General features: G+C 38.5%; 1 long non-coding RNA gene across 1 annotated transcript; it reads left to right on the top strand.

Annotated features, from left to right (window-relative positions):
• The first annotated feature begins 51,249 nt into the window (after positions 1–51,249).
• On the top strand, positions 51,250–56,935 carry LOC147370035 (uncharacterized). The gene is made up of 2 exons (XR_015168339.1): positions 51,250–51,387; positions 56,724–56,935. It is a non-coding gene; the product is annotated as an uncharacterized LOC147370035 (long non-coding RNA).
• Positions 56,936–72,089: the final 15,154 nt, after the last annotated feature.

Here is a 72,089-nt window from a genome sequence, read left to right as displayed (position 1 = left end):
ACATGCGAGTTCAATCCCTGAGCTGGGAAGATCCTCTGGAGAAGGAAATGGAAATCCACTCCAGTATTCTTGCCTGGAAAATCCCATGGTCAGAGGAGCCCTGCCGGCTACAATCCACGGGGTTGCAAAGAGTAGGACACGACTTAGCCACCAAGCATGAGAACGATTATACTCACTGTTTCCAGGAGAGGGATGCGGAGCACACCATGCAAGGACCACATGGGAGAAGTGCCAAGGGAGTGGGAGCAACCTAGCAAGTTGGGGAGCCAAGAAAGAGAGTGAGAACTCCTGGGTGAGGGCCTCTTTGGAGTATCACGATGGAGTGCATAAGCAAATGGCATGAGGGGATTTCACTGGTGTATCTCACTGTCACCAGATCCCAACCACAGGAGGTCAAAGAAGGGGAACTCAAAAGAAATCTGATTACAATTGTGCACCTGGCCACCTGAGGATTGCTCACAGCCTGTCTGTTGGGATGTTGAGACATCAGGAAATGGCACTAGCTTGTAGGTGGCAGTAAAATATTCTAGAAAACAGTTTCTTATACTTATTTAGTGGATGTGAATGGAGGCTGAGATTCTACCATATTGCAAAAGCTCCCAGGTAATTCCTATGCCAGTTGTTCCTGACCACCCGAAGAACAGCTAATTCTAAGATGTTAGTCATATACAAATTAGACTAATTATAATAGTTACTACCAGGTTATAAAATGGCTATATTTTTGTTTCCTTTTAATTAAGAGAAATATATATATATATATATATATATATATATATATATATATATATATATATTTCCATACAGGAGGGTCATTCTTTTTCATGTTAGAATTTTTGTTGTAAATTACTATTTTAAATAAAACTTATTTTCATGCTGTGCTACAGGTAAAACTATAGTCCACAGGAGAATAAATTATCAAAGCAAGTCACAACAATATATAAAAAGAATAGAGTGTAAGTGACTTGATCTCAGCTAGAAAAATGTCCTTTGATCAAATATCCATTGTGATCAAGGGGCAGAGAGTGTCAGAAGATCTCATCTGAGATGAATATATGTTTATCCCTAGTTCACGGAACCCAGAACATCAGACTGGGTAGATATGACAGAAGAGGTTACAGGTGGACTTTAGCTCGGAACAATAGTTACAATAATCCAATGTCTTGGACACTAAGTTTATTTAGTTCACAATATTTATCCTCACAAGACCACAGACAGAAAATCCATTAACTGAATGTGCAATTGGACTTCTGTGGTTATACTACAAGGAACGAACATTTGTGTTTGGAGGAGTCTCTGCTAACAACTGCCTATGGACCCATATTCCTGGAGCACCCTGAGGACTATGGCTGCATTGCATTACAATAGTGAGATCAGTTCTGACCTTAAGCCAAGGCTTGTTTGTAATTTGATCTCTGGTTCCTCTGCCTTTTCTAAAACCAACTTGAACATCAGGAAGTTCACGGTTCACGTATTGCTGAAACCTGGCTTGGAGAATTTGGAGCATTCCTTTATTAGCGTGTGAGATGAGTGCAATTGTGCAGTAGTTTGAGCATTCTTTGGCATTGCCTTTCTTTGGGATTGGAATGAAAACTGACCTTTCCAGTCCTGTGGCCACTGCTGAGTTTTCCAAATTTGCTGGCATATTAGGTGCAGCACTTTCACAGCAACATCTTTCAGGATTTGAAATAGCTCCACTGGAATTCCATCATCTCCACTAGCTTCATAGCAATGCTTTTTAAGGCCCACTTGACTTCACATTCCAGGATGTCTGGCTCTAGGTGACTGATCACACCATCGGGATTATCTTGGTCGTGAAGATCTTTTTAGTACAGTTTTCTGTGTATTCTTGCCACCTCTTCTTAATATCTTCTGCTTCTGTTAGGTCCCTATCATTTCTGTACTTTATCGAGCCCACCTTTGCATGAAATGTTCCCTTGGTATCTCTAATTTTCTTGAAGAGATCTCTAGTCTTTCCCATTCTGTTGCTTTCCTCTATTTCTTTGCATTGATCACCGAGCAAGAGACTTCCAGTAAAACATCTATTTCTGCTTTATTGACTATGCCAAAGCCTTTGACTGTGTGGATCACAATAAACTGTGGAAAATTCTGAAAGAGATGGTAATACCAGACCACCTAACCGGCCTCTTGAGAAACCTGTATGCAGGTCAGGAAGCAACAGTTAGAACTGGACATGGAACAACAGACTGGTTCCAAATAGGAAAAGGAGTACATCAAGGCTGCATATTGTCACCCTGCTTATTCAACTTCTATGCAGAGTACATCAATGAGAAACACAAACTGGAATTATGATTGCTGGGAGAAATATCAATAACCTCAGATATGCAGATGACACCACCCTTATGGCAGAAAGTGAAGAGGAACTCAAAAGCCTCTAGATGAAAGTGAAAGAAGAGAGTGAAAAAGTTGGCTTAAAGCTCAACATTCAGAAAATGAAGATCATGGCATCCGGTCCCATCACTTCATGGGAAATAGATGGGCAAACAGTGGAAACAGTGACAGACTTTATTTTTCTGGGCTCCAAAATCACTGCAGATGATGATTGCAGCCATGAAATTAAAAGACCCTTACTATTTGGAAGGAAAATTATGACCAACCTAGATAGCATATTGAGAAGCAGAGACATTACTTTGCCAACAAAAGTCCATCTAGTCAAGGCTATGGTTTTTCCAGTGGTCATGTATGGATGTTAGAGTTGGACTGTGAAGAAAGCTGAGTGCCGAATAATTGATGCTTTTACCTGTGGTGTTGGAGAAGACTCTTGAGAGTCCCTTGGACTGTAAGGAGATCCAACCAGTCCATTCTAAAGATCAGTCCGGGTTGTTTTTTGGAAGGAATGATGCTAAAGCTGAAACTCCAATACTTTGGCCACCTCATGTGAAGAGTTGACTCATTGGAACAGACTCTGATGCTGGGAGGGATTGGGGGCAGGAGGAGAAGTGGACGACAGAGGATGAGATAGCTGGATGGAATCACTGACTCGATGGACATGAGTTTGGTTAAACTTCGGGAGTCGGTGATGGACAGGGAGGCCTGGCGTGCTGCGATTCATGGGATCGCAAAGAGTCGGACACAGAAATATTTATCTGTTGAGACATATGAAGCTATGAGAACTGCACCCAAAAAGAATCGTAATACTGAGATTATATCTTTGTAACTGTGTAATTATTTAAACATTATATATCTATTAGGATCTTAGGATTTTATATCTTTCATAATTTAATTGCTAAGTACTGCAGTGTTTCTAGAGCTTCTTTGTGCTTTCACTTTATGTTTATATGTCTTATTACAATTTTATCTTTATTTAACAGAAAAATCTTAAACTATCAGATATGAAGAAGTCATAAACTGATAATGGAAATCAAAATTTTCTTACTTACTTCACTCAAATAGGTTTGATAGGTGGATTTAAAAATTAATTTCATTCTGAAAGATTTCATTTTTTTTGAAAATATATCTTTTAAAATAAAGATAGCTGTATATTTTATGAGCTCTCAGAAAAGCAACTTTATGATAGTTATCAAGTAACAGCAATTATTAACCTGGGTAAACTCTTTATAATTTATATTCCTATATGACTATGCCAAAGCCTTAGACTTTGTGGATCACAATAAACGGTGGAAAATTCTGAAAGATATGGGAATTCTAGACCACCTCTCTGGCCTCTTGAGAAACCTATATGCTGGTCAGGAAGCAACAGTCAGAACTGGACATGGAACAGCAGACTGGTTCCAAATAGGAAAAGGAGTACGTCAAAGCTGTATATTGTCACCCTGCTTATTTAACTTATATGCAGAGTACCTCATGAGAAACGCTTGGCTTGATTAAGTGAAAGAGGAGAGTGAAAATGTTGGCTTAGTGCTCAACATTCAGAAAACGAAGATCATGGCATCTGGTCTCATCACTTCATGGCAAATAGATGGGGAAAAAGTGGAAACAGTGTCAAACTTTATTTTTTTGGGCTCCAAAATCACTGCAGATGATGATTGCAGCCATGAAATTAAAAGACGCTTACTTCTTGGAAGGAAAGTTATGACCAACCTAGATAGCATATTCAAAAGCAGAGACATTCCTTTGCCAACAAAGGTCCGTCTAGTCAAGGCTATGGTTTTTCCTGTGGTCATGTATGGATGTGAGAGTTGGACTGTGAAGAAAGCTGAGTGCCAAAGAATTGATGTTTTTGAACTGTGGTGTTGGAGAAGACGCTTGAGAGTCCCTTGGACTGCAAGGAGATCCAACCAGTACATTCTAAAAGAGATCAGTCCTGGGTGTTCACTGGAATGACTGATGCTAAAGCTGAAACTCCAGTACTTTGACCACCTCATGCGAAGTGTTGACTCATTGGAAAAGACCCTGATGCTGGGTGGGATTGGGGGCAGGAGGAGAAGAGGACAACAGAGGATGAGATTGGTGGATGGCATCACTGACTCGATGGACATGAGTTTGGGTAAACTCTGGAAGTTTGTGATGGATAGGGAGGCATGGCATGCTGCAATTCATGGGGTAGCAAAGAGTTGGACACTACTGAGCGACTGAACTGAACTGAACTGAATATCACTCATGATTGCCGTAGACTTATTTAATATCCGTTATCACTGTCGTAACCAAAGTCATACAATAGGGCCACACATTTCACGCCTGTGTTCTCTCTCATGTCCTGCATTTGTCTGTGTTTGCATTTCGGTAATTTGAGAAAATGTATGTGGGTGGGGGAAATGTTCTTGATGATTTATGCAAGACTTATGTGATGTTTGATGGGCAGGTGGATGGAAGTGACCAGTTCTCTTTGGAAGCTACATGTCGCTACCTGTAGTCATTGATCGTCAATGACTATCAACTTTTGATTTACCCAATCTTTGAGGAATCATATAAAAAGCCAGTCCTCTTTTTCCAAGAAAATATCCTTATATGCTCAGCTTTTTCTAGTTCAAGTATCTTCAAATTAGGACATGTGGGCTAAATTCAGTCCACTGCTTGATTTTTTTTTTTTTTTTAATTAGAACACACCAGCACTCATTCACTTATATGTCATCTATGACTACTTTACTATCTGGTCTTCTATAAAACAGTGGCTTCACCTCAGTTCTTATCTGTGGCTTGAAATCCACCTCACCTCCCACTCTATCCCCCAGCCCAAATCAGTTTCTTGCATCTATTTGTTCATATAGAACATCTAGCCATAAACATGTATTCAACATTTGTTGCCTCTTTTTCCTGTGTGTCAGTCTCCATAGTCTAGCTGTGAATACATGCAGTTAATCTCCCTGTAGGTTGCTGGTAAAATATTGAGGGGATTTATTAGAATAAGAATGTTAAATACTTATTTATGGCACACACAAATATAAATAGTATTTCCTCTTCTTACGACTACTCTGTATGCCACATACAATTCTGCTTCATCTGCTAACCAAGCCATTTATATTATATTCCTCTAAAATGTCAGGTCCTATACTGCTGGATACTGGGACTATGATATTGGATAAAACGTGTCTGTTTCATCAAGAACTTACAATAGACAAGAGAGACAAGTGAGTGTATAGGGATTTTAAAAAAGTTAATACAGTACGCTATTGACACCCCTGCTTTGGCCACCTGATTGGAAAAGACCCTGATGCTGGGAAGATTGAAGGCAGGAGGAGAAGGGGACGACAGAGGATGAGATGGTTGGATGGCATCACCAACTCAATGGACATGAGTTTGAATAAACTCTGAGAGTTTATGATGGACAGGGAAGCCTGTTGTGCTGCAGTCCATGGGGTCGCAAAGAGGCAGACATGACTGAGCGACTGAACTGAACTGATTGACACCCTTAGGAAAAGATGATTAATTCAAGCTTTGAGCTTCTGATAATGACAGGACTTTGTGAATGTAGGAGTCTGTTAAAGTTAACAAAATAAAAAGAAATAGAAGAGGAAATGGCACTTTGCAGGCATCGGGGGGCCAGGAGGATTGTTAAATAAATAGGGAACTAGTGGTTTAACAGCTGCAGCACGCAGCATGAGAGGGTGAGTGGTTAGGGATTTGCTGGACATACAAAGATCGTAGGGTTGCAAAGAGCTGGACATGGCTGAGTGACTGAGTACACACCACAGAGATTCACACAACAGAGAAGCCACCGACAAACTGACTAGTCATCTAATACAGTGTTAGACTGCCTGACTGCTCGGCAACTAAGCAGCCAGCCGATATTTACTATTATTAGTGTTCCTTAGAAATTTGTCCTAAACAGGGTGGTTAGAACTCAGTGGCAATTTAAATGAAAGACTCTGGTTGTCATCTGTACACATATATGGACCCTGAAAAGGTGCATTGTCAAAGAAAAAGAAACACAATAAAGTTGGCTTTAGGAGTTTCTCTCTGTATATGTCTCTGGCACAAATATAACACAAGGTATTATACAATGTCTTATGTTTAATAAGAATCACAAGGTTTCTAATCCTAGTCATTTTCTGAACTACTCAATGAAATCCAGCGAATCACTAGATTTCAAAGCCCTTCTCTATAAAAACTAGAGAAAGAGCTTCTAGCTAAAAAATTGATATCACAAAAGCACTGTTGCATGTTATTCCAAATATGAAACTGTTTTTGCTACTGATTATTTCAGTTCAGTTCAGTTCAGTCACTCAGTCGTGTCCGAGTTTTTGCAACCCCATGAATCACAGCACGCCAGGCCTCCTTGTCCATCACCAACTCCTGGAGTCTACCCAAACTCATGTCCATCATTTAAGTTATCTTAATAAGTTAGTAGGTGTTTATAAAGTGCCTACATTACTGTTACTGCTCTTGATTTACCTCTTCTGTTTCTTTCTAATCAACTATATAATAAAAAAATAAATCCTTGGGATACATGAATGAGAGGTGGAAAAATGGATTACACTGAGGTATAGCCAAATTCGATTTTATACATATCATTTTTTATAATCACTAAGCATTTATATCAAACCCATTTTATGTTATTAGTGAGGTTACAGCTGACCTTGTTCCCAGAAGACATAGAAAAATGGTTCCAGTTCTTCTGTTCCAGCTGTTATTTCTTTTCTTGCCTTTCATGCTTTTCTCCCTTTACACTCTACTAGATTTGGCTACTACATCATTTCCAGTCTCCATTTTCTCATTTACTTCCCACTGTTCTTTGTGAACTGTGCAAGTCACCTGAGAAAGTGCTTATGACAAAGACAAAGTGTCTATATCTCTTAACCTAGAAAGCTGCTGCAATGTTTTAGGCAATTGAGTGAAAAACACAATTTATTTCCCTACATCTGAAAAAACACTATTCCTATAATGCCATTTCTAGTTCTCCATTATTGTACAGCTAGAGACAATAGGAAGTTTGTCTCAATTAAGGAAATGGATTTTTATGGCTCTTAGCATCCTCATGTCTTTGGAGAAGGCAACTCCTTAGGTTCTTAGCTAAAACAATTATACTTTTGAAAGTAAATTTACATAGGTTAACATCAATCGTAAAAGCAACAGCTCATGCTATTGTTTATTAGGTTACAATGTTGTTTTAGGCATTTTTCATTATTTCATTTAATTTCCACCAGCTCACATGGCATTTCCCATTACATGCCCTGTGGAAAGAGAAGTTAGCTGATGTGCTCGAGGCTGATGCACACAGACACTAGCCAACTCCAGGAGACTCTATGACTCCTGATTTGGACACATGTTGCTCACAGCACTTCAAATTAGTTTTGATCAGTTTCATGTAAATTTGAAAAAATAAAAAAATAAAAAGTTAATTTTGCTTTAAATCAAGTTTTAAAAAAGATAAACCATTTCTTGCCATCCTTTGAGGAAAGTGCAAATGTCTGCAAATTGTAAATGTATAGTAATAACAAATTTACAGACTGTGTGACCAAGCTCTGTGGTATTTACTCTTTGACTCTCAGTTTCCTCTCATGCAAAATAGAGGGGAGAACCAATAGGGTGGTGTGTGAATTACATGAACACCTAGGATAGTGCCTGAAACAGGAAGACTCGCTGAGGTGAAATGTTGCCTTTATTTTGCTAGACAACTGAACAGTGATGTTGCAAATATGATCTTTCAAAAAAATGTCAGCCAGCATATGTGTAATTTTTAAATGTTAATTTAGTCTCACCTTATTAGGAGCTGTAACCTGAAAAGGATGAATGAGCTGTAACCTGAAAAGTAAGGAATGTTTTAGATTGCTTCACAAATGGAATGAAAGCTTATCTCCAAAACAATCAGTTTGCTCCTTTAGACATTTAGTGGTAAAATTATTACCTGATAAATTACATGATCTATATGTGTGATGTCATAAAAACAATTTTTAAATTATGATTTTATTTAATAATAGTTGAAGGCTAGTAGATAGATCCACTTTGGTCAAAATCATTTAATATTCTCCTGGCATAAAGGATGTTTCCATGTTTGTGTTTTTACTATTATCTCTTTCTGGTAAAACTATACTGTACCACATCCATGTTAAAAGGGGTGTTCACTGTGACTTCCTAATAATAAGATATAATACATAATTTACTATATTTTTGGTTATGAAGAGAACAATTTTTTATGTATTGGCCATTCCCTTCTCCAGGGGATCCTACCAATCCAGGGATCAAACCCAAGTCTCCTGCATAGCAGGCAGGTTCTTTACCAGCTGAGCTACCAGGGAAGCCCAATACTTTTTGGTTATGTAGAGAATACTTATTTATATATTTGTCATCTTTAAATGGTTCTTTAATTGAATTGAAAATGTATTTTCTAATAAACATTTATTAAAATTTTTAATTTACCATTATTGATATAAAACCAGTTTTAATATTCAACAGCTGATTGTTCATGGCCTTATAGAAAGTCCTATTAATAACTTATACTTATGTATAACATATAACATATCTTATACTTTAGAATTTAATGCTATTTTATTAATATAAAATTAAACACTATGAAAAATATCATTCCCAAATAGTCACTTCAGTGTACTGGATGTTGTATGTATTTTAAAAATATCATATCTATCAATAGATATAGTTTATAGATACTAAAATTTCTTATGAAAAGATATATTTATTCAATGACATTTTTTACTCTTTACTTATTCAGAATGGAAATGTCTCTAATTCGCAGTGTCAGATATTATGCCTTATAGTTCTTTTATATTCTGGACTAACGATGAGTTTTGGCTTATGAAAGCCTGCATTTCTCCACTGTGGGAGATTATCCCAGCTTGGTGACTTGAAAATATGCAAGGATGGGATGAAGAGAAGCAGGTAGCAAAGTTATTTCATTTTATGCATTTTTTATATTGTAATTATATCTCTTGGCTTAAGAATAATGTGTCACTTATTTTTGTTATAATCTGTTTATTATAATTTCTTTATTATCATATTCATCAACAATACTTCATTTTGGAAAAGCTTTCAGCTTTGCTCTTCATTATCATTTTGATTTCAATTTTCACAGAGTAAATGCTGTATTTGACTGACTCCCAGGCAATTTTAATTTTCCTTTGCATTTTTCACTTTTGTTCAGGTCTTTCTATAATATAATTACTTTTTCACAGCATTCCACTTTCTTTTATCTTAGCCTAAACTTTTCTATGACTTTTTGCTTCCACTTCATAGAGAAGATACTACTTTATGTTTTTTAGAAGATACAAAGTATCTTTTTTAACATTTCTTGTACCCCTTCCACAATAATGAATCTCTTCTGATCTTTTCTTCATGAAATATGCACAATTATTTCCCCTTTTTATTTTATCCTGTAGTTTTTTCCCTTTCTGGTGTCTCATTCTAGAATGAGATTAACTTAGTCCATAGTAGGTATTCATAAAGACAGTGTATGCACCATATCCACTCTCATGTCCTGTGAATATTGACAAAATCCTGTATGAAATAAAGGGAAACCAGTTGTGCAGTCACTTCTCCAATATTTTCTATGCACTATACATTTGGAGAAGGAAATGGCAACCCACTCCAGTATCCTTGCCTGGAGAATCCCATGGACAGAGGAACCTTGCGGGCTGCAGTCCATGGGGTCGCAGGAGTTGGACACGACTGAGTGACTTTGACTGATTACTAGACATTCAGGGGGCTTCCCTAGTGGTTCAGTGATAATTTGTCTGTCAATGCAAGAGACACAGATTCTATCCCTGGGTCGAGAAGATCCTCTGGGGAAGGAAATGGCAACCCACTCCAGTAGTCTAGCCTGGGAAATCCCATGGTCAGAGGAGCCTGGGGGTTTACAGTCCGTGGGGTTACAAAAGAGTAGGACATGACTTAGTGACTAAACACCATCACCACCACCACCAAGCGCACATTCACCTAGAGTAGGTTAGTAAATACACCAGAAGCACATAGTAGTTTGTTGTACTGGAATGTGAATCTCAGTGTATTCCTGATCACACACTCTCAGCCTCTCTCTCTGACCTGTACCTTCATTAGAACACCTTGTTTATTAAAACACTGCTGTAATGAGATGCACTGTGTCAATTATGGGTCTTCCTAGGCATGGGGGATGATGAGAAAAAAGCAACATTGAAATTATGACATCATTTGGGGTTATGGAGACTAAAATTATAATTCATGGCAACAAGCCAGGCAAGATTTCAGCAGAGAAGCAGTCAGACAATTGTCACAAGTCCAACTTTCCCATATGCGTTCAAAAAGGCAGAAAGGATAAAGACGCATTGTGAGAAAATTCTCACCTGCTACTGCTTTTATCATGAAGCAAAATGCTTTCCTAGAAGCCTTCCTTTAAAAAGTATTTGCTAGAACTGTGTCATGTGTTCACCCATTAATGTACAAGAGTTTGGATAATTGAACATGACAGATAGAAGTGGCTGTCATCCTAAAACTGTAATTCCTTCCCACTGAACTGTTGTGTGCAAAAATTATTTCTGATGAGTTTGCTCTGTCTCTACCATTTTTTCCCATGAGCAAATTATTTTTACCATATTTTTCTTCTTGGGCTTTTTTGGTATAGGAGAATTCTTTTAAAGTATGTAAAATAATTGACATATAAAAGAAAATTTTCAGATACTCGATATACCCTGGGGAGGGAAGTTGGGGAAGGGGAAAATTCAAGGGAATTGTTGATGCACTTAACATCTCACAAGCAGATGCCTAGTTTAACAGATCCATAGCTTAAACACTGCTATAAATAGAATTTTTACCATTTTGATAAACTGGATATTGAGAGTTGGGCAGTCCAATATATAATGCTGGATTCCAAAATGTTAATTCTGCTCTAAACAGAACATTTAGTCTCTTTTTAAGCCACTACTACTTCTTGATTTCCTGGAATTTCTGACTCACTAGTCAGCACATTCAGATTTTTAATAAATGACTTATGTTCCTGGAACTAACCATTTAACCACATATTGGCATCAGTCAGTCTAAAAAGCAAGACTTTAAAGTACTTGTAAAAAGGCATTTCATTGTAGAACACATCAGATTTTTCAAGGGCACTATGAAATCAACACATTGTATACACTCAGACCTACACAATGTTTTATGTCAATTACAGCTTGATGAAAAAAGAAAAAATACCCTGATGACCTATAGTTATAGAAATGTCTCTCTTTATGCAGTAATTTGTAAATAGTGCTAAGTCGCTTCAGTCATGTCCAACTCTTTGTCAAACTATGGACTGCAGCCTGGCAGTCTCCTCTGTCCACGGGATTCTCCAGGCAAGAATACTGGAGTGGGTTGCCATGCCCTCCTCCAGGGGATCTTCTGGACCCAGGGACTGAAACCACATCTCCTGTGGCTTCTGCATTGCAGGCGGATTCCTTACCACTGAGCCGCCAGGGAAGCCCTTAATGCCAGGAGAAACTGGGCTATGCACTATTTACTGCCAAATTAGTTTGGCAATTGTGTATAGGTATGTGTGGTTTCAACTTGGCTTGAGTTGAAGCCATTCACTCTTTTTTAAAAAACTTATGATAGAAAATATGTTAGTATTGATCTATTGGTATTCAACTTCTTTAAAAATTATTAGGTTAATATATATCTGACTGAAATCACTGCTTGTTTCATTATAAGCCTATTTTATAATGGCAGTATAATAATTATTTTTATAGTCTTAAAAGAATATGCTCCATACGTTTGTTACATTCAGATAATTCAGTTTTTATCTTCGTTAGTAATATTAATAAAGAATAAAAAGATTGCAGAATAGGTGAAGCATAGCCTAAAAGAAAGAAGATTATTATCATGATATCTAAATAATTTCACAAATAACATAGATAGCTTGGAATCTCATGTCTTATTAGATACTTGTTATAAAATTGTTATCTTGAAAAATTGTGTTCTATTTGGGTTTCATTATTCACATCCTTCTCTAAAGTCTCTCTTTATGGTTTTAATACCATAAAGTATTAAGAGTTATAAGTTTGGCTGGTTATCAGCAAAAAAAATGTTCAATAAAGCATGTTTTCATTGAAGGAATCTAGCTTAAATTCACTGCTTCTATCAAAGTTCCAATGTTCAAAGAGTAGGAATATAATTACTTAGACCTAGATGCCTGTGATTACAAACTAGGTCCACATTTCCTACAACATAATCTGAAATTTCTTGCCATATCTTATAGTACCCATAGTGAAATACCGCAAAGGACTTTCAGGTTTTTTCACATTTGAACATAGACTGTATATCCACTCTATTACTGCGCCAGCTACCACAAGCCAGGAAAGTCATATTATCACAAGAGGACGTTCTAAAACAAAGCTCCATTACTTTTAGATGCCTCCACCACCTGATTTTTGCTGTTTCCAGTTCTCTTCTTTGCATGTTTTGCTGAATACCATGTGAAAACCACAGCCATCCCATAAAGAAGGCAGTAGCGCCTATCATCAGTTTTTCTGGACCAGAGTCTTCATTTACCACGGTCCCCAAAAGGAAGAGCCTTGGTGTGACCCTGGAAGCCTAATCATCTAGTGATACTCTCGACCTAACTAACATAATTCTACCATAATTTTTCTAGGCCACGGGGATTCCTTAATAAATGTTTTTCAACATCACCATCAGGTGTTCTCACGGGAAAAAAAAAAAAAATCCTAGTATGGCAGGATTTCATTTCATTAAAACAAATTAAATTCAATTTTATTTCCAGAGTGAGTAAAGCAAAGCAGTTACACTAGTTCTGAAGGTATAGGCACTATTCTTTGAAACAGGACTGTAGAGTTGTATAGTCATTCTGATGCTTCAAGAAAATATACTAAAAAAGGAGTATAAGAATGCAAAGAGAATGATAAAGGAGTTCAATTCTCTTGCTCTTTCTCTCACCTATTCCTCAGAAGATGGCTTGCATAGCTACACAAAACCTTGATTGGCTATTCCAAACATCAAGAAGCAAAATGTAGGAGGGAGCTTAACTCATGAAATTTATAAATTCAGTCAGTTCAGTTCAGTTGTTCAGTCATGTCTGACTCTTTGTGACCCCATGAACCGCAGCACACTAGGCCTCCCTGTCCATCACTGACTCTCGGAGTCCACCAAAACCCATGTCCATTGAGTCGGTGGTGACATCCAACCATCTCATCCTCTGTTGTCCCCTTCTCCTCCTGCCCTCAATCTTTCCCAGCATCAGGGTCTCTTCCCATCAGGTGGCCAAAGTATTGGAGTTTCAGCTTCAACATCAGTCCTTCCAATGAACACCAAAAGCAAAATGCACATTGATTCTGTTTCCTCTAGTCTTAGTAAATCTACTATGCAGTGATTTTCGTTGTGATGAATACTTTTCTTCTGCCTTCCTAATTTCCATTTCATCTTTGACAAAAAGTTTATCACAGTGAGGGAACCATTCGTCCCATTTTGAGTCCAGGGTTCCTTACAAAATTGACAGTGACTAATTCCAGGTTCCGGGATTGGGATCGTGAGTCAGACCTAAACCAACTGCACATCCTGATTGTCTGGTTCATGGATTGGTACATGAACCAGTTTGGGCCACCCGCTGTCAAGGTCCACAGCTTTTAGTAAAGCAAAAATCTCTTTTGCATGGATGGCTGGAAAAATAAGGTGTAGGTTGGTATTGTGGCAGCCAACGTCCCCTAGAAGTGGTAATCATCTGCCTGTGAATGAATAAAATGCAACAATAGCCCAACTATCCTTGAACTTCTCAAATAAAAAAAGAAAATAAACTTCCTTCTGTTTAAGCCAGTTAAGTAGTGTAGTTCTACCATTTTTCAAATAAAAATTTCATACTAGTACTCTTTAGATAGCTGATATTTATAACTTAACATTTCTATCCTTATTGTGTGCTGTCTTCATCCAACTGATATCACTTTAACTCTGTTAATTATTGTTTTACATGAATATTTTCCAAGGGCCTTTATGATACTCTGTTGCTGAAAAATACAAAAATAATATCCACAGGCACATGCTATATGATCACTGAGAGACTGTCAAGTATTTTAAAACTTATTTGGCCTAGAATATTGTAATGAAACATTTTTTTATATTATATAGCTTCAAGAAATAATTATAAATATTTGTTAATGACCAGCAAACAAATTGGTTTGCTGGTAGATTTAAGTTTTACTGTTTTCAGTCTAATCCAAAGTTTAACATTCTATTTGAAGAAGTATTCTGAATTCAATTATTTATTCTGAAATATATGAACTTGTTTAGTAGTAGGATTTCATTCTTAAGTAGAAGAATACTAAAGGCAAAAATACACACAATATTTGTGATGAAGTATTAACATAAATACACAGTCTCCAAAGAAAAACCTCCAATTGAGTCTTCCTGCCTTGAAAAATAACACTTTTATTATAGTGTAGCATATGTTGAGCTATAGCTAATTATATAAAAACTTCCAGCTACAGAGAACATTTATTTAACACTGAACCTGAAATAGTATCTGAATTCTGTCAAGACAGAATTTTACCCATATTTTAACTGTTAGAGCTGTTTCAGCTTCGGAGAGACCATTTCCTAGGCAACCCCCATTTTGGTCATTTCTTAGGTATGGAGAAAAACCAACCCACTAAAGGAAGGAATAGTTATAAGTTGTTCCCCAGTAGCCTGAGGCTAAAAAAGCCAGTGCTAGACACATTTCTATTACATACACTCTCCAAAAATAAGTATGAAGGCTAAGGGTTAGTCATGCTCCTTATTTCAAGATTAAAGAGGCAAAGTGAAGAAGTAGAGGTCCTTGATGCAGTTTTTAAGCCCGAATCATGTTAATAACATCACATGTATTGAAATTGGTATTTCAATAATATTTCTTGAAATACCAATAAAAATGGAATATAAGTAAAACATTAAGACAACCAACAACAAACAAAAATGTATGCATTATCATAATATGTCTTCCTCATGCATTAACAAAGAATAAAGTGAAGTCGCTCATTCGTGTCCAACTCTTTGCAACCCTGTGGACTGTAGCCTCCCGGGTTCCTCCTTCCATGGGATTTTCGAGGCAAAATACTGGAGTGGGTGCCATTTCCTTCTCCAGATCTTCCCGACACAGGGATTGAAGCTGGGTCTCCTGGCAGAAGCTTTACCGTCTGAGCCACCAGGGAAGGTTATTATTCCTAGTGGATTAGAGGTTTCTTACTGTCTCAGGCATCCTAACCAGGAGCATCCCACTTCTTGCTAAAAACACTGATATGTGGTCTTCTGGGACTTCCCACATGGCACTAGTGGTAAAGAACCTGTTTGTCAATGCAGGAGACATAAGAGATATGGATTTGATCCCTTGGTCAGGAAGATTCCCCAGGGAAGGGCATGGCAATCCACTGCAGTATTCTTGCCTAAAGAATCCCATGGACAGAGGATCCTGGCAGGCTACAGTCCACAGGGTTGCAAAGTGGGGTCGCAAAGAGTAGGCCACGACTGAGCGACTGAACTGAACTGAAATGAACTGAAGCGACTTGGCGTGCACACACATGGTCCTAGAAACTGCATCTATGGAGGTGGAGGAATATGTATTATTGTTACCTGCCCTGAGAAGATGCTTCTTCTACTCACTTGGAAGTGACTGAGTCAGCTTCACTGCTCCAATTTTGTACCAACTTTACCTTCAGTCCTAGAAAGACCACATTCTCACAACTTGATGCTCATAATATATCTTGTAGAATAATGTCTTTTGTATATCAACTGATGAAAGTTAAAATTAATAAATAGGCAATATCAAAATGTTGCTTATCAACAAGTTTCCCCCAGCAATATCAACATATTTGTCTTTGAATATATTAAAATACATTGAACATTTTTGAATAAATATTTATAATGTACATATTTATATAAGTTCATATTTGTAATTGCACAAGTAAATATTTATAATTCGTAAAAAATATGTGTTTTGAATAAAATGTGTTCAATACATTCAACATTTTTGGCAGTTTTTTTTTTAAATTTTAGAGTAGTTGGTTTGCATTTGAATATTTATTTGCATTTTCTTTTATTTAGTGAAATGGTAGAAGAGGAGAAATAAAATTTATTTGAAAAAATACTGTATTTGAAGAAAGATTTTTTTAAAAAACTATACATTCAAACAATGGAGCTATTTTAACCTCATCCTGAATGTTGAAAAATAAGATCAATGACTTAAATGCATGCTAGAAACATATCTTTCAGGTCTCTAACAAGCACATATATTTGGTGACTTTATAAAACATTTGCCTCTTGGTTTAACTCCTCTTCTTTTTCAGTCTACTTTTATATTTTTTACTTTATTTCAAATACCTTTTTTCTTCAAAAATATGTTTTGTAAGAAAAGGGGAGATCATCTGTATATTTAATATTGAGAAAACTCATTCAGTTATTTATACACTCAGACATTTACTACAGCATCTGTCTCAGTTTTAGAAGTGGGATATACTACAGTATATATATAGTATATATGTGTACTATATATAGTGTTTGTGTGTGGGTGTATATATATATATATATATATATATATATATATATAGTATAGTAATGAGAGGGTAACAGGAAGGCCAGGGGTCTCCAAACGGAAGAAATAGCCTGCAAGTGTTAGACATTTTTATCTCTCTTAAGTGGCAGGAGGAAACAAACTAGCAATATTTTTTCCTTCTCTATAGAAATGTAAAAGGAGGTTTCTCTTAAAATACTGTATTGCCGTAATGACACCTGGTTTCACCTGAAGTTAACTATTCTCAAACCTAGAGATAACCAATGCCTTTTTCTTATGGAAATGTTTGTGTTACTATGCTAATGTACTATGCATTTACCCCAGACTCTGTCTTCAAGTCGGTTCCACCTCTTGGCTCAGAACCTACTTGACAAACCAGTATGTTATACTCAGATATTGTTTCCCTAATCTATGTAAATGAAACTATTTGTTCGGTGGTCTGCCCTTCTTTAAGATTCAAGTTAATCATTTTATGGCCTAAGATAAACCATTTGGTGCCAAGATTATCCCAAAATGCATCTTATGGGTGAGGGGCCTGGTGCCATTCTGAATGTTAAGACGTTCCTTTCTTTCATTAACAGACTGCTAATGACTATATAGGCAATGGCAACCCACTCCAGTACTCTTGCCTAGAAAATCCCATGGATGGAAGAGCCTGGTGGGCTGCAGTCCATGGACTCATGAAGAATCAGACATGACTGACAGACTTCACTTTTCACTTTCATGCATTGGAGAAGGAAATGGCAACCCACTCCAGTGTTCTTGCCTGGAGAATCCCAGGGATGGAGGAGCCTGATGGGCTGCCGTCTGTGGGGTCACACAGAGTCGGACATGACTGAAGCGACTTAGCAGCAGCAGCAGCAGCAGTGACTATATAACATCCAGCTGAAGACTAGCAGGGGGGTACTCTTCTGCCCGATTCTGATGCCTATGTCAGAAGCTTTCTCTATCTCCTTTATACTTTAATAAAACTTTATTACACAAAAGCTCTGAGCGAGCAAGCCTGGTCTCTGGCCCTGGATTGGATTCTTCTCCTCTGGGGGCCAAGAATCCTGGTGTCTTTGCATGATTCAACAACAGCCTTTCAGTAACAAACCAGAAACAAACACCTCTTGCACACATACAGCTTGCATTCTGATTACAAAATTGTAGGCATTAAACAATCAATTGACTATCTGTTGGATGATGATACATGTTAGAGGAAAATAAATAAAGCCACTCTGTAGTGGGTAGAGTCTATGATGGGAATAGCTTGAATAGAGATCTGAAAGAAGTGAGGGAGGGAAAGTGACTACTGCAGAAAGAACATTCCAGGACCAACTATTGCAAAATGTGTAGGTCAGGAGGTTGACAGCATCACTGAGACACAGCCAGGAGGCCAACGTGGTGGGAGCAGGGTGAATAAGAGGGTGAAGAAGATTAGGAAGTTCAGGAGGATCGAAGACAAGATCACAGAGCAACTGATAGTCTATGGTAAGAACATTGATTTGTATTAATCAGGACCAGCAGCCATGAGGACCTACCCCACGTCCAAGGTAAGAGAAACCCAAGTAAGATGGTAGACATAGAGAGGGCATCAGAGGGCAGACACACTGAAACCACAGTCTCAGACAACTAGCCAATCTGGTCACATGGACCAAAACCTTGTCTAACTCAATGAAACTAAGCCATGCCGTGTACGGCCACCCAAGATGGACTGGTCATGGTGAAGAGGTCTGACAGAATGCGGTCCACTGGAGAAGGGAATGGAAAGCCACTTCAGTATTCTTGCCTTGAGAACCCCATGAACAGTATGAAAAGGCAAAATGATAGGATACTGAAAGAGGAACTGCCCAGGTTGGTAAGTGCCCAATATGCTACTGGAGATCAGTGGAGAAATAACTCCAGAAAGAATGAAGGGATGGAGCCAAAGCAAAAACAATACCCAGTTGTGGATGTGACTGGTGATAGAAGCAAGGTCAGATGCTGTAAAGAGCCATATTGCATAGGAACCTGGAATGTTAGGTCCATGAATCAAGGCAAACTGGAAGTGGTCAAAAAGAGATGGCAAGAGTGAATGTCGACATTCTAGGAATCAGTGAACTGAAATGAACTGGAATAGGTGAATTTAACTCAGATGACCATTATATCTAATACTGTGGGCAAGAATCCCTTAGAAGAAATGGAGTAGCCATCATAGTCAACAAAAGAGTTTGAGCAGACTCCGGGAGTTGGTGATGGACTGGGAGGTTTGGTGTCCTTCAGTCCATTGGATCACAAAGACTTGGACACAACTGAACGACTGAATTGAATGAGTGACTGACTGAACAGACAATATCTATGTTAATATGTAAAGTTGAATTTTTGCATACTATAGTATGCTTTATTCAGTCTAATTCTTCTTATCTTCTCTTCTTTGGATCACTTCAGTTCAGTTCAGTTCAGCCACTCAGTCGTGTCTGACTCTTTGCGATCCCATGAATCGTAGCACGCCAGGCCTCCCTGTCTATCACCAACTCCTGGAGTTCACTCAGACTCACGGCCATTGAGTCAGTGATGCCATCCAGCCATCTCATCCTCTGTCGTCCCCTTCTCCTCCTGCCCCCATCCTTCCCAGCATCAGAGTCTTTTCCAATGAGTCAACTCTTCACATGAGGTGGCCAAAGTACTGGAGTTTCAGCTTTAGCATCATTCCTTCCAAAGAACACCCAGGACCAATTGCCTTTTGGGTTATATAGTTACTGAAATTGGAAAGTATCAGTCCCACCCTCAAGCTTACTGATTGCAGTACTTATAGTGGCAGAAATTTACAAACACTATTTTGCAGATTTAAACAGTTCTTTGAATTTATTTGTCAAATTTCCAAGGATTTCAGTTAAGATGATCAAATTTCAGTGCAAACAGTCCTTTGAATTTATTTATCAAATTTCCAAGGATTTCAGTTAAGATGATCTAATTTCAGTGCTTTTCATAGAGGAATAAGGATTCTGAATAAGAACAGCAGACTGGGTTTACAGTTATAACTCAGGCTTTGGCACAGCCGATTCTGGACACATGCATCTACAAGCTGACTATCATTCAATCTCTTTCCAGCAAGCTCTGTCTTGTAATGAGCTCTGACGAAGTAGTTCTAGTTTCTTATCAACACTTCCAAATAAAGTTCACCTTGAACAAAATACAAAGAAAAAAATAATTATTTTCCTCCCTCCAATGTAACTTTCTCTTGATCACTGTCTTATATTTAAAAAATCACTTAACACCCTTGGATGTTTTGCTTAAAATTTTCAGCATCATCTTTGACTTGTCTGTTTCCTGTTGATACCCCAGACATCTTCTCAAAGGGTTAATAACATTTAATTCATTTAGAAAAGGCAGAATAACCAGAGATTAAATTGCCAACATCCCTTGGACCATCAAAAAAGCAAGAGAGATCCAGAAAAAATATCTATTTCTGCTTTACTGGCTATGCCAAAGCCTTTGATTGTGTGAAACACAATAAACTGTGGAAAATTCTGAAAGAGATGGTAATAACAGACCACCAGAACTGCCTCTTCAGAAACCTATATGCAGGTCAGGAAGCCACAGTTAGAACTGGACATGGAACAATCAGATCAATCAGATCAGTTGCTCAGTCGTGTCCGACTCTTTGCGACCCCGTGAATCACAGCACGCCAGGCCTCCCTGTCCATCACCAACTCCCGGAGTTCACTGAGACTCACGTCCATCGAGTCAGTGATGCCATCCAGCCATCTCATCCTTTGTCGTCCCCTTCTCTTCCTGCCCCCACTCCCTCCCAACATCAGAGTCTTTTCCAGTGAGTCAACTCTTTGCATGAGGTGGCCAAAGTACTGGAGTTTCAGCTTCAGCATCATTCCTTCCAAAGAAATCCCAGGGCTGATAGCCTTCAGAATGGACTGGTTGGATCTTCTTGCAGTCCAAGGGACTCTCAAGAGTCTTCTCCAACACCACAGTTCAAAAGCATCAATTCTTCGGCACTCAGCCTTCTTCACAGTCCAACACTCACATCCATACATGACCACAGGAAAAACCATAGCCTTGACTAGACGGACCTTTGTTGGAAAAGTAGCATCTCTGCTTTTGAATATGCTATCTAGGTTGGTCATAACTTTCCTTCCAAGGAGTAAGGGTCTTTTAATTTCATGGCTGCAGTCACCATCTGCAGTGATTTTGGAGCCCCCAAAAATAAAGTCTGACACTGTTCCCACTGTTTCCCCATCTATTTGCCATGAAGTGATGGGACCATATGACATGATCTTCGTTTTCTGAATGTTGAGCTTTAAGCCAACTTTTTCACTTTCCACTTTCACTTTCATCAAGAGGCTTTTTAGTTCCTCTTCACTTTCTACCATAAGGGTGGTATCATCTGCACATCTGAAGTTATTGATATTTCTCCCGGCAATCTTGATTCCAGCTTGTGTTTCTTCCAGTCCAGCGTTTCTCATGATGTACTCTGCATATAAGTTAAATAAACAGGGTGACAATATACAGCGTTGATGTACTCCTTTTCCTATTTGGAACCAGTCTGTTGTTCCATGTCCAGTTCTGACTGTTGCTTCCTGACCTGCATACAAATTTCTCAAGAGGCAGGTCAGGTGGTCTGGTATTCCCATCTCTTTCTGAATTTCCTACAGTTTATTGTGATCCACACAGTCAAAGGATTTGGCATAGTCAATAAAGCAGAAATAGATGTTTTTCTGGAACTCTCTTGCTTTTTCCATGATCCAGTGGATGTTGGCAATTTGATCTCTGGTTCCTCTGCATTTTCTAAAACCAGCTTGGACATCTGGAAGTTCATGGTTCACATATTGCTGAAGTCTGGCTTGGAGAATTTTGAGCATTACTTTATTAGCGTGTGAGATGAGTGCAATTGTGTGGTAGTTTGAGCATTCTTTGGCATTGCCTTTCTTTGGGATTGGAATGAAAACTGACCTTTTCCAGTCCTGTGGCCACTGCTGAGTTTTCCAAATTTGCTGGCATATTGAGTGCAGCACTTTCACAGCATCATCTTTCAGGATTTGGAATAGCTCCAGTGGAATTCCATCACCTCCACTAGCTTTGTTCATAGTGATGCTTTCTAAGGCCCACTTGACTTCACATTCCAGGATGTCTGGCTCTAGGTCAGTGATCACACCATCGTGATTATCTGGGTCCTGAAGATCTTTTTTGTACAGTTCTTCTGTGTATTCTTGCCATCTCTTCTTAATATCTTCTGCTTCTGTTAGGTCCATACCATTTCTGTCCTTTATCGAGCCTATATCATCTTTGCATGAAATGTTCCTTTGGTATCTCTGATTTTCTTGATGAGATCTCTAGTCTTTGCATTCTGTTGTTTTCCTCTATTTCTTTGCATTGATCACTGAAGAAGGCTTTCTTATCTCTCCTTGCTATTTGGAACTCTGCATTAAGATGTTTATATGTTTCCTTTTCTCCTTTGCTTTTCACTTCTCTTCTTCGCACAGCTATTTGTAAGGCCTCCTCAGACAGCCATTTTGCTTTTTTGCATTTCTTTTCCATGGGGATGGTCTTTATTCCTGTCTCCTGTACAATGTCACAAACCTCATTCCATAGTTCATCAGGCACTCTATCTTTCAGATCTAGGCCCTTAAATCTATTTCTCAGGTCCACTGTATAATCATAAGGGATTTGATTTAGGTCATACCTGAATGGTCTAGGGTTTTCCCTACTTTCTTCATTTTAAGTCTGAATTTGGCAATAAGGAGTTCATGGTCTGAGCCACAGTCAGCTCCTGGTCTTGTTTTTGCTGACTGTATAGAGCTTCTCCATCTTTGGCTGCAAAGAATATAATCAATCTGATTTCAGTGTTGACCATCTGGTGATGTCCATGTGTAGAGTCTTCTCTTGTGTTGTTGGAAGAGGGTGTTTGTTATGACCAGTGCATTTTCTTGGCAAAACTCTATTAGTCTTTGCCCTGCTTCATTCCATATTCCAAGACCAAATTTGCCTGTTACTCCAGGTGTTTCTTGACTTCCTACTTTTGCATTCCAGTCCCCTATAATGAAAAGGACATCTTTTTTGGGGTGTTAGTTCTAAAAGTTCTTGTAGGTCTTCATAGAACCATTCAACTTCAGCTTCTTCAGCATTAGTGGTTGGGGCATAGACTTGGATTACTGTGTATTGAATGGTTTATCTTGGAAACAAACAGAGATCATTATGTCGTTTTTGAGTTTGCATCCAAGTACTGCATTTTGGACTCTTTTGTTGACCATGATGGCCATTCCATTTCTTCTGAGAGATTCCTGCCCACAGTAGTAGATATAATGGTCACCTGAGTTAAATTCACCCATTCCAGTCCATTTCAGTTCGCTGATTCCTAGAATGTCGACATTCACTCTTGCCATCTTTTGTTTGACCACTTCCAATTTGCCTCAATTCATGGAGCTGACATTCAAGGTTCCTATGCAATATTGCTCTTTACAGCATCGGACCTTGCTTCTATCACTAGTCACATCCACAGCTGGGTATTCTTTTTGCTTTGGCTCCATCCCTTCATTCTTTCTGGAGTTATTTCTCCACTGATCTCCAGTAGCATATTGGGCACCTACTGACCTGGGGAGTTTCTCTTTCAGTATCCTATCATTTTGCCTTTTCATACTGTTCATGGGGTTCTTAAGGCAAGAATACTAAAGTGGTTTGCCATTCCCTTCTCCAGTGGACCACATTCTGTCAGATCTCTCCACCATGACCTGCCCATCTTGGGTTGCCCCACGGGCATGGCTTAGTTTCATTGAGTTAGACAAGGCTGTGGTCCTAGTGTGATTAGATTGACTAGTTTTCTGTGAGTATGGTTTCAGTGTGTTTGCCCTCTGATGCCCTCTTGCAACACCTACCATCTTACTTGGATTTCTCTTACCTTGGGCGTGGGGTATCTCTTTATGGCAGCTCCAGCAAAGCGCAGCCATTGCTCCTTACCTTGGACAAGGGGTATCCACTGGCTCTTAGGTGTTGTTAATCGCAACACATGAGATGTTAGTTCCCTGTACAAGGATCAAACACACCTCCCCTGTGTTGGGAACAAGGAGTCTTAGCCACTGGAGCATCAGGGAAGTGTTGCTATAAATATTTGAGTCATTTTCATATGATAAGAGTTTTCATCTCTATAAGAGAAATTGCTGAGTTGTACAATGAAGTGTATGTATAACCTTGAAAAAAATCTTCCAAAGTGTTATACAATTGACTTCATGGTCAATTTTGTGCATTGTATGTATGTATGGATCCATTTTTTCCCATACAAATGTAGAAATTCCATATGTTAATATGAAAATATTGTCATTTTTCCATTGAATTACCCTAGCACTGTTGCAAAAAAAAAAAAAAATCATGTATGTGATAGGCTATACACGTACATCTAGGCTGATTTCTGAATCTCTATTCTGTCCATTGATCTGTAAGTTTATCCTCACTTTATTAGTGCACTTTAATAATAAGACTTAAAATTACCTATTCTGAGTCATTAATTTAGTCATTTTCTAAAATTGCTTTGGCTATTCTAGACCTGTTTTGGCTATTCTAGACCCTTTATACTTCCAAATTAATTTGTGAATCAGCTATTATTTTTCTATAAGAATATGCTCTTGGGATTTTTGTCAAGATTTTACTAAACCTGTAACTCAAGTTGGATGAAATTTATACCTTAGCAATAATGAGCTTTCTGACTTGTGAACACAGTATATATCTTCATTTATAGGTTTTGAAACTTCTATTAAAACTTTGTATTAAAACTTCTTCTATTTTATTTCTTTTCTATTTAAAAAGTTTAATCTAGTAAAACTTCTTTAAAATTGCTTTCAAACTTTAAGTGTATAAGTCTTAAGAAAAATTTTGTTAAATCTTTTAAGAGTTTCATATTTTGAAGCTATCCTAAATGACATTTAAAATTTTTAATTGGCATGTTTTGATTCTCAGTATAAATCTTTTCACCAGTTGCTATTTCTCTTTGATGTTCTTCAGTTGCTCAGTTGTGTCCAACTCTTTGCAACCCCAAGGACTGCAGCACACCAAGCTTCACTGTCCTTCACCATCTCTCAGAGCTTGTTCAAATTCACGTCTATTGAGTTGGTGATGCAATCCAACCATCTCATTCTCTGTCATCCCCTTCTCCTCCTGCTTTCAATGGTTCCCAAAAGCAGGACTTTTTCTAATAAGTCAGCTCTTCATATCAGATGGTCAAAGTATTGGAGCTTCAACTTCAGATTCAGTCCTTCCAATGAATATTCAGGACTGATTTCCTTTAGAATCGACTGGTTGGATATCCTTGCCATTCAAGGGACTCTCAAGAGTCTTCTCCAACACCATTGTTCAAAAGCATCAATTCTTTGGCTCTCAGTCTTCTTTTTCATCCAACTCTCAGATCCATACATGATTAATGGAAAAACCATAGCTTTGACTATATGAACTTTTGTTGGCAAAGCAATGTCTCTCCTTTTTAATATGCTATCTAGATTTGTCAAAGCTTTTCTTTCAAGGAGAAAAAAAAAATTTTTTTTTTTTTTAATTTCATGGCTGCAGTCATCATCTGCAGTGATTTTGGAGCCCAAGCAAATAAAATCTACCACTGTTTCCGTTTTTTTCCCATCTATTTGCCATGAAGTGAAGGGATCAGATGCCATGATCTTAGTTTTTTGAATGTTGAGTTTTAAGCCAGTTTTTTCATTCTCCTCTTTCACCTTCAACCAGAGCCTGACTCTTTTTTTCCTCTTCACTTTCTACCATAAGGATGGTGATATCTGCGTATCTGAGGTTATTGATATTTCTCTTGGGAATCTTGATTCCAGTTCATGCTTCATCTAGCCTGGCATTTCTCATGATGTATTTGCATATAAGTTAAACAAACAGGATGACAATATACAGCCTTGACATACTGCTTTCCTAGTTTTGAACCAGTCCATTTTTCCATGTCCAGTTTAAATGTTTCATCTTGGCCTGCATGATGACCCACAAGAGGTGGGTGAGGTGGTCTGGTATTCCCATCTTTTGAAGAATTTTTCATGGTTTATTGTGATCTACACAGTCAATGACTTTAGCATAGTCAATGAAGCAGAAGTAGATGTTTTTCCGGAACTCTTTTGCTTTTTCTATGATCCAATGGATGTTGGAAATTTGGTCTCTAGTCTTTTTCTGCCTTCTCTAAAGCCATCTTGAACATCTGGAAGTTCTTAGTTCATGCACTGTTGAAGCCTAACTTGGAGAATTTTGAGCATTACTTTGCTAGCTTGTGAAATAAGTACAATTGTGTTGTAGTTTGAACATTCTTTAGCATTGACCTTTTTTGAGATTGGAGTGAAATATGAACTTTTCCAGTCCTGTGGCCACTGCTGAGTTTTCCATATTTGCTGGCATACTGAGTGCAGCACTTTCACAGCATCATCTTTTAGGATTTGAAATAGCTCAGCTGGAATTCCACCACCTTCACTAGCTTTGTTCATAGTGATGCTTTCTAAGGCCCACTTGACTTCACATTCCAGGATGTGTGGCTCTAGATGAGTGATCACACCATCGTGGTTATTTGGGTCATTAAGATCTTTTTTGTAAAGTTCTTCTATGTAGTCTTGCCACCTCTTCTTAAGATCTTCTGCTTCTGTTAGGTACACACTGTTTCTGTTCCTTATTTTGCTTGTCTTTGCATGAAATGTTCCCTTGGCATCTCTAATTTTCTTGAAAAAATTCCTAGTCTTTCCCATTCTATTGTTTTCCTCTATTTCTTTGCACAGATCACTTATGAAGGCTTTGTTATCTCTCCTTGCTATTCTTTGGAACTCTGCATTCAGATGGGTATATTATTTCTTTTCCTCAAAGCCAGTCCCTCTCATCAGGACACTTCCACAGGCCTCTTATCCTCATCCATCACTGGGCAGAAAGAATGAAAAACACAACCACAGAAAACTAACAAAACTGATCACATGATCACAGCCTTGTCTAACTCACTGAAACTAAAGCCATACCTTGTAGGGCCACCAAGACAGACAGATCATGGAGAAGAGTTCTGACAAAACATGGTCCACTGGAGAAGGGAATGGCAAGCCTCTTCAGCATTCTTGACATGAGAACTTCATGAACAGTATGAAAAGTCAAAAAGATATGACTTTGACAGATGAATTCTCCAGGTCAGTAGGTGTCCAGTATGCTAGTGGAGAAGAGTGGAGAAATACTGCAGAAATAAGAAGAGTCTGAGCCAAAGCAGAAACAACGTCCAGTTATGTACATGTCTGGTGGTGAAAGTAAAGTCCAATGCTGTGAAGAACAATATTTAATAGGAATTGGGAATGTTAGGTCTGTGAATTTAGGTCCATAAATTGGAAGTGATCAAACAGGAGATGGAAAGAGTGACATCAACAGTTTAGGAATCAACGAACTAAAATTGACCAGAATGGGCAAGTTTCATTCAGATGACCATTATAACTATTACTGTGGGCAAGAATCTCTTAAAAGAAATGGAGTAGACCTCATACTCAACAGAACAGTCCTAAATGCAGAACTTGGGTGCAATCTTTAAAACAACAGAATGATCTAGGTTCATTTCCAATGTATACCATTCAATATCACAGTAATTCATGTCTAGGCTCCAACCACTAATGCCAAAGAAGTTGAAGCTGAATTTCTATGAATCAGGTTCTGTGAAGTTGAAGTAGGTTCTATGAAGACCTACAAGACTTTCTAGAGCACCAAAAAAACAACAAATAAACAAACAAAATATGGATGTCCTTTTTATCATAGGAGATTGGAATGCAAATGTAGGAAATCAAGAGATATCTAGAGTAGCAGGCGAGTTTGGCTTTTTGAGTACACAATGAAGCAGGGTGAAGGCTAACAGAATTTTGCCAAGAGAACACACTGGTCATAGAAAAACACCCTCTTCCAACAACAAAAGAGATGACTCTACACATGGACATCACCAGATAGTCAATACCAAAATCAGATTGATTATATTCTTTGCAGCCGAAGATGAAGAAGCTCTATACAGTGAGCGAAAACAAGACTGGGAGCTGACTGTGGCTCAGATCATAAACTGCTGCTGGTGCTAAGTCACTTCAGTCTTGTCCGACTCTGTGCAACCCCATGGACTGCAGCCTACCAGGCTCCTCCGTCCATGGGATTTTCCAGGCAAGAGTACTGGAGTGGGTTGCCATTGCCTTTTCTGAGATCATCAACTCCTTATTTCAAAATTCAGACTTAAATAGAAGAAAGTAGGAAAAACCACTAGGCAATTTATGTATGATGTAAATAAAATTCCTTACTATTATATAGTAGAGACGTTACACACAGACTCAAGGAATTAGATCTAATAGAGTGCCCGAAGAATTACGGATCCAGATTTGTAACATTGTGCAGGACGTGGTTATTTCTCTATTGGGTTTTTAAAAACTTACTTATATTGCTTTTTTTTCCTGCTAAAAAGTAAGATTCTTCACAAGTACCTAGTCATCTTGATACACCACCTCTTCTGTCCCATAAAATTACTGGAGCATTGAAATAATCTAAGTATCCATCAATGAATGAAAAGATAAAGGATTTATGAGACATGTGTATATACATACACATACGCGCAGTCACTTCCATCCTGTCGTACTCTTTGCAACCCCATGGACTGTAGAATTTCAGGCTCCTCTGTCCATGGGATTCTCCAGGCAAGAATATTGGAGTGTGTTGCCAGGGGATCTTCCTGACACAGGGATATTTAGCCATTTGTGACAACATGGATGGACCTTGAGAGTATTATGCTTAGTGAAATAAGTCAAACAGAAAAAGACAATTTCTACATACCATATGATTTCCACTATATATGGCAGGTAAAAAACAAAGAAATAAAATAAATAAAAACATGCTCAAAGATACAGATAATAGATTGCTTATTGTCAGAAGGGGGATATAGGGTGAGAATAATTTGCAAATTTTTATTTTTTTAATTTAAATGAATTGGATATTTTTTAAAAGTACTCAGTTCAGTTCAGTACAGTTCAGGCGCTTACTCGTGTCAAGACTCTTTGTGACCCCATGAATCGCAGCACGCCAGGCCTCCCTGTCCATCACCAACTCCCGGAGTTCACTCAGACTCATGTCCATCAAGTCAGTGATGCCATCCAGCCATCTCATTCCCTGTCGTCCCCTTCTCCTCCTGCCCCCAATCCCTCCCAGCATCAGAGTCTTTTCCAGTGAGTCAACTCTTGGCATGAGGTGGCCAAAGTACTGGAGTTTCAGCTTCAGCATCATTCCCTCCAAAGAAATCCCAGAGCTGATCTCCTTCAGAATGAACTGGTTGCATCTCCTTGCAGTCCAAGGGACTCTCAAGAGTCTTCTCCAACACCACAGTTCAAAAGCATCAATTCTTCGGCGCTCAGCCTTCTTCACAGTCCAACTCTCACATCCATACATGACCACTGGAAAAACCATAGCCTTGACTAGATGAACCTTTGCTGGCAAAGTAATGTCTCTGCTTTTGAATACGCTATCTAGGTTGGTCATAACTTTCCTTCCAAGGAGTAAGGGTCTTTTAATTTCATGGCTGCAGTCACCATCTGCAGTGATTTTGGAGCCCCAAAAAAATAAAGTCTGACACTGTTTCCACTGTTTCCACTTTTTCCCCATCTATTTGCCATGAAGTGATGGGACCAGATGCCATGATCTTCGTTTTCTGAATGTTGAGCTTTAAGCCAACTTGTTCACTCTCCTTTTTCACTTTCATCAAGAGGCTTTTTAGTTCCTCTTCACTTTCTGCCATAAGGGTGGTGTACTCTGCATGTCTGAGGTTATTGATATTTCTCCCAGCAATCTTGATTCCAGCTTGTGTTTCCTCCAGTACAGCATTTCTCATGATGTACTCTGCATATAAGTTAAATAAACAGGGTGACAATATACAGCCTTGACATACTTCTTTTCCTATTTGGAACCAGTCTGTTATTCCATGTCCAGTTCTAACTGTTGCTTCCTGACCTGCATACAGATTTCTCAAGAGGCAGGTCAAGTGGTCTGGTATTCCCATCTCTTTCAGAATTTTCCACAGTTTATTGTGATCCACACAGTCAAAGGATTTGGCATAGTCAATAACGCAGAAATACATGTTGTTCTGGAACTCTCTTGCTTTTTCCATGATCCAGTGGATGTTGGCAATTTGATTTCTGGTTCCTCTGCCTTTTCTAAAACTCTGTGGCTCAGATCATGAACTCCTTATTACAAAATTCAGACTTAAATTGAAGAAAGTAGGGAAAACCACTAGACCATTCAGGTATGACCTAAATCAAATCCCTTATGATTATACACTGGAAGTGAGAAATAGATTTAAGGGATTAGATCTGATAGATAGAGTGCCTGACGAACTATGGACAGAGGTTCGAGACAGGAGACAGGGATCAAGACCATCCCCATGGAAAAGAAACACAAAGAAGGAAAATAGCTGTCTCCAGAGACCATACAAATACCTGTGAAAAGAAGAGAAGCGAAAAGCAAAGGAGAAAAGGAAAGAAATAAACATCTGAATGCAGAGTTCCAAAGAATAAGCAAGAAGAGATAAGAAAGCCTTCCTTAGCGATCAATGCAAAGAAATAGAGGAAAATGACAGAATGGGAAAGACTAGAGATCTCTTCAAGAAAATTAGAGATACCAAGGGAACATTTCATGCAAAAATGGGCTCAATAAAGGACAGAAATGGTATGGACCTAACAGAAGCAGAGATATTAAGAGGAGGTAGCAAGAATACACAGAAGAATTGTACAAAAAAAGATCTTCAAGACCCATATAATCACGATGGTGTGATCACTGACCTAGAGCCAGACATCCTGGAATGTGAAGTCAAGTGGGCCTTACAAACAAAGCTAGTGGAGGTGATGGAATTCCAATGGGGCTATTTCAAATCCTGAAAGATGATGCTGTGAAGTGCTGCACTCAATATGCCAGCAAATTTGGAAAACTCAGCAATGGCGACAGGACTGGAAAAGGTCAGTTTTCATTCCAATCCCAAAGAAAGGCAATGCCAAAGAATGCTCAAACTACTGCACAGGTTTTAAAGTACTAGTGCAGATTAATTTCTCAGTAATTATTCCTCAGTGAATATACTATATCTGTGACACTGAGAAAGTTTAATTTCTCTATGTTCCCTCGTATATAGATACTGAAATATTTATATGTATAAATACCCCTGCATTATTTTTAAATATAATTTAATATTATTTATTTTTAATAGGATAATTGCTTTACAACATTGTGTACATCTCTGCCATACAACAACATGAATCAGTATACAAGTGTTGTAAGTATACATGTGTCCCTTCCCTCTTGAACATCCCCCACCCACCCCCCCATCCCACCCTCTAGGTTGTCACAGAGCACAAGATTGAGCTCCCTGTGTTCAGGGAGCAACCTTCCACCATCTATCTCTTTTACATGTGGTAATGTATATGCTTCAATGGTACTCTCGCAATTTGTCCCACCTCTCCTTCCCGTACTGTGTCCACAAACCTGTTCTCTATGTCTGCTTCTCTATTCCTCCCCTGCATATAGGTTCATCAGTACCATTTTTCTAAATGTCATATATATGCATTAATATATTTGTTTTTCTCTGCGTAACAAAGATTTAATTATCTAGGTATAGCAAGATCTAGGTTCATTCACCACACCAGAACTGACTCAAACATGTTCCTGTTTATGGCTGAGTAATATTCTATTGTATATATGTATCACATTTTATCCATTCATCTGTCAATGGACATCTATGTTGCTTCCAACTCCTAGCTATTGTAAATAGTGCTGCAATGAACACTGGGGTACCTGTGTCTTTTTCACTTATGATTTTCTTGGGTATATGCCCAGTAGTGGGATGGCTGGGTCATAGATTTATTCCTAGTTTTTGAAAATAAATCTCCATATTGTTCTCTATAGAAGCTGTATCAATTTACATTCCCACCAACAATGCAAGAGGGGTCACTTTTCTCCACACCCTCTCTAGCATTTATTGTTTGTAAATGTTTTAATAATGGCCATTCTGATTGGTGTGAGATGGTACCTCATTGTAGTTTTGATTTGCATTTTTCTAATAACGAGCAATGTTGAGCATCTTTTTTTGGCTATCTATCTATCTATCTATATATATATATATATATATTTTTTTTTTGAGAAATGTCTGTTTAGGCCTTCTGTTCATTTTTTTCATTGGGTTGTTTATTTTTCTGACATTGAACTGAATGAGCTGCTTGTATATTTTGGAGATTCTTATTCAGTTGTTTCATTTGCAATTATTTTCTCCCGTTCTTAGGGTTGTCTTTTTATCTTGTTCATAGTTTTCTTTGCTATGCAAAAGTTTTTAAGTTTAATTAGGTCCCAATTGTTTATTTTTGCTCTTTTTCCCCATTACTCTAGGAGGTCCGTCAAAGAGGATATTGCTGTGATTTATGTCAAAGAGTGTTATGCCTATTCTTTCCTCTAATAGTTTTATAACTTCTGGCCTTAAACTTAGGTCTTTAATCCATTTTGAGTTTACTTTTGTGTACGGTGTTAGAAGTTTTTTAATTTCATGCTTACATGTATCTGTCCAGTTTTCCCAGTACCACTTATTGAAGAGGCTGTCTTTTCTTCATTGTGTATTCTTGCCCCCTTTGTCAAAAATAAGGTGCCTATAGGTACATGGATTTATCTCTGGGCTTTCTATCTTATTTTATTGATCTATATTTATGTTTTTATTCCAGTACCATAATGTCTTGATTATTATAGTTTTGTATTATGTGCTGGAGTCAGGAAGGTTTGTTCCGCCAGCTCCATTCTTCTTTCTTAAAATTGCTGTAGCTATTTGGTGTCTTTTGCATTTCATACAAATTGTGAAATTTTTATTCTAGTTCTGTGAGAAATGCCATTGGTGGTTTGATAGGGATTGCACTGATCTATATATTCTATATATTATAAACAATAAGACAGGAAACACAAAAAGGGTATATAAACTCGAACCCAAAACAATAAAGTAAATGGCGAAGGGATCATACTTATCAATAATTACCTTAAACGTAAATGGGTTGAATGCCCCAACCAAAAGACAAAGACTGGCTGAATGGATACAAAAACAAGACCCCTATATATGTTGTCTACAAGAGACCCACCTCAAAACAGGGGACACATACAGACTGAAAGTGAAGGGCTGGAGAAAGATTTTCTATGCAAATAGAGACCAAAAGAAAGCAGGAGTAGCAACACTCATATCAGATAAAAAAGACTTTAAAACAAAGGCTGTGAAAAGAGACAAAGAAGGTCACTACATAATGATCAAAGGATCAATCCAAGAAGATATAACAGTTATAAATATATATGCACCCAACATAGGAGCACCACAATATGTAAGACAAATGCTAACATGTATGAAAGGGGAAATTAACAATAACACAATAATAGTGGGAGACTTTAATACCCCACTCACACCTATGGATAGATCAACTAAACAGAAAATTAACAAGGAAACACAAACTTTAAATGATACAATAGACCAGTTAGACCTAATTGATATCTATAGGACATTTCACCCCAAAACAATGAATTTCACCTTTTTCTCAAGCACACATGGAACCTTCTCCAGGATAGATGACATCCTGGGCCATAAATCTAGCCTTGGTAAATTCAAAAAAATTGAAATCATTCCAAGCATCTTTTCTGACCACAATGCAGTAAGGTTAGATCTCAATTACAGGAGAAAAACTATTAAAAATTCCAACATATGGAGGCTGAACAACACGCTGCTGAATAACCAACAAATCACAGAAGAAGAAAAAAAAAATCAAAATGTGCATAGAAATGAATGAAAATGAAAACACAACAATCCAAAATCCATGGGATGCTGTAAAAACAGTCCTAAGGGGAAAGTTCACAGCAATACAGACATACCTCAAGAAACAAGAAAACAGTCAAATAAATAACCTAACTCTACACCTAAAGCAACTAGAAAAGGAAGAAATGAAGAACCCCAGGGTTAGTAGAAGGAAAGAAATATTTAAAATTAGGGCAGAAATAAATGTAAAAGAAACAAAAGAGACCATAGCAAAAATCAACAAAGCCAAAAGCTGGTTCTTCGAAAGGATAAATAAAATTGACAAACCATTAGCCAGACTCATCAAGAAACAAAGGGAGAAAAATCAAATCAATAAAATTAGAAATGAAAATGGAGAGATCACAACAGGCAACACAGAAATACAAAGGATCATAAGAGACTACTATCAACAATTATATGCCAATAAAATGGACAATGTGGAAGAAATGGACAAATTCTTAGAAAAGTACAACTTTCTAAATGGACCAGGAAGAAATAGAAAATCTTAACAGATCCATCATAAGCACGGAAATTGAAACTGTAAAAAGAAATCTCCCAGCAAACAAAAGCCCAGGTCCAGACAGCTTCACAGCTGAATTCTACCAAAAATTTAGAGAAGAACTAACACCTATCCTACTCAAACTCTTCCAGAATATTGCAGAGGAAGGTAAACTTCCAAACTCATTATATGAGGCCACCATCACCCTAATACCAAAACCTGACAAATATGCCACAAAAAAAGAAAACTACAGGCCAATATCACTGATGAACATAGATGCAAAAATCCTTAACAAAATTCTAGCAATCAGAATCCAACAACACATTAAAAGATCATACACCGTGACCAAGTGGGCTTTATCCCAGGGATGCAAGGATTCTTCAATATCCACAAATCAATCAATGTAATACACCACATTAACAAATTGAAAAATAAAAACCATATGATTATCTCAATAGATGCAGAGAAAGCCTTTGACAAAATTCAACATCCATTTATGATAAAAACTCTCCAGAAAGCAGGAATAGAAGGAACATACCTCAACATAATAAAAGCTATATATGACAAACCCACAACAAACATTATCCTCAATGGTGAAAAATTGAAAGCATTCCCCCTAAAGTCAGGAACAAGACAAGGGTGCCCACTCTCACCATTACTTTTCAACATAGTTTTGGAAGTTTTGGCCACAGCAGTCAGAGCAGAAAAATAAATAAATAAATAAATAAAAGAATCCAAATTGGAAAAGAAGAAGTAAAACTCTCACTGTTTGCAGATGACATGATCCTCTGCATAGAAAACCCTAAAGACTCCACCAGAAAATTACTAGAACTAATCAATGAATATAGTAAAGTTGCAGGATATAAAATCAACACACAGAAATCCCTTGCATTCCTATGCACTAATAATGAGAAAATAGAAAGAGAAAGTTAGGAAACAATTCCATTCACCACTGCAACTAAAAGAATAAAATACTTAGGAATATATCTACCTAAAGAAACTAAAGACCTATATATAGAAAACTATAAAACACTGGTGAAAGAAATCAAAGAGGACACTAATAGATGGAGAAATATACCGTGTTCATGGATTGGAAGAATCAATATAGTGAAAATGAGTATACTACCCAAAGCAATTTATAGATTCAATGCAATCCCTATTAAGCTACCAACGGTATTCTTCACAGACCTAGAACAAATAATTTCACAATTTGTATGGAAGTACAAAAAACCTCGAATAGCCAAAGCAATCTTGAGAAAGAAGAATGGAACTGGAGGAATCATCCTGCCTGACTTCAGGCTCTACTACAAAACCAGAGTCATCAAGACAGTATGGTACTGGCACAAAGACAGAAATACAAATCAGTGGAACAAAATAGAAAGCCCAGAGATAAATCCACGCACCTATGGACACTTTATCTTTGACAAAAAAGGCAAGAATATACAATGGATTAAAGACAATCTCTTTAACAAGTGGTGCTGGGAAATCTGGTCAACCACTTGTAAAAGAATGAAACTAGAACAGTTTCTAACACCGTACACAAAAATAAACTCAAAATGGATTAAAGATCTAAACGTAAGACCAGAAACTATAAAACTCCTAGAGGAGAACATAGGCAAAACATTCTCCAACATACATCACAGCAGGATCCTCTATGATCCACCTCCCAGAATATTGGAAATAAAAGCAAAAATAAACAAATGGGATCTAATTAAACTTAAAAGCTTCTGCACAACAAAGGAAACTATAAACAAGGTGAAAAGACAGCCTTCAGAATGGGAGAAAATAATAGCAAATGAAGCAACTGACAAACAGCTAATCTTAAAAATATACAAGCAACTCCTACAGCTCAATTCCAGAAAAATAAATGACCCAATCAAAAAATGGGCCAAAGAACTGAATAGACATTTCTCCAAAGAAGACATACAGATGGCTAACAAACACATGAAAAGATGCTCAATATCACTCATTATCAGAGAAATGCACATCAAAACCACTATGAGGTACCATTTCACGCCAGTCAGAATGGCTGTGATCCAAAAGTCTACAAGCAACAAATGCTGGAGAGGGTGGAGAAAAGGGAACCCTCTTACACTGTTGGTGGGAATGCGAAATAGTACAGCCACTATGGAGAACAGTGTGGAGATTCCTTAAAAAACTGGAAATAGAACTGCCTTATGATCCAGCAATCCCACTGCTGGGCATACACACTGAGGAAACCAGAATTGAAAGAGACATGTGTACCCCAATGTTCATCACAGCACTGTTTATAATAGCCAGGACATGGCAGCAACCTAGATGTCCATCAGCAGATGAATGGATAAGAAAGCTGTGGTACATATACACAATGGAGTATTACTCAGCCATTAAAAAGAAGACATTTGAATCAGTTCTAATGAGGTGGATGAAACTGGAGCCTATTATACAGAGTGAAGTAAGCCAGAAAGAAAAACACCAATACAATATACTAATGCATATATATGGAATTTAGAAAGATGGTAACAGTAACCCTGTATACGAGACAGAAAAAGAGACACTGATGTATAGAATAGTCTTTTGGATTCTGTGGGAGAGGGAGAGGGTGGGATGATTTAGGAGAATGGCATTGAAACATGTATAATATCATATATGAAATGAGTCGCCAGTCCAGGTTCGATGCATGATACTGGATGCTTGGGGCTGGTGTACTGGGACAACCCAGAGGGATGGTACAGGGAGGGAGGAGGGAGGAGGGTTCAGGATGGGGAACACGTTTATATCTGTGGTGGTTTCATGTTGATATATGGCAAAACCAATACAACATTGTAAAGTTAAAAAATAAAACAAAAAAATAATACTTACCCTCCCTGAGATTTATAATTATTCAATCATAACATTTTATAAAAATTTTAACCAGCCTAAAAGACACTAACTATTCTCCATTTCATAGTTTTTTTTTTTTTTTTTTTTTTTTAATAAAGAAAGGCACATCAATATTGCCACAGTTGACTGGCTAATAGATGGAGTAGATTTGTTTTACTTTAGTCCTTTCTCCCAGGAAACGTTGTTTACATAACATTGCTATCTATTACATTAGTTCTCAGCTGAACTAGGTTCCATAAATTAAAAGAGAGAACGATATATGAAAAAAAAGTTCTGAGATTGCTCCTTGAAAATTTTAGAATTTCTAGTGTATCAATTCACTCCATCACTAATATCTACCCCCAGTCCTTGTCTTAAATATATCAAAAGAAAAAGCCTATCTTCAGGTATTTTTTATTGTAATTGTGGGACTGATTTTCTGGGACTCTCGGTCTTAAAATCAATGTTCTTACTAATTTTTCATTTTGTAAAGATGACTCATCTCTTTAAAAAAATCATTAGACTTAGTAATTTCAGAAAGATAGGACTTGGACAGCTCTGGCTGCTCTTCTCAGTGATCAAGATACATCTAGTAATCATTCTGCAATCACCCTGTGCTCGAGTTAATGATTCTTCTTTTAGTGTAGGAAGTGGGTAGAGGGTGGGCTTACGTTAACACAAATATAAAAGCAGATCCTTATATGTTTACTTTCCTTAGCTCTTAGCAAGACTTGAACTTCATGAGTTATTAAAAGTGGCTGAGGTTTAATTACATTTAGGAAAGTCTCAAACGAAACTGTAAAACTGTCTCTACTCTTGGGAGCAGTGACGCTAACGGTCTTATTACTCAGCCATGCCCTGTGTAAATGTCAAGTGATCAGATATCTCAACTATAAGACAAGCCCCAGATACATTTTCTTGTTCTTCATAATAAAGGGCTATGAACATTCTGAGCCCTTTGTTCCTTTGGCTTTGTCTCCAGACTGCTGGAGTTGGGGGCAGATTATGTTAATGGTTCCAAGTTACTGATCCATTTTACTTTCTTTCCAGTAAGTCTGGTGAACGACACTTAAGTGGCATGGCACACAGCCAGGTACCACACACCCCAACATGAACCAGCATGAGGTAGGGAGAGTCATTATGCCATTATTTGGCAATTCTTTTTCTGTTACTTTACCTTTTACTAGTAAAACATTTTTTTGTTTTTGCCAGTACAACAAATATTCTAGGAATTCCTCCTTCCTCTTTAGCTCTAAGCAATACTCTTGACTCTTACCTCAATTCATTCATACCTCTCCAAATATCAGACCTTATATATTCTCATCACATTTCCCTAATAACACCCTGTCTTTGATAATGGTGAATCATTATTCATCAGTTGCTGTGGTCAGCAAGATCTCATAAATACTCTTTTTTTCAATGCCTAGTATTATATCATTGCTATGTTAAATGCTGTGGCAAAAAATTTCAACTAAGAACTTCTTCCATGAAGAAGCATATATTGAAGGCGATGACAGATTATGTCAGTATAAAGGAGGAGGGATAATGTGGAGCTCACATTAGACTAACCTATGAAGCTCTAAAATTCCCCACACCACATTTTCATTCTAGACCAAGTGAACAAAAGCCTCTGAGGGAGAACAGAGGTAGAGGAAAATTTCCCACTATCCAGATAACTACAATTTTCAGTCAAGATTTAGGACCACTGAGGGTCAGGCATATGAGGTGGCATAAGATTTGATGAAGGCTTTGCATTTGAGCTAAGGCATGAGAATAGATGAGAGCTATCTTGGCCACAGGATGGCCACAGGTCATAGGATGTCTGGTCCAGACATAGAAAATACTGAGAGAGGCATGATCCACAAACCCATCACCTTATCTTAAATTTGAAATTTTTTAATAAATGAGGCTTGCAAATAATTTATGTGCTATTTGCTTGGTATTTTTACAGCATGGGTCTCTAGATATTAGTAAACAGAAAGGTGAGAACTATTTAAATGTATGGTATAGCACGACAGAATGACTTCACTTTCACTTTTCACATTCATGCATTGGAGAAGGAAATGGCAACCCACTCCTGTTGGGGGCCAGAGTGAGGTACTCCGCCCATGGCAAAGGTCATGAGGAAGGAGGCTCGACATACGCAAAGGTGGGATCGAGCCTTAGGAGTCCCCCTGGAAATCCTCGAGCATCTACCCCCATAACCAGAGCCTGCCTACTTTACTACTTTGTGCTCTCACCTACACCTCTGACTTTACGGGGGGCTGTCCCCACCACCTCTTTTGGAGAAGGAGTTAACCTAGAGCTCCAGTTAATAAAAACTCCTGGGCATGACAAGAGTGTTTTAACCTACAAACTCCTCTGAAGTTTCTCTAGCCTGCCTGACAGGCTTGTCCAGCCACATGTGATTGCTCACAGCCTCCCAAACGTGAGAGGCACGAGATGCTTTAAACCTTCTAAAAACAGGTTCCTTAGAAAAGTTAGAAAACTATTAGTATAAATATAATGGGCTGATTAGAAATTGTATTGGTGAAGGGTTTTTTCATTTGTTGAGCCAATGTTTGTTGTTAAGTCTCCACATCCCCTGCCCTTATACACATTAATGAATATATAGAAGAAATAAGTATTAACCTTTGATATAAATCACGTTAGACCTTAGGCTAAGTAAATTCTTTCCTTAACTAAAACCCACTACACCCTCACCCTGTAGGAATGTAACTTTATTTGGGTGGCGTCTGTTTTGAGAATAATCAGCCCTGGAGAAATAAGTGTCTTGACTGACTGACCGCTGTCACAAGGAGAGGGTTGTAAATTGTCAGCAGGCCCCCCTGGCCAGAAGATGATGTAACACCCCTAAGACCTCTGTATACATTTGTATGAAGCACCTGACTTTGATAAAAGTCAGGACTGCTGACCCCGCGTGACTTTTGCATAACATCTCAGGGTATAAAAGTAGACCATGGAAAATAAAGAATTGGGATCAGTTTCTCGAAATACTGGTCTCCCCATGTCTCTCTCTCTCTCACTCTGGCTGAGTCTCCATCTGGAGCGCAGAACCCACCAAGCTTATTAATTTTGCCTGGGCTTCTGGGATCCGAATGGGGAGGCCTCAGTGTCTCCTCTCCTTCGGGAGAACGGAAGGACGCCGCGGCCTACGTAAGTGGTGCAAGCTTCTTGTCTTGAAGTTTTATTGGTCTCCCGCATAAACCAAGCTACTCAGCCTCTTTTCTCCACTGAATTTTCCTACTGAGCTATCCTCATTCTATTACTCTTTACATCTCTAATTAATATCTAATTGAAGCTATTGTATCCTGATCATCGCTGACGCCTTCCCCGCTTCGAACTCCCTGGATCAGCTGAGGCTGGACCCCGGCACACTCCAGTATTCTTGCCTGGAGAATCCCAGGGATGGGGGAGCCTGGTGGGCTGCCATCTATGGAGTCACAGAGAGTCAGACATGACTGAAGCGACTTAGCATAGCATAGCATAGCATGCAATAGATACTATGAAAATTCCACTTATTGCACAGACTTGAACACACTAAAACTATTTATTAAAAATAGTTTGAGATTATTGAAACTAGGGCTATGAAACAGTTGTTGTTCAGTCGCTCAGTCCTGTATGATTCTTTGTGACCCCAAGGACTGCAGCATGCCAGGTTTCCCTGTCCATCACCAACTCCTGGAACTTGCCCAAACTCATGTCAATTGAGTGGGGGATGCCATGAAACCATTTCATCCTCTGTCATCACATTCTCCTCTTGTCTTCAATCTTTCCCAGCATCAGGGTCTTTTCCAATGAGTTGGCTCTTTGAATCAGGTAACCAAAGAATTGGAGCTTCAGCTTCAGCATCAGTCCTTCCAATGAATATTCAGGACTGACTTCCTTTAGGATGGACCGGTTTCATCTCCTTGCAGTCCAAGGGACTCTCAAGAGTCTCCTCAAACACTACAAGTTCAAAAATATCAATTCTTCAGTGTTTAGCCTTCTTTATGGTCCAATTCTCACACATTTATACAGGTCTACTGGAAAAACCATAGCTTTGACTAGACGGACGTTTGTCAGCAAAGTCTTTGCTTTTTAATATGCTCTCTAGGTTGGTCATAACTTTTCTTCTAAGGAGCAAGCGTCTTTTAATTTCATGGCTTCAGTCACCATCTGCAGTGATTTTGGGGCCCAAGAAAACAAAGTCTACCACTGTTTCCATTGTTTCCCCATCTATTTGCTATGAAGTGAGGAGATCGGATGCCACGATCCTTGTTTTTTTTTTGAATGTTGAGTTTTAAGCCTGCTTTTTCACTCTTCTCTTTCACTTTCATCAGGAGGCTTTTTAGTTCCTCTTCACTTTCTGCCATAAGGGTGGTGTCATTTACATATCTGAGGTTATTAATATTTCTCCCAGCAATCTTGATTCCAGCTTGTGCTTCATCCAGTCTGGCATTTTGCACGATGTACTCTGCATATGGAGAAGGCGATGGCACCCCACTCCAGTACTCTTGCCTGGAAAATCCCATGGATGAAGGAGCCTGGTAGGCTACAGTCCATGGGTCATGAAGAGTCAGACACAACTGAGCGACTTCACTTTCACTTTTCACTTCCATACATTGGAGAAGGAAATGGCAACCCACTCCAGTGTTCTTGCCTGGAGAATCCCAGGGATGGGGGAGCCTGGTGGGCTGCCGTCTATGGGGTCTCACAGAGTGGAACACGACTGAAGAGACTTAGCAGCAGCAGCAACTCTGCATATAAGTTAAATAAGCAGGGTGACAATATACAGCCTGAGGTACTCCTTTCCCAATTTGGAACCAGTCCTTTGTTCCATGTCTGATTCTAACTGTTGCTTCTTGACCTGCAAACAGGTTTCACAGGAGGCAGGTAAAGTGGTCTGTTATTTCCATCTCTTGAAGAATTGTCCACAGTTTGCTGTGATCCACATTGTCAAAGGTTTTAGTGTAGTCAATGAAGCAGAAGTAGATGTTTTTCTAGAACACTCTTGCTTTTCTCTTGATCCAGTGGATGTTGGCAATTTGGTCTCTGGTTCCTTGGCTTTTTCTAAATTCTTGGTTCAGGTACTGTTGAAGCCTGGCTTGAAGAATTTTGACCGTTACTTTGGTAGCATGTGAAATGAATCCAATTATGAGGTAGTTTGAACATTCTTTGTCATTGCCTTCCTTTGGGATTGGAATGAAAACTGATCTTTTCCAGTCCTGTGGCCACTGCTGAGTTTTCCAAATTCACTGGCATATTGAGTGCAGCACTTTCACAGTATCATCTTTTAGGATTTGAAATAGCTCAACTGGAATTCCATCACCTCCACTAGCTTTGTTTGTAGTGATGCTTCCTCAGGCCCACTTGACCTCACATTCTAGGATGTCTGGCTCTAGGTTAGCAATCAGACCATTGTGATTATCTGGGTCATTAAGATCTTTTGTACTTTATGCAAATATGTGACATATTTAATTATTATTTGGTTGCTAATATAGGGACAAAAGAAATATAAATTATCTCCACAGGCTCATATTTTAACTCAGCATATGTCTGGAAATCACAAATTGGCTTTTTAATACTTAAATTTTCCGTATACACATGGGTGGCTGGTTGATACTGCAATAAAGATGATGTTTTTTTCCTTGTGAGGAACAGAGAATGCATTTTTAAAGTTAAAAGTTTGCTCCTTTTGCTATTGTACTATATGTCCATATTTTGATGAACCTAGATTTCAACAGAGAAAAATGAAGCCTTTTTTTCTCTTTTCAGAAAGAAGAAAATAAATGATTTTGGAGTAAAATTTCCATAATAAATCCTTTGTGTGAACAAAACTCTTCATATGTTATAAACTTAGAATTATATATTATTTTACAGACTATAAAGTTTCATATGCCTCTTTCCATATGATATTTTTTAGCATCTAGAAACAGTAATTCAGTAATTGACAAAATGTCTAACCTTGTATCTTACAAACCAAACTCTGACTGTATCCTACAAATGCAAATGTACACCTTAAAAAAGAAAAAAAATACTCTTTTATTTGGGAATTGAGTTTGAAAAGGTGTGGTCTGACAGGAATTTACATAAGACCACTAGATGGAGCCCTGCATCCTGAACATAACAGAAATGTCAGAAACTTAAGGACAATGACATTTTCAAACTGGTGTTACCATGGTGACCTGCTTGGCTTGTTCTGGTTGCTTTTCCCTGGGCCATTTTCCCTCTGTTCTTTCTGAATACATGAATTTTTCTTTTGTGAACATGGTTATACACTGTACCAATGAAAAAATAAATAAGAAATGACCCTACTACCTTTAGAATCACTTGTATGTATAATGTCCTATGCTAGTAGCGTCTAATGGGAATTGAAAAGGAAATTTGAACCGTAATGTTTGTCATTAACGAATTTATAATCGAGGTTAAGCACAACAGATGCAGATTAAAAAAAAAAAAAAACTAAAGTAGCAACAGTAGGAAGTATTTGATTGTGTATAAAATAGAGGTCATTCTTGGTAAGTGTGGTTGGGTTTAGAGACCTCTATGTAATGAATTGGGCTTCTCTGATATCTCAGTTGGTAAAGAATTTACCTGCAACGCAGGAGACCCTGATTTGATTCCTGGGTCAGGAAGATCCACTGGAGAAGGGAAAGGCTACCTACTCCAGTAGTCTGGCCTGGAAAATTCCATGCTCTGTATAGTTCATGGGGTCACAAAGAGTCAGACAGGACTGAGCGACTTTCACTCATATGTAATGAATCAAAGGGCATGACTCTTGATTCAGTTTTGTCATTAATTTGCTGTGTTTTTGAGACTTTCTTAAACTCATATTTTCAGTTTTTTCTTTCTTTTTTCTCAAATATGTGACTTGGACAAAGCAATGTCTAAAGTCCTACTCAATTTTAATATGATATGATTTTCCTAAGGTTATAGGAATAATGTGAAAGACACCTTGGCCACATTAGTCATGAAAGTGTATCCATATGTCTGGACATGTATTTCACATTTGAAAATGTAAAATTCTGAAGAATAGTATCTGGAGAGGGGAAAAGAAAGAAGGAAGTCAGTCAAAATTATCCATGTGACTGGGAACAAGCACATTTATATAGGTGTGTTTTTGCAGCTCAAAGCAATTCAGGTGTTTGCATGAAAAATATACTAAAAACACAGGAAGGACAGTGACATGTCTCTGATATTGTAACAAAGGTTATGACCCTGCGAGTTACTCTAATGAAATAAAAATATTAGAGTTAACACTGATTCTTGGGACTTTTCTTGACTTTCCAGTGGTTAACACTCCATGTTTCCACAGCAGGGGGCACACAGGTTCAATTCCTGGTCAGTGTGGTGTGACCAAAGAACATAATAGGAAAAAAAAAAAAAGATTTTCTATAGGAACGCCTCTAATTTTTGTTGTTGTTCAGTTGCTTAGTCGTGTCTGACTCTTTGCAATGCCAAGGACTACAACACACCAGGTTATCCTGTCCTTCATTATCTCCCAGAGTTTGCTCAAACTTATGTCCATTGAGTCGATGATGCCCTCCAACCATCTCATCCTTTGTCACAATCTTCTCTTCCTACCCTCAGTCTTTCCAATGAGTCACCTCTTCCCATCAGGTGGCCTAAGTATTGGAGCATCAGTTTCAGCATTGATCCTTCCAATGGATATTCAGGGTTGTTTCCATTAGGACTGAATTGTTTGACTATCTCACAGTTCAAGGGACTCTTAAGAGTCTTCTCCAACACAACAGATAAAAAACATCAATTCTTCGGTGATCACCCTTCTTTATGGTCCAATTCTCACATCCGTACATGACTACTGGAAAAAACCACAACTTAGACTTTAGGGACATTTGTCAACAAAGCCATGTCTCTGCTTTTCATACGCTGTCTAGGTTTGTCATAGCTTTTCTTCCATGGAGCAAGCGTTTTTAAATTTCATGGCTGCAGTCACCACCTGTGGTGTTTTTGGAGCCCCAGTAAATAAAGTCTGCCAATGTTTCCATTTTTTTCCCTCATATTTGCTATGAAATGAAGGAACTGGATTAGTGAAGTGAAGCCATGAAATTAAAAGACATTTGCTCCTTGGAAGAAAAGTTATGACCAACCTGCTGCTGCTAACTGCTAAGTCCCTTCAGTCGTGTCCGACTCTGTGCAACCCCATAGACGGCAGCCCACCAGGCTCCCCCGTCCCTGGGATTCTCCAGGCAAGAACACTGGAGCGGGTTGCCGTTTCCCTCTCCAATGCATGAAAGTGAAGAGTGAAAGTGCAGTCACTCAGTCGTGTCCAGTTCGCAACACCATGGACTGCAGCCTACCAGGCTCTTGCGTCCATGGGATTTTCCAGGCAAGAGTACTGGAGTGGGGTGCCATTGCCTTCTCTGATGACCAACCTAGACAAACATATTAAAAAGTAGAGACATTACTTTGTCAACAAAGATCCGTCTAGTCAAGGCTATGGTTTTTGCAGTGGTCATGTATGGATGTGACAGTTGGACTATGAAGAAAGCTGAGCACGGAAAAATTGATGCTTTTGAACTGTGGTGTTGGAGAAGACTCTTGAGAGTCCCTTGGACTGCAAGGAGATCCAACCAGTCCATTCTAAAGGAGATCAGTCCTGGTTGTTCATTGGAAGAACTGATCTTGAAGCTGAAACTCCAATACTTTGGCCACCTCATGCAAAGAGCTGACTCATTCGAAAAGACTGTGATGCTAAGAAAGATTGAAGGCAGGAGGAGAAAGGAACGACAGAGGATGAGATGGTTGAATGGCATCACCAACTCAATGGACATGGGTTTGGGTGGACTCTGGGAGTTGGCAATGGACAGGGAGGCCTGGTGTGTTGCGGTTCATGGGGTTGCAAAGAGTCTGACATGACTGAGTGACTGAACTGAACTGAAGGAACTGGATGCCACAATCTTAGTTTTTTGGATATTGAGTTTTAAGCCAGCCTTTTCACTTTCCTCTTTCACCTTCATCAAGAGGCTCTACAGTTCCTTTTTGCTTTCTGCCATAGGGGTGGAGTCGTCTGCATATCTGAGGTTATTGATATTTCTCCCAGCAATCTTGATTCCAGTTTTTGCTTCATCCAGTATGGCATTTTGCATGATCTACTCTGAATATAAGCTAAATAAGCAGGTTGACAATATACAGCCTTGATGTACTCCTTTACCAATTTGGAACCATTTCATTGTTCCATGTCAAGTTCTAACTGTTGTTTCTTGATCTGCATGCAGGTTTCCCAGGAGGCAGATAAGGTAGTATGGTATTCCCATCTCTTTAAGAATTTTCTGCAGTTTGTTGGGATCTACACAAAGACTTTAACATAGTCAATGAAGCAGATTTTTTTTTCTTGGAATTTCCTTGTATTTTCTTTGATCCAGCAGATGTTGGAGATCTGAACTCTGGTTCTTCTGCTTTTTCTAAATCCAGTCTGAACATCTAGAAGTTCTTGGTTTATGTACTTTTTAAACTTAGCTTGTAGGATTTTGAGCATTACCTTGTTAACATGTGAGATGAGTGCAATTATGGGATTGTTTGAACATTCTTTGGCATCGACCTTCTCTGGCATTGGAATGAAAAGGGACCTTTTTCCAGTCCTGTGGGCACTTCTCAGTTTTCCAAATTTGCTGGTGTATTGAGTGCAACACTATCACAGCATCATCTTTTAGGATTTGAAATATCTCAGCTGGAATTCCATCACTTCCACTAGCTTTGTTCATAGTAATGCTTCCTAAAGCACACTTGACTTCACACTCCAGGATGTCTGGAGTGATCACACCATCGTGGTTATCTGGGTCATTAAGATCTTTTTTGTACAGTTCTGTGTATTCTTTCCACCTCTTCTTAATATCTTCTGCTTCAAAAGTCCATACTGCTTCTGTCTTTTATCATGCCCATCTTTGCAAGAAATATTCCCTGGTATCTCTAATTTTCCTGAAGAGATCTCTAGTCTTTCCTATCATATTGTTTTCCTCTATTTCTTTACATTGTTCACATATGAAGGCTTCTTATCTCTTCTCTTGTTCTCTAGAACCTCGCATTCAGGAGGGTGTATCTTTTCTTTTCTCCTTTGCCTTTTGCTTCTCTTTTTCCTCAGTTATTTGTAAGGCTTCCTCAGACAACCATTTTGCCTTTCTTTTTCCTGTTGGGGATGGTTTTTATCACTGACTCCTGTATAATGTTACACACCTCTGTCCATAGTTTTTCAGCACTCTATCAGATGTAATCCTTTGAATCTATTTGTCACTTTCACTATATGGTCATAACAGATTTGATTTTGGTCATACCTGAGTGGCCTTGTGGTTTACCCTGTGTGTGTTAGTCACTCAGTCGTGTCCAACTCTTTGTTACCCCAGAAACTGTAGCCCTCCAGGCTTCTCTGTGGGGTTCTCTAGGCAAGAATACTGGAGTGGATTGCCATTCTTTTCTCCAGAGGATCTTCAAACCCAGGGATTGAAGCCTGGTCTCCTGTGTTGCAGGCAGATTCTTTACCATTTGAGCTACAGGGATATTTTCTTTAGTTTAAGTCTGAATTTTGCAAGAATATGTTCTAAATTTTAGTTGTAAGCCAAAACAGAAGAGAAAAAAATTGACAATCTAATCATTGTATGTATTATATATATATATATATAAAAGGAATAGCTGTTTTCTCAGTGTACTGTATGGAAATCCTCTAGAAGATTCAACTTGGAGATGTGTTAGAATTGGAGATTCCAGGCCTTTGCCTGAAACCTTGTACTACCCTGTAATTTTTCAGTTTTTAGTTTTTTGAAACTTTAACTTTTGAAAGAAAAAATAAATGGATGAGTAAATAAGGAAGAAGCAACAGATGAGGAAATAGGGGCAAGATGTCTTCTAGTAAAAAAGTGGGTAACACCATGACAACCCAGCAGTGTAACTATTTTAGAGAAGAGGGGATCTGCATATCTGCATATTCTTTACACAAAGGATCATGTGACTGTTCAAGGCTGGGTTTGTTCAGTTTTTTAATCTCATATCTTAAGCCCTCAGAGATTCCTCAGAAACAACCTGCCTTAACTCACTGTAATTGCCTGACCTCTCCTATCTCCCTGCTTATCCCTGCCTCACCCACCTCACTGGAGGACAGCATTCCTGAAACACAGCACCCAGTGCTTTCCCTTCTGTTTGTGTTGTCACCAGTGAGGCTGGAACTGGAACTTATTGGTTTTGCTTCCCAAGTAAAAATAAAGTTACTTTTACATACTGCCCCTGCAAAATGTCCCCAACAATGTAATATTCCTAGGGAGTAAATAGCCATTAATATCTATAAAATATATTGATTTTTTTTTAGTTTACTTATTTATCCATAGATATTTGTAGTTATTTTTAATTATTTATCCATAGCATTTTAATCATTTTCTGGAGCAACAGAAGGACAGGGGTTGAGAAGTCCTGAATAATATTGAAAAGAAGAAAAAATCCGTTATGATTTTTGCTGTTTCTGGCTCATTACTTTTGAAAAGGTAGAGAGTCTTAATAAGTGCCTCTGACGAGTGCCCTTAGATATTACACAGGTAACATAGCTTCCTTTGTGACTTTGAGTCTGTTACTCCATATGCTCTTATATACACATGGTAGTGTTGAAATGTTGGCTTGTGATTATTTCTTAGTGATTATAACCGTGAAAGTAGGTTAGTAGTAGTTACCTTTGGTCATGTGATACCAATGTGGGAGGAAAGCTCTTGGGAATATATTATGTCAACCTTATAGGAAATCTAGAGAAGCTCAGGAGAAAAGTATACTTTGCTCTCACAGAAAAACTCTGTGCAACTGAAATACTTCTCATATTTCTCTTGAACTGTTATACATGGTTAATTGACACTGGGAGTGCAGTTTTTAGAAGCTTATTTTTTCATGAAGTAAAATCAACCACATAACTGAAATTTAGATTTATTAGAAGAGCTACATTTTCCCTTGTGTCTCTGTTCTTCATCACACATATATTTATGTGCTGGCGGAATTCTGTTAGTTGCAGGAAGGCTATGTCAGTTTAAGAAACATTTTTAGGGGTAGTCTTTGTGGCGAATATTAAGAGAAATTTGTTATTTTCTCATCTTATAAATAATTTTAAATTTATTGTACAGCCATTTTCTCAAGTGGTGGAAGTTCAACGCAGTGCTGAAAAACAATATGATTTAAGAGTGCTCTTTAGGCAGGTCACTTAATTTTGAATATCATGAAGCTTTTTGTTAGTGTTTACTTACCGTACTTTAAGCTCTTGATTTCCCTACCCAGTCCTTCCATGCCTTTCCTCGTCTCAGCAAATGGCACCATTATTCACTCAGTTGCTCAAGCCAAAAATCTAGGGAACATCATAAAATTCTCCCCCTCTTTATTCCCAAATCTAATCTATCAGCCTACTTCTTCAAAGATACTGAGTCATCTGTCATCTGATCTGAGTTTTGGCAATAGTCTCTTAACTGATACTCCTGCATCCACTCAGGTCACCCTGTAATCTACTCTCCACCTCTGTCAGGCTTGTCAAATGTGAATCAGATCATAATCACTCTAGCCTAAAGCATACTAGTGGCTTCCCCACTTGAGGTAGCCTGTGAGTCTTATGTGATCTTGTCCCTGCATCTCTCTCTGACTTCATGTACCTCCTCCTCCTCATTCTCTCAGCACCAACCACAGTGGTCTTCATTTCTGTTCTGACCCTGAAATCAAAATATTTCCTATTTCCTTGTCATTTAGATCTTGTTCACATGTCACTATCTCAGAAGAAGCCTTCCTGGCCTCCTATTTAGTCTCCCATGCCTTAATTTTTCATAGCATCCATCTAGCTCTGAAATTATTTTATGACCTCTCAGCCCTCACTTGGAGAAGGCAATGGCACCCCACTCCAGTACTCTTGCCTGGAAAATCCCATGGATGGAAGAGCCTGGTAGGCTGCAGTCCATGGGGTCGCTAAGAGTCGGACACGACTGAGCGTCTTCACTTTCACTTTTCACTTTCATGCATTGGAGAAGGAAATGGCAACCCACTCCAGCGTTCTTGCCTGGAGAATCCCAGGGACGGGGGAGCCTGGTGGGCCACCGTCTATGGGGCTGCACAGAGTCGGACACAACTGAAGCGACTTAGCAGCAGCATTTTAAAATGAAGCATTTAAAGACAATAAGATTAGAAGAAAACACACTCCAGGTCAAAACAAATGTTGTTTTACATTTTCTTAGATTGTTCCCTAGAGCCCTTTCTCATTCAGCACTCCCTCAGAAGTAAGGATTACTTTGACTTCTATAACCACAGATTAACTTGCATTGATTTTTATTTTTATTAATCAAATTATAAAGTACATACTCATTTGAGTATAGTTTCTTTTGATGAAGGTAGTATTTTTGAGATCCATTAAGACTGTTTAGTGCACTGCAGTCCACATTTTTATAGCAGAGTAATATTTCTTTTTTTTTTTTTCAGAGTAATATTTCATCTTAGGAATGAGTACATTTTGTTTACACATTGTATGTTGATAAACTCATATGTTTTATAGCTTAGCACTATTTTGAGTAAAGATACTATGGACTTTATTGTACATGCTTTTGGATCTGCATAATTTTTATAGTTTCTCTACATGTTTGATTTTTAGACATATATATTATATCTTTTGACAAAGTCATATATTTCTCTTCCAATCTGCCCTTTTCCATACTTTGTTTACTGCCTCTTTGACCTGAAGAGTTTGCATATCTTCTACTTGCCTGTCTTGGAAATTACCAATGATGCTTGCTGCTCCACCTAGGTTACCAGTGAACCTATCCATTGAGTTCTTAATTGCATTTTGTAGCTCTGAAGTGTCCATTCATTTTTTATGACAGAATTAGGTTCTCCTTTGAATTCTTCGGTCTTAAGTGTATCACTCAGAGTAATTTTGAGGCTTTATCTATAATTCTAAATATAGACCATCTCAGGGTCTTCCCCTCTTTCCTTTTTTACTTTTTATCAACTACTTTACTGCTTGTTTTCATGTTTCACAACTTTATATTTTGCCCCTTAAAGATAACCTGATACTGGAATTCAAAAAGATCATATCAACACTTAGGAATATCAAAAATCTGTTCATGCAGTAAAATTACTGGTAGTTCATCCTGATTCTGTTATAGCTTTGGTTATAGGTTTTGTTACAGTGGGTCTAGATGAGCTTTGTTCTTATTTCTAAAGTGTGGCTCTTATCTTGAAGGAATTCCCCCTTGCGTAGGGTAGGGCCTCCCTGGAGTCTCATATGAAAGCCAGTTGTGTCCACAAAGCTTTCTCTACTCTGAGTTGGAACTTCAACATCTCAACACTCTGAGACATTGCTGTTTTTAGACACTCAGCACTTTTCTATGCTATGCCCTCCAGAGATGTGTTTGATGTATGTGAAGTGTCGAAGTTGACCCAGCAGCCAAGGTGAGTTTTATCCAGATTTTTGGTTTTTGGTGTTCCTTCTCTGCATCTTTCCCCTTCTCAGAATTCTAACCCTAAATCCCAGTAGCTTTGCCAACCCATACAGAAATTTCTTTCTTCTCCTGCTGTTTCTTGATTGGGCTTTATTTTCCTGACTTACAGTTTGGTAACCTCTTTAAAAAGACAGCAAGAGAGAATGAAATTCCTTGCATTGTGTGCTGTCCAATCAGTACAAAGAACTGCTAGCTATATTTTGTCCATATTTTGTAGCTTTTTTAATTGGAGAGTAAATTTAATATATGATAGTCTATCTCAAGTGGAATTAGAAGTTCTTAAAGAGTAGGACACAACTGAGTGACTGAACTGAACTGAAGGGATCCTAATTTGTGAGTTCCAAGGAAATATACTGTGCCTTTTTTTTCATTATTTGTTCACTAATTTTTGGATAAATATAAATGTAGCACCTATTATTTGCAAGTACTAAGCCCTGAGGATACAGATGTACAAAAACAAATATGGATCATGCCTCCATGGAGCTTAGAAAGGAAAATATTCATTAAATAATTAAACATGCAGAAAAAATAATTAGTGCACATCTTATGAATGGAACAGAGTTAGAAATAGAAGTTGCTAAGAGAATGTATAATTCACAGGCTATCCAAATCAGCACATTATAAAATCAATTTAGTATTGTTGCTTCTTACATTTACTATTGAAGCCCATGTATCTACAATGTTTTTGGCAGCAGTCATTTAAATAAAGTGGGAGCAACATATTTCTACAAATACTAAGAATACTTTAAAAAAAATGTTTGGGACACATTTTCCTCTTTGTAATGTAAAATACCAGCATAGGAGCAGAAAGAGAACTATCCACCTGAAATATTACACTTTCTGCAAAGACTATGAGTTCAGCTTATCCATTTGGAAGAAGCAAATAAATATATTTAGGTGAAATGTTGCCTATGGGGACCAAGTGAAACATGTGAGTTTCCAACTGAACATCAGCTTCTCTTGGGGAAAAAACAATTTTGTGTAAACAATCTTTTGGCAGATGTTTTCTTTTAAATGTCTGTTGTTCACTGAAAAGTGAATTTTATTATATAAAAATGATAAACATTTCCCAGAACAACTGAGCACAAAGCCATTTTTCCCACAACCTCATCTGTCACTATTGTCAAAAATAGATATTTGATACAAGGTTCACAGGAAGGTCAGGAGATAATTTATTTAAGTTAATGACTCAAATTGAATGTTTTAAAGAGGGTTTGAGCCTTGCTCCATTTAGGTATTACTGAATGAAGTCACTGCATCTTCAATCACTCTACTACCGTTAATGAACAAGCCTTGATTGAGTTTTTCTAAGACCAGCACTGAGCTCGGGATAGATGAATACAATACAACCAAAGTTATGAGCTCCACCCCCAAGAATAGCAGCAACTTGAAAACAATAAGAATTCACAAAATTAACAGTACTTTTGAGTGCTAACTACTAGATGTCATTTTCATCATAGAGGACTAGAATGCAAAATTAGGAAGTCCAGAGATACCTGAAGTAACAGGCAAGTCTGGCCTTAGATTAAAAAATGAAGCAAGGCAAAAGCTAACACAGTTTTCCCAAGGGAACACACTGTTCATAGCAAACACTCTCTTCCAACAAAACAAGAGACCACTCTACATATGGACATCACAAGATGGTCAACACCAGAATAAGATTGATTATATTCTTTGCAATCGAATATGGAGAAACTGTAAAGAGTCAGCAAAAACAAGACCTCGAACTGACAGTGACTCTGATCATGAACTCACTGCCAATTTCAAACTTAATTGAAGAACATAGGGAAAACCACTAGACCATTCAGGTATGACTTAAATCAAATTCTTTATGATTATACAGTGGAAGTGGCAAACAGATTCAAGGGATTAGATCTAATAGACAGAGTGCCTGAAGAACTAAGGACAGAGGTTCATGAAATGGTACAGGAGGCAGTTGTCAAGACCATCACCAAGGAAAAGAAATGCAAAAAGGCAAAATGGTTGTCTGAGGAGGTCTTACAAATAGCTGAGAAAAAAAGAGAAGCTAAAGGCAAAGGAGAAAAGGAAAGCTATATTCATCTGAATGCAGAGTTCCAAAGAATAGCAAAGAGAGATATGATAGCCTTCCTCAGTGATTAGTGCAAAGAAACAGAGGAAAGCAAAGAATGGAAAAGACTAGAGTTCTCTTCAGAAAATTAGAGACACCAAGGGAACATTTCATGCAAAGATGGACACAATAAAGGACAGGAAGAAGCAGAAGATCAAGAAGAGATGGGAAGAATTCACAGAAGAACTGTACAAAGAAGATCTTGATGACCCAGATAATCACAGTGGTGTGCTCACTCAGAGCCAGATATCCCAGAGTCTGAAGTCAAGTGGGCCTTAGGAAGCATCACTACAAACAAAGCTAGAGGAGATGATGGAATTCCAGTTGAGCTATTTCAAGTCCTAAAGATGATGCTATGGAAGTGCTGCATTCAGTATGTCAGCAAATTTTGAAAACTCAGCAGTGGCTACAGGACTGGAAAAGATCAGTTTTCATTCCAATCCCAAAGGAAGGTAATGCCAATAAATGTTCAAACTACTGCACAATTGTACTTATCTCACATACTAGCAAAGTAATGCTTAAAATTCTCCGAGTGAGGCTTCAGCAGTATGTGACTCAAGAACTTCCAGATGTTCAAGCTGGATTTAGAACAGGCAGCAGAACCAGAGATTAGATTACCAAATCAGTTGGATCATAGATAAAGCAAGAGCATTCCTGAAAAACATCTACTTCTGCTTTATTGACTATGCCAAAGCCTTTGACTACGTGGATCACAACAAACCGTGGAAAATTCTTCAAGAGATGGGAATACCAGACTACCTGACCTGCTTCCTGAGAAATCTGTATGCAGGTCAAGAAGCAACAGTTAGAACTGGACATGGAACAAAGGACTGCTTCCAAATTGGGAAAGCAGTAGGTCAAGGCTGTATACTGTCACCCTGCTTATTTAACTTATATGCAGAGTACATCATGAGAAGCACTGGGCTGGAAGCACAAGCTGGAATCAGGATTGCTGGGAGAAATAGCAATAACCTCAGATATTTAGATGACACCACCCTTATGGGATACAGCAAAGAGTAACTGAAGAGCCTCTTGATGAAAGTAAAGAGGAGAGTGAAAATCATGGCTTAAAATTCAACATTCAAAAAACAAAGATCATGGCATCTGATCCCATCACTTCAGGGCAAATAGATGGGGAAACAATGGAAATAGTGATAGATTTTATTTTATTGGGCTCCAAAATCACTGCAGATGGTGACTGCAGCCATGAAATTAAAAGACATTTGCTCTTTGGAAGAAATGTTATGACTAACCTGGACAGCATATTTAAAAGCAGAGACATTATTTGCTGACAAAAGTCCATCTAGTCAAAGTCATGTTTTTTCCAATAGTCATGTATGGATGTCAGAGTTAGACCATAAAGAAAGCTGAGCGCAGAAGAATTGATTCTTTTGAACTGTGGTGTTGGAGAAGACTCTTGAGAGTCCTTTGGACTGCAAGGAGATCCAACCAGTCAATTCTGAATATTCATTGTAAGGACTGATGCTGAAGCTACATCTTTGGCCAATACTTTTGCCATCTGATGTGAAGAACTGACTCATTGGAAAAGACTCTCTGATGCTGGGAAAGATTGAAGGCAGGAAGAGAAGGGGACAACAGAGGATGAGATGGTTGGATGGCATCACTGACTCAACAGACATGAGTTTGAGTAAACTTCGGGTGTTGATGATGGACAGGGAGGCCTGGAGTGATGCAGTCCATGGGGTCCCAAAGAGTCAGACACGACTGAGAGACTGAACTGAACTGATGAGTTGCTAACTTTTGTGACACAGGCAGTAAGCTTAAGTTCAAAGAACTAAGAATGAAAGGAAGCTTCTATGACTTAGAACTGTTATAAAAGGTTTGATTAAGAAGTAAGAAGCATTAAAAAAAAAAATGAAGTAAGGAGCAGAGATGGTTCTAAGTCATATAACAATCTAGTGGAGGTTGAAATAAGAGAATGATACAGGGAACGGTTAAGCCCTTAGGCTCTGGTCTGGAAGGGCCTAAACGATCATTGTCATAGAGCAGAGGGTAACCTGGACATGTGCTGTGCATTCTCAGCCTACAAAGTGCTTAGGAGACAATCCTTTCAGGACTCATGTGTTGTACATCTCACATCGTCATGTGTTTTGGAATATAGCTGCTGCTGCTGCTGCTGCTGCTGCTAAGTCGCTTCAGTCGTGTCCGACTCTGTGCGACCCCATAGACAGCAGCCCACCAGGCTCCGCCGTCCCTGGGATTCTCCAGGCAAGAACACTGGAGTGGGTTGCCATTTCCTTCTCCAATACATGAAAATGAAAAGTGAAAGTGAAGTCGCTCAGTCGTGTCCGACTCTTAGTGACCCCATGGACTGCAGCCCACCAGGCTCCTCCATCCATGGGATTTTCCAGGCAGGAGTACTGGAGCGGGGTGCTGTTGCCTTCTCCTTTGGAATGTCACAGATGAGGCTAATTCCAAAGCTTTCAGGAAATACTGGGCTAGCTAATGACATTTGTCGCTTCCCTGGTGGCTCAGTGGTCAAGAATCTGCCCGTCAATTCAGGAGACTCAGGTTCGATCTCTGGGTCAGGAATATTCCCAGCAGAAGGAGAAGATGGTAACCCACTCCAGTATTCTTGCCTGGGAAAACCCATGGACAGCCTGGTGGGTTACGGTCCAGGGGTCACAGAGTCTGACACAAGTTAGTGACTAAACAATAACCATAACAGATGACATTTACTTATAATAGCTTATTTTCCCCCTGCCAAGTATAAGTGAGATTCCAGTGAGGGATGTTTGTGACTATGGAAAAAAGAATTGTAATCTCAACCTTAACTATCTCTAGAGACTTGAAAATATTTTTTGTGGTTCTTAAAAAGGAACATACAGAATAGAGGTTGGATGTTCTTACTGATGCCTGTGTAAAGAAAGAAAAATAAGTAAAAGAGAAAATGTTTCCAAAAAAACATAAGCAAAATGATTTATAAATATATCGTGGATTGTTTAAACTTTACCGGGCCTCCTAAGTTAATTTCTTTGGTTAACGTAATAGGTGAACTCTGAAAAAGTGCTATTTATATTTCCTCTCACAGATTAATAAAAATCCCTTTAATCATAGGGGATTGAATGTAGTATAAAACAGCCAACACACCTACATATACAACTTAGGAAATTGAATAACAAAAGTAAGAAGCTCAGACTCTCAGAATGATTCTTTTTCTGGTTTTTGATACACAGTGCCTGTGGACTGAATGAGAGAGCCATGCTGAGAGAGGGAAGGGGAAATCAAGCTGCCTGCAGAACAAGATGCTTGAGTGCTTCGTGGAAGAGAGGAGATTAAACTTCCAGCTTTCTCATGGGTGACAAGGGGTGACGATCGCCCCATCACCCACTGCTCAGTGTTGTTTGGAGGCTGATAACAGGCGGAATAAAGCCAACGTGGAACCCTTTCTTATTGCTCACAGAGCCCAGCATGACCAAATAGCACAGCGAGCTGGCAACAAGGCCGCATCACTCGGAGCTTGCTTTCTCTTGTTACTTTTCTTTAAATCTCCGTTGTCAGTGAAGCAAACCTTTGACTGCAGGAATCAGGATAGACAAGCAGGCTTTCAGTAATATTTTGGTTATCCTCACCAAAGAGAGGAAAATATCCCAAACCCTCATCTTGAGGCCTCACACCCATTAGCAGAATCACCGGTAGTCACAAATTTTCCAGGATTAAGATTTGCCCCTCTGCGAATACCAAGAATCCTTCGGTTTATACACCCAGATGGAATTCCACCCTGAACATTATGTTCAAATGGCTATTGTATGATTTTTTTAAATTATCTAAAATATTTCCAAAATGTAATGCACACACACAGACACACACAGAGACACAGACACACACATAACACAAAATCAAAACTATACTGAATGGGGAACTTCCCTGGCAGTCCTGTGGTTAAGATGCTGTGCTTTGGCTGCAGGGGCTGCAAGTTCAATCCATGGTCTGGGAACTAAGATATCACATGCTGCAGAGCAAAGCCAAATTAAATAAAAAATAAAGTTCTCTATCATGCCAAGGTGAAAGTGTTAGTTGTTCAGTCGTGTCCAACTCTTTGCGACCCCATAGACTGTAGCCACCCAGGCTCCTCTGTTCATGGCATTCTCCAGGCAAGAATACTGGAATGGGTTGCCATTTCCTTCCCTAGGATATCTTCCTGACCCAGGGATTGAACCCAGGTCTCCTGCATTTCAGATTATTTTCTGTTTGAGCTACCTGGGAAGCCTCCCTTCCGTGCCCAAGGTGATACAAAAAAAAATATTAAATGAAAAATTTAAAAATTATACAGGTCTAGTAAAATGTTTGGAGAAGGCAATGGCACCCCACTCCAGTACTCTTGCCTGGAAAATCCCGTGGACAGAAGAGCCTGGTAGGCTGCAGTCCATGCTAAGGGTCGGACACGACTGAGCGACTTCACTTTCACTTTTCACTTTCATGTATTGGAGAAGGAAATGGCAACCCACTCCAGTGTTCTTGCCTGGAAAATCCCAGGGACAGGGGAGCCTGGTGGGCTGCCGTCTATGGGGTCGCACAGAGTGGGACACGACTGAAGTGACTTAGCAGCAGTAAAATGTACCTCTCCCTATCCTGTCTCCTAACCCCTCCTCTTTCATAACTACTTGTATTAAAGTAATTATCCTTCAAGAATAGTCTATGCATGTGCAAATATCACCTTGTTACACAACTTAGCACACATGCACACAATAATAGGGCTTCCCTGGTGGCTTAGTGGTAAGGAATCTGTCTGCAATGCAGGAGATGCAGGCAACAAGGGTTCAAGGGTTGGATCCCTGGGTCAGGAGATCCCCTGGAAGAGAAATGGCAGCCTGCTTCAGTATTCTCACCTGGAGAATTCCATGGACAGAGGAGCCTGGTGGGCTATAGTCCATAGGGTTGCAAAGAATCGAACACGAATGAGGGACTGAGCATGAACACACACAGTAATAGCCTCCCACAAACACTTTCTGTCTTCACTTAATAATGTACCTTAAAATTAATTGTGTCACTATATACAAAATAACCTCATACCTTTTAAAATGGTATAATAGTTTGTATCATTATATCATGATTTTTCCAACTGGTCCCATATGAATGGATAAATTGGGTAACTTAGGTTGCTTCTAGCCCTTTGCTTTCATTCCTAATTATTTCATTAAGTGAATATATGTAACTAATGAGTATATCTGTCAACTAAATTTATCAGACTTAATTCCAAAGAAGATATGGTTAATTTATACTCTCACCAGCAAACATGCAAAACAAGACTCTCCGTGAGTGCTCGCCTTTGCTTCTTTAATTACATATTCCCTCATAACACCAAATTTCATCTATTTTAATTGTTTCACTTTTATACTTTTGCTCTGACTACCAACCCTGCCTCAGAACTAGCTCTCTTGATCTTGGTCAAATACACTGTTACCCTAAGACTTCCTCCCCTACCCCATGCCATCATGGGATCATCACTGATATTTCAGAAAGTTTAAGTGGAGACAATTGAAAGTATATCTCTACCTGGTATTTTGCTTGATATATTGCTATATCACAGAAATGGACATTAAGTTTAGCTCTTTTTATTTCATTTAACTAAACAAGCATCTAACTTTTGTAGTACAGTCATCCTATGAGTGAGTGAGTGAGTGAAGTCGCTCAGTCGTGTCTAACTCTTTGCATCCCCGTGGACTGTAGCCCACCAAGATCCTCCATCCATGGGATTCTCCAGGCAAGAATACTGGAGTGGGTTGCCATTACCTTCTCCAGGGGATCTTCCTGACCCAGGGATCGAACTCAGGTCTCCCGCATTGCAGGCAGATGCTTTAACCTCTGAGCCACCAGGGAAAACCAATAAACATCTAACTTCTGTAGTACCATCATCCTATGAGTTTTAGGGAAAAAAAATAATAACTGGTTTGTCACTTATATTGTGCATTTAAGCTGGTGAGGGACTTCCCTGGTGGTTCAGTGGTTAAGACTCCGTGCTTCCAATGCAGGGAGCACGGGTTCGATCTTGAGTCAGGGAACTAAGATCCCACATTCTGTGTGGCAGGGACAAAAATAAAAGAATAAATAAATTGAGAAATTACTCCTTCTTTAAGGCAATGTGTCAGCATTTGGTTCAACCGCTTATTTTTCCTAGAAGCTGTACTGATTTTATTCTTTAAGTGGCAAAGTTTTTCCTAGTCTGTAAAGATGGCAATACTTAATATGTTATACTTTTAATTCACATAAACATCAGGTAAGCAAAGAGTAGAGCGTTTAATGAGTTTGTTGCTATTTACGATGTAAAATGGCAATTACTGATGAGGAGTTACAGTCTCCCTTGCATTCTTTCTGATAGACACTACAATATTTTATAAAAAATATACAATCTTTATAAATGTCAGGTAACCAAGAGCTTGGTTCTCAAAACCCATATGCAAATTTTACTGAGTGAATTATGTGAAAGAGAAGAAAGATCCTTTCCCCTCTGCTTTGTCCACTTTGCACCTAGACTTCAGTGACGGTAGATGCTCTTAGTTCTGTCATATTTCATCTCTCCTGTCATTTTTCTTCCCATTCCCCACCATCCCCATAAGGGCAGGAAATTTGAGTGTGTTATCAGTCAGGCTTTAAACAAGGAATCAGAACCAGGAGCAGACTATCTATCATCTATCCATTATGATTCATTGCAGCAAATTGCCTTACAAATCATTCAGGGTATTTGGCTAAGCAAGTCTGAAGACTGTGGAGCAGGTAGTCAGGAAAGGAAGAGAAGGAACAGGCTAGAACTCCACAAGCATGGACAAACACACAGGAAGCAAGATCCTGGAGAATTGGAGAGTTACTGAAAACCCAGCTGCTGGTTGAAATCTGTGAACTTAGGAAAGGACTAAGCTTTCTTTTTAAAGGGGCTTAGATTAAGTTAATTAAGTTAATCCTTCTCTTGATTAAATTAGTTAACTGACTAGAAGCTTTAATTTCATCTGCAAAATTCCTTCACAGAAGCATCTAGATTAAGTTTAACTGAGTAACTAAAAGAAGGTATGTGTATGTTACAAATGGATGCCATCTCTTATATTCTACAACTGTTAACAGAAAATATATCCTTTAGCATACTCTCATTGAAATCATTCTAGAAGGAGAATTCTGGGTACTGTAGCTCACATTAGTCAAACTGACACATCATAAAGACATCACAAGTATACTTATTATCCATTCATCATATTTCCTTTTTTGATGTTGATGTTATAAAAAGCATATTTAAAAGTAAATTAAATATCCCACAGCCTCCAAATAGTAATTGATTCCAGGAATCACCCCTGGACCCATACTGTCAAATACAGTAGATACTAGCTACATGTGTGATAACACACAGTTAAATTTCAATCAATGGGAATTTAAAATTCAGTTCCTTAGTGACTCTGACATTTTAAATGCTAATAGTCACATGTGGATTGCAACTACAATGCTGAACAGCGCTGATAGAGAACATTTTCATCATTACTGAACATTCGATTGTATAGTGATGTCTAGATAATATCTTCTAAGAACCGCAAGGATATGTTCTTTATTTGTCTCATTTGAAATTGTTGTTATACTTTTTTTTTAATCTTACAAGTTTTAATCATCCACAGAAAATTTTAAAAGACTTAAGATGGAAATCTATCTTACTTTGAAAACTGTCCAACTATAACAAATGTATCACACTGGCCCAGGATGTAGATGGTGGAGGACATAGTATGAGCTCAGAGTAGGTGATAAGTGGGAACTGTCTGAGCTTTCCACATAGTTTTGCTATAAATCTAATATTGCTCCAGAAAAGTCTACTTGTTTTCTTTAAAGTACCTAATGGGCTTCCCTTGTAGCTCAGTTGGTAAAAAAAATCTGCCTGTAACGCAGGAGACCTGGGTTTGATTCCTGGGTCAGGAAGATCCCCTGGAGAAGGGAATGGCAACCCACTCCAGTATTCTTGCTTGGAGAATCCCATGGACAGAGGAGCCTGGCGGACTACAGTCCATGGGGTCACAAGAGTCGGACACGACTTAGTGACTAAACCACCACCAAAATACCTAGTATATGTCTCGGATATCTTTGAAAAATAGTGCAGGGGATTGATATTAGTATCGTGATGGACTAATATGCTCCTCATTCCCGTCCTCCACCATTTTGGCACCCATCCACGGACAAAAGCGCCTTTGTAAGAGCTGTGGGATCCAGCATCCTAGGCCAAGGGACTGGGAGAAGTCTTGCCCTCTCATGTGTAAGGTGAAAACCTCGTAGTGGCCTGGGAACAATTTTCAGACTCTCTCAGCCACAGATCCAAAGCCCCTTGAAGATCTTGTCTTAGACAATCATCTATAAGTGACAGAGCCTTTATGGAAGTCTAAGTTTCCAGTGAAGTTCCAAAAGACCACCAGGGTGAAAAACTCAAATTTGGAGGAGTTGGAGAAAACAATACAATGGTATTAGCATATCCTTGACAGTGTGTGTGTTTGTGCTTGGTTGCTCAATTGTGTCTGACTCGTTGTGACCTCATGGATTGTAGCCTACCTGGCTCCTGTGTCTATGGGATTTGCCAACCAAGAATATTGGAGTGGGTTTCCATTTTCTTCTCTAGGGATTGGAGTGGGTTGCCATTTCCTGACCCAGGAATCAAATCAATATATACTCACTAAATGTCAGAGCACTTACATATATTAAGCAATAGTAACATATCTGCAGGGAGAAACATACAATATAATCATAGTAGGAGACTTCAACAATTGACAGATCATCTAGATAGAATTTCAATAGTTTTGTCTTGAACTATTTATTTTAGTCTAAATATATAGACTACCTGAACCTAGCACATTCTTCTCAAGCTTATACGGAACACTCTCCAGGGCAAACCATTTGATGGATTATAAAACAAGCCTTAGAAATTTAAGAATATTGAAATTCTACAAGGTAGTTTTCATTAACACAATGGTATGAAACTATAAATCAATTATAAGGAAAAAAAAACAGGAAAAATAATAAATATGTGAAAACTAAAGAGCACACTCCTAAACAACTCAAAGAAAAAATTAAAAAGAAACAAAAAAATCTTGAAACAAATGTGAAAATTACAACACAATACACCAAAATCTATGGAATGCTGCAAAAGCACTTTTAACAGGGAAGTTTGGAATGATAAAGGCCTCAATTCAGTTCAGTTCAGTCGCTCAGTAGTGTCTGACTCTTTGCTACCCCATGAATCGCAGCACACCAGGCCTCCCTGTCCATCACCAACTCCCGGAGTTCACTCAGACTCACGTCCATTGAGTCAGTGATGCCACCCAGCCATCTCATCCTCTGTTGTCCCCTTCTCCTCCTGCCCCTAATCCCTCCCAGCATCAGAGTCTTTTCCAATAACTCGACTCTTTACATGAGGTGGCCAAAGTACTGGAGTTTCAGCTTTAGCATAATTCCTTCCAATGAATACCCAGGACTGATCTCTTTTAGAATGGACTGGCTGGATCTCCTTGCAGTCCAAGGGACTCTCAAGAGTCTTCTCCAACACCACAGTTCAAAAGCATCAATTCTTCAGCGCTCAGCTTTCTTCACAGTCCAATTCTCACATCCATACATGACTGCTGGAAAAACCATAGCCTTGACTAGACAGACTTTGTTGGCAAAGTAATGCCTTTGCTTTTCAATATGCTGTCTAGGTTGGTCATAACTTTTCTTTCAAGGAGTAAGTGTCTTTTAATTTCATGGCTGCAATCACCATCTGCAGTGATTTTGGAGCCCCAAAAATAAAGTCTGACACTGTTTCCACTATTTCCCCATCTACTTGCCATAAAGTGATGGGACCAGATGCCATGATCTTCGTTTTCTGAATGTTGAGCTTTAAGCCAACTTTTTCACTCTCCACTTTCACTTTCATCAAGAGGCTTTTGTGTTCCTCTTCACTTTCTACCATAAGGGTGGTGTCATCTGCATATCTGAGATTAGTGAGATTTCTCCCGGCAATCTTGATTCCAGCTTGTGTTTCTTCCAGTCCAGCATTTCTCATGATGTACTCTGCATATAAGTTAAATAAACAGGGTGAGAATATACAGCCTTGACATACTCCTTTATCTATTTGGAACCAGTCTGTTGTTCCATGTCCAGTTCTAACTGTTGCTTCCTGACCTGCATACAAATTTCTCAAGAGGCAGATCAGGTGGTCTTGTATTCCCATCTCTTTCAGAATTTTCCACAGTGTATTGTGATCCACACAGTCAAAGGCTTTGACATAGTCAATAAAGCAGAAATAGATGTTTTTCTGGAACTCTCTTGCTTTTTCCAAGATATAGATAAAGACCTACATTAAGACAAAAGAAAGATCTTTTTTCTTCTCAAGTGAACAACCTAACACTATTTCTCAAGGAACTAGAGAAAGAAGAATAAACAAATTTCAAAGTTAGCTCAAGGAAGGAAATAACAAAGATAAGAGTATAAATCAATGAAACAGAGACCAAAAAGACAATAGAAAATATCAATGAAGGTAAGAGCTGGGTTTCTGTAAATGAGAAACAAAACTTAGAAACCTTCATCTAGTCTAAGAAAAGAAAAGACAAACATAAAAATAAATGAAAGGAGAGATAATACAATTGATACCATAAAAATGCAAAGGGTCATAAAAAACTGTTGTGAACACTTATGTGTCCAAAATTTATTAACGGAATAAATGAATACATTCCTACAAATACACAAACTACCAATAGAAAATCATTTAAAAAGAAGAAATCTGAGCAATCAGTAACTAGTAAGGAGACTGAATTAGTCATCTAAAATGTACAAAGAAAGGAATGTTTAAGTCCAAATTGTTTTAATGGTGAATTTCACCAAACATTCAAGAATTAATGATACTCTTTCTCAGATTCTTCCAAAATACTGAACAGGAGGAAATAGTCCTAAACTCATTTATAAGCTCAGCATTAAACTCATACCAAAGCTAGGTAAGGACACTACATGAAAAGAAAACTATGGGCCAGTATCCCTAATGAATATAGATGCCAAAATTCTCAAGAAAATATAAGCAAACTGAATTCAACAGCACATTAAAAAGATTATATGCCAGGATCAAGAGATATTCATTTCTAGGATGCAAGTATGATTCAAGTTGCACAAATCAATAATTGTGATGAACCACTTTAAATTGGGGCCGGTGCGCTGGGACGACCCAGAGGGATGGTGTGGAGAGGGAGGAGGGAGGAGGGTTCAGGATGGGGAACACATGATTTTTAAAGTTATAAAAAAAAAAAAAAAAAAAAACTTGTAAAAAAAAAAAAAGAATAGGAGAGAAGTCATACGATCATCTCAATAGATGCAGAAGACAAATTTCAACATCTTCTCATGATAAAAACTTTCCATAAATTGGTACAGAAGGAACGCATATCAGCCTAAGAAGAGCCATATATGACAAGCCCACAGCAAATATCATACTCAACAGTGAAAGGTTGAAATCTTTTCTTTGAAGATCAGAGTTCCCATTCTCACCACTAACACTCATAACAGTACTGGAAATCCTAAAGAAAAATTCTCAAGAAAAGGAAATAAAGGGCAGTCAAACTGGAAAAGAAGTTAAATTGTCTTTGTATGCAGATGATATGATATTATATGGAGAAAATCCTAAAATCTTCACCAAAAAAATTATTAGAACTAGTCAATGAATTAAGTTGCAGTACACAAAATCAGCATATAAATATGTTATATTTCTGTATACTAATAATGAAATATCTGAAAAAGAAGATTTTAAAAAATCCCATTCACAGAATTAAAAACTATAAAATATAAAAAAAATTAAACAAACAAGATGAAAGGTCTGTACACTGAAAATGATAAGACAAAGACAATGAATGCAATGATATTCCATGTTCACAGATCAGAAGAATTTATTTTGCTAAAATGCCCAAAATATTCAAAGATATCTATAGTTTCAAAACAGTTCCAAATAGAATTCTAATGGAATATTTCAGCAATGAAAAAAAAAATCTTAAAATTGACCTGGGCCACAAAAGACTCCAAATACCCTAAGCAATCCTGAGAAACAAAAGCAAAGTCAGAGGTATCACACTTCTGAATTCAAGCTATACTACCAAGCTATGGTAATAAAAGTAATATAGTACTGACATAAAAGGGTGTTTGGGCTCCAAAGTCACTGCAGATGGTGACTGCAGCCATGAAATTAAAAGACGCTTGCCCCTTGGAAGAAAAGCTATGACCAACCTAGAGAGCATATTAAAAGGCAAAGACATTACTTTGCCAACAAAGGTCCATCAAGTCAAAGATGTAGTTTTTCCAGTAGTCAGGAACGGATGTGAGAATGGGACCATAAAGAAAGCTGAGTGCTGAATAATAGATGCTTTTGAGCTGTGGTGTTGGAGAAGAGCCTTGAGAGTCCCTTGGACAGCAAGGAGATCCAACCAGTCCATCTTAAAGGAAATTAGTCCTGACTATTCATTGGAAGGACTGATGTTGAAGCTGAAACTCCAATACTTTGGCCACCTGATGCAAAGAACTGACTTATTTGAAAAGACCCTGATGCTGGGAAAGATTGAAGGTGGGAGGAGAGGAGGGTGACAGAGGATGAAATGGTTCGATGGCATCACAGACTCGATGGACATGAGTTTGAGTAAATTCCGGAATTTGGTGATGGACAGGGAAGCCTGGCGTTCTGCAGTCCATGGAGTCACAAATTGGACACGACTGAACTGAAAAGAGGACACAGAGACCAGTGGAACAGAATTGCGAGCCCTGGAATAAACTCACATTTACAGTCAACTTATATTTGACAAGAGAACCAAGAACATTCAGTGGGGAAAGAATAGTTCAATAAATGGTGTTGGGGAAACTGAAAAATTCCATGCGGAAGAATGAAGCTTGGCCTCTATTTTACACCACTGAAAATTTAATTTGAAATGTATTAAAGATCTAAACATAGACCTGAAATCATAAAACTCCTGGAAGAAAACAAAGGAGAAAACTCCCTGACTGGTCTTGGCAATGACTTTTGGATATAACACCAGAGCAAAAGCAGTAAAACCAAATAATTAACAAGTTGTACTGTATCAAACTGAAAAGGTTCAGCAGAGCAAAAGAAGCAATCAACAAAATAAAAGTTAGCCTATGGAATGGGAGAAAATATTTGGGAATCCCCTCTCAGATAAGCAGTTAATACCCAAAATATATAAATAAGCCATACAAGTCAACAGCAATGAAAGAAACAATTTGGTTAAAAAATTGTGCAGAGTGACTGAATAGACATTTTTGAGAAGAAGAAATACAAACGACCAACAGGCACAAAGAAAGGTGCTTACTATTACTAATGACTGGGGCAATGAAAATCAAAACCATGCCACAATGCAGTATCACCTTAAACCTTGTTAGAATGGCTGTCATTAAAAAGACAAGAGTTGGAGAGGATGTGCACAACAGGGAAGCTGTTGAGAATATAAATTGGTACAGTCACCATGGAAAACTGTATGGTTGTTTACTCCAAAATTAAAAAAAAAAAAAAAAAGCTTATGATCCTATAATAACACTTCTGGTCATATACCCAAAGGAAAATAAATAAGAATTTTGAAGATACGTCTCCAATGTCTCTAGTTCCACGTTAATTGCAGCTTTGTTCACAATTTTCAGGTCATGGGGAAAAACCTATGTGTCTGTGAAACAATGGATAAAGGAGATACACACACACATGGAGAAAACCTATATGTCTATGAACCAATGGTTAAAGGAGATACATATAAACACACACACACGGAGAAAACCTATGTGTCTATGAACCAATGGATAAAAGAGATACACATAAACACACACACACACACACACACACACACACTCCTCCGGCAGGTCAGCCTGGACCCTGGTTACCATAGGTGCGGCCCTCAGCTGGCCAGCCTTTCACAACCTGCTGGTTCAGGCCACCCATGACCTCAGGAAATTCCAGTATCCACACCACCCGCCCTTCCCGGCCCTTGCTTTCCACAAGCTCTTTGCCTCCAAACACTTGCTCAGCAAGGGCTCCACCAGCAGCCAAGAGGCCCCCCACAGGAAAAGCTAGACGCAATCCTGGATGCGGATGCTGACAACGCCCATCACGTCCCTGGAATCATGCTGTATTTGTCTGTGACTGGCTTATTTCACTTAAGTCTAGTGTACCCAAGGTTCATTCATTTTTTTCACATGTGGCAGGATTTCCTTCATTTTTACAGCTAAGTCTATTCCATTGGATGTATATACTACATTTCCTCCATCCATCCATCCAGCAATGGACATATCTATAGAAGTGAAAATCATTTATCTAGTACCAAAGTACATATTTGAAGTTTATATATAATTGCTATCTTCTTCTGAAAAGTATTTAAAATCACCTATGGATTAGTGATTCCCTGATTCAAATAAAACTGTTGTAATTTAATCACACCATATGGGCTTAATGATGGTTAGGAGCACTACTTTAGATGTGAAAATTATAAATTAAGAATATATCAACATAATGTACATATTAGTTTATTTCATTTCTAATCTGGCATCATATTCTCATGGATAATATTATAGGTCTTTGATTAGCATAAATATGCACTTTCTTAAAGTAAAATGAATAAAATGTTTTAGGGAAAAAGCAACATACATTAGAAGTTAAATCGAACAAGAAAAACAAAACATGAAAATAAAGATTCTAAATCCATTATATAGTCCCTAAATATAATGGAAGGTAAACAACCTAATACAAAAGTTCAATGTTTCTGACATTGAAAAGACCAAATGCAAACAAGCAAGCCTATAATATCATAGAATATTTATATGATTACTAATGAGATAATTTTAAAGATGCCAACTGATGATAAATTGAAATGATAGTTCAGGCATTCGAAATGGAGTTGGGGAACCACTGTAGACCAGGTCTTAGATAAGTCTCTGCACCACTGAGAACCTGAACTTTTCTGTGAGCTATACAGAATCCAAGGGCACCAGACCTTTTCAGATCTACATCACCTAGCTGCAATCTTGTCTGAAGGTTTTTCTGTCTTGTAACTACGCAGCAAGACTTCCCTGGTGGTGTTCCTGATGGCTCAGTGGATAAGAATCTGCCTGACAGCGTAGGAGATGTGGGTTCGATTCCTAAGTTGGGAAGATCCTCTGGAGAAGAAAATGACAACCCCCTTCAGTATTCTTGCCTGGGAAATCCCATGGATGGAAGAGTCTGGCGGGCGTCAGTCCACGGCCTCTCAAGAGGTGGACGGGACTTACTGACTCAACAACAAACTATTCAGCCATTTTGGATCACAACTGATACATGCTTAACAAGCACACTCACTGCTTGTCAGCTCCAATTGCAATTCTTTATAAACAACTCATGTAACTAACTGGCCTTGCGGTTTTTGCTTCCATAAACTTCCTCCACTTTGTAGTCTAGTGGAGCACAATTCAAGGACTTCTTGTACCTGTGTCTGCCATGCTGCAGTTCTGAAAAACCTCAAATAAACACCTCTTAATTTTCAATCAGGTCTCTGTTTCTCAAATTTTGATTAACACAGCTGATTTAACATTCATTACAGACATTGATAGAATGACTTTGGTGAGATTACTCCAAAATTGAAAACCAGAGAGCTGCTCCTGCTGCTGCTAAATCACTTCAGTCGTGTCCGACTCTGTGCGACCCCAGAGACGGCAGCCCACCAGGCTCCACCGTCCCTGGGATTCTCCAGGCAAGAACACTGGAGTGGGTTGCCGTTTCCTTCTCCAATGCATGAAAGTGAAAAGTGAAAGTGAAGTTGCTCAGTCATGTCTTTTGCGACCCCATGGACTGCAGCCCACCAGGCTCCACCGTCCCTGGGATTCTCCAGGCAAGAGTACTGGAGTGGGTTGCCATTGCTTTCTCTGAACCAGAGGGCAGTGTGGCTATATTACTGAGCTTTGAGAATTGATACTCTATTGTTTATACTTATATTTTCATATATGTTCAATACATTAAAAAATTTTTTTTGAATTGAAAAAACTTGGATTTTCTCCTCTCTCAGTTCCTTTCCCCATGTTCTTTCTTCCCCCTTACTGAATGTCCAGTCTTTTCTTCCTAGTGGGAAAGATTGCTTTCTTTAAAGTCAAAAGTTGTCATTCACTTGATGTAAGGCCATTATGCATCACCAGAGAGTTAAAACTTATTAGTATGTTGGATATGAATGAATGAATTGTATTCACTGTGCTGTATTTTTCTGACCTCATTGAGATGTGTTACAAACTGCTTAATGTTTGTTCTAGAATGTACTTACGGATGAATCTTGAGTCACTGCCAAAGGACAAATGAGAGGTTAATAAGTGGAACAACTAATTAATAGTCCACTTAGATGCATAAAGAATATTACATTGATAACAAAATCCAGTTGGGAATAATCATCATGCCCTTTGGAATTATGAAAAAGAATATGAACAACCCTAGGTGTTAGAAAATCTGTATCCATTTTTGCCAACAGTTTTGAAAACTTTGTGTTTGTAAGTGATAGTTTATAAAATTTCCACATAAAAGACTTCAGACTCTGGGAGAAATATATTTATTACTATCTATACTTGTGAGATAGATATACTTTTTTTCTTTGATAGAACACTGCATGTCATATTTGAAAACTGTAGGAAATAGCATGCCTGTTTTGGAGAAGTGTATTTGAGAAGCAATGAATGATCAGAAGTTTTGTGCCAGAAAATTTTATCAGGACCAGCCTTCCATTAACTCCCCTCAAGAGCACTTAGTTGATCAGTTGTGACTGACTCTTTGCAGCTCCATGGACTGTAGTCCACCAGGCTCCTCTGTCCATGGAATTTTCCAGGCAACAGTACAGGACCAGGTTGCCATTTCCTACTTCATGGGATCTTCCCAAAACCATGGGATTGAACCCTCATCTCTTACAACTCCTGAATTAGCAGGAGGGGGACACGAAGATCCCCTGGAGAAGGGAATGGCTATCCACTCCAGTATTCTTGCCTGAAGAATACACACTTTACCACTAGGACCATCTGGGAAGTCCCACTCTCTGCTAGGTAAGACAATAAATGGAGAGATGACTTGTTAGGGCAAGGAATAGTGACTTACCATATTAGGAAAGCCTGCTGATCGGGAAGATGGTGGGATAGTGTTCCAAAGAACCATCTTGCCAGGGTCTGGATGCTAGTTTCTTTTTCTTTTATAGAACAAAGAGGGAGAGGTGAGGAGAGAAAGTGAAAAAGGCCATGCATCCTTGGAAATGTTTCCTGGTTCCAGCCAGACTCTGGAGAGGATGTGTTCATTTCTTCTTTTCCTGCAAACATTCTCAGGTGAGCCTGGTCAGGATGTTTCCTGTGAGCTAAGCAAAGGCACTGTAACTTAAGCTCTGCCATGGCAGGCTGGGTTCCCAGAAATGGACTATCCTGTATACTTTAAGCTAATAGGAAACATGCCTTTAGTGATTAACTTGAAGCACAAGTAATAAGAATACAAAGGTTGAAATAAATGAAACAGATTCATTCTTCCCTATTATAAAAACAGACAGCCTAGAACTCCAATTTCTTGATTCACTGGTTATCTTGTAAACTTTTTACAAAGCTTATGGAATCTTGAAAGACAGTTCTGTTTTCTTTCTAAACAGTGAGTGAAAGTCGCTTAGTCTGTCCAACTCTTTGTGACCCCATGGACTATACAGTCCATGGAATTCTCAGGCCAGAATACTGGAGTGGGTAGCCTCTCCCTTCTCCAGGGGATCTTCCCAACCCAGGGATCAAACCCAGGTCTCCCACATTGCAGGCGGATTCTTTACCAGCTGAGCCACAAGGGAAGCCCTTCTAAACAGAAGCCACCCTTATTGCTAAGCTAACAATTCAGTGGTCACCTGGTGTGAGAGTCTGCAAGCCTCTGCCCTCCCTCCATATTGGACTGCATCTTTAGTGTGTCCCTTCAGAATATGCTTCCCTAATACTATGTTTGTGGAAAGAGCCGCTTAAGCTTCAAACTGCTTTACTGGCCCATGGTCATCTTTTTTGCCCAGTGGAACTGGGCCTGAGGAAACTTATTTCCTATACTGTTGGCTATACTAGAAGACCTTTACTTACTTGTCATTAATTAATCTGAATATTCTCATTAAGCAAGGTTCATAGGTGATACATTTTACTTGGAAAACCTTGGTATTCTAACTCTGAATGTCTAATGCAAACTGATTTCTGCGTTGATAAATAGAAGAGAATACAACTTATAAAAACTCATGACCTAAAAACAAACAAACAAAAAAAAAAACTCATGACCTTTACAGACATGAATGTATCTTATTTAAATCAAGCTAGAGATCAAGGTTGGAGATGCTTTCCAGCCTCTGTTATAACTTGGAAACCTTGAAGACCCACCCTTTGAAAAGTCACTAATATTAATTTAGTAATGAAGTCAATAAATCGGAAAGTCATAAAGTCACTAAATAATGAAGTCAATAAATTTGGAAGTTTTGTTATGTAATGAAAGCAAAATGATATAATCTGTTAGCTCCATCACCAAGTATTTAATCACTACTCTTCAAGGGACGGGGGTACCCAACTCATTTGATAATTTGCTG

Source organism: Bos grunniens, chromosome 7 (genome assembly GCF_055505025.1).
Source record: "Bos grunniens cultivar Pamir isolate PY7600 chromosome 7, Bosgru_T2T1.0, whole genome shotgun sequence".
NCBI classification, from domain to species: domain Eukaryota; kingdom Metazoa; phylum Chordata; class Mammalia; order Artiodactyla; family Bovidae; genus Bos; species Bos grunniens.
This window is presented reverse-complemented; position numbering and strand designations above follow the sequence as displayed.